This window comes from Miscanthus floridulus, chromosome 15, assembly GCF_019320115.1.
Source record: "Miscanthus floridulus cultivar M001 chromosome 15, ASM1932011v1, whole genome shotgun sequence".
Lineage (NCBI taxonomy): Eukaryota > Viridiplantae > Streptophyta > Magnoliopsida > Poales > Poaceae > Miscanthus > Miscanthus floridulus.
In genome coordinates, this window is record NC_089594.1 from 34,606,901 (window position 1) to 34,678,460 (window position 71,560).

General features: G+C 44.7%; 3 protein-coding genes and 3 pseudogenes across 8 annotated transcripts; 3 read left to right on the top strand and 3 right to left on the bottom strand.

Annotated features, from left to right (window-relative positions):
* The first annotated feature begins 5,750 nt into the window (after positions 1-5,750).
* On the top strand, positions 5,751-15,657 carry LOC136508994 (uncharacterized). 5 transcript variants are annotated; one of them, XM_066503780.1, is made up of 18 exons: positions 5,751-6,095; positions 6,844-6,897; positions 7,234-7,396; positions 7,524-7,608; positions 8,542-8,644; positions 8,760-8,844; positions 9,306-9,389; positions 9,467-9,570; positions 9,843-9,951; positions 10,363-10,799; positions 11,322-11,403; positions 11,577-11,753; positions 11,829-11,882; positions 13,906-13,998; positions 14,082-14,147; positions 14,251-14,297; positions 14,401-15,087; positions 15,198-15,657. In XM_066503780.1, the coding sequence occupies exons 3-18, from the start codon at positions 7,280-7,282 to the stop codon at positions 15,535-15,537; spliced, it is 2,670 nt and encodes an 889-aa protein (XP_066359877.1). In that variant the 5' UTR covers positions 5,751-6,095; positions 6,844-6,897; positions 7,234-7,279; the 3' UTR covers positions 15,538-15,657. The 5 variants fall into 5 exon arrangements, with proteins under 5 accessions (XP_066359877.1, XP_066359878.1, XP_066359881.1 ...); XM_066503781.1 differs by having other exon boundaries at positions 9,470-9,570; XM_066503784.1 differs by lacking the exon at positions 13,906-13,998.
* Positions 15,658-15,796: 139 nt separating this feature from the next.
* Positions 15,797-20,026, top strand: LOC136508996 (FBD-associated F-box protein At2g26860-like). The gene is made up of 4 exons (XM_066503785.1): positions 15,797-17,848; positions 18,018-18,215; positions 18,311-18,502; positions 19,748-20,026. The coding sequence occupies exon 1, from the start codon at positions 16,733-16,735 to the stop codon at positions 17,597-17,599; it is 867 nt and encodes a 288-aa protein (XP_066359882.1). The 5' UTR covers positions 15,797-16,732; the 3' UTR covers positions 17,600-17,848; positions 18,018-18,215; positions 18,311-18,502; positions 19,748-20,026.
* A 5,246-nt stretch (positions 20,027-25,272) lies between these two features.
* On the top strand, positions 25,273-30,835 carry LOC136509291 (uncharacterized). 2 transcript variants are annotated; one of them, XM_066504104.1, is made up of 6 exons: positions 25,273-25,372; positions 28,179-28,379; positions 30,093-30,161; positions 30,307-30,382; positions 30,474-30,538; positions 30,623-30,835. In XM_066504104.1, the coding sequence occupies exons 2-6, from the start codon at positions 28,197-28,199 to the stop codon at positions 30,713-30,715; spliced, it is 486 nt and encodes a 161-aa protein (XP_066360201.1). In that variant the 5' UTR covers positions 25,273-25,372; positions 28,179-28,196; the 3' UTR covers positions 30,716-30,835. The 2 variants fall into 2 exon arrangements, with proteins under 2 accessions (XP_066360201.1, XP_066360202.1); XM_066504105.1 differs by lacking the exon at positions 25,273-25,372 and adding an exon at positions 27,751-27,882 and having other exon boundaries at positions 28,181-28,379.
* A 17,014-nt stretch (positions 30,836-47,849) lies between these two features.
* Positions 47,850-52,274, bottom strand: LOC136507343 (uncharacterized; annotated as a pseudogene).
* Positions 52,275-66,735: 14,461 nt separating this feature from the next.
* Positions 66,736-70,699, bottom strand: LOC136508749 (uroporphyrinogen-III synthase, chloroplastic-like; annotated as a pseudogene).
* A 635-nt stretch (positions 70,700-71,334) lies between these two features.
* Positions 71,335-71,560, bottom strand: part of LOC136507344 (tyrosine decarboxylase-like) — a 2,311-nt pseudogene continuing 2,085 nt past the window's right edge.

The following is a 71,560-nucleotide window of genomic DNA, read 5'->3' on the forward strand; positions in this document are numbered from 1 at the left end:
CAACCAACACAAGATGAGGATCACACAAGCCACGAGCAATCCACTAGAGTACCTTTTGGCTCTCCGCCGGGGAAAGGTCAAGAACCCCTCACAATCACCATGATCGGAGCCGGAGACAATCACCACCCTCCGCTCAACGATCCTCGCTGCTCCAAGCCGTCTAGGTGGCGGCAACCACCAAGAGTAACAAGCGAAATCCACAGCGAAACACGAACACTAAGCGCCTCTAGATGCAAACACTCAAGCAATGCACTTGGATTCTCTCCCAATCTTGCAAAGATGATGAATCAATGATGGAGATGAGTGAGAGGGCTTTGGCTAAGCTCATAAGGTTGCTATGTCAATGAAAATGGCCAAAGGTTGTGAGCTACAGCCAGCCATGGGCTTAAATAGAAGCCCCCATGAAATAGAGCCGTTATACCCCTTCACTGGGCATAATGCGGGCTGACCGGACGCATCACCGGACGCTGCACTAGACGCACCGGACGCGAATACCGGACGTGAATACCGGACGCGTCCGGTCGCTATACCGGACGTGTCCGATAGCTGCTAGACCGCCACGTGTCCCACTGTTGCCTCCAATGGCTCTCTGACACGACGACCGGATGCTCAGCACGAAACGACCAGACGCACAGCCGCTGAGTCCAGCCGAGTCCAGTGAGCCTCTAGGCCTGACCAGACGTGTCTATTAGAAACTGACCGGACACTGAGCCTCAGCGTCCGGTCGAGTACAGTAAGTACCCTTGCCCGACCGAACGCATCCAGTGATACCGGACCGGACGCTGCCAGCGTCTGATCGGCTGCTCTGCCGTATACTGCCTTTTCTGATTCACATCGGATGCGTCCGGTGTGGCGATCGGACGCGTCCTATCGCGGAGTTTATCGCCAACTACTGGACATGTCCGGTCACCATACCGGACGCATCCGGTTACTCTGTAACCAGCGTGACTAACTCCTCTTCGACTCTATCTTCTTCACCCTTGCTCAAATGTGCCAACCACCAAGTGTATCACCTTGTGCACATGTGTTAGCATATTTTCACAAATATTTTCAAGGGTGTTAGCACTCCACTAGATCCTAAATGCATATGCAATGAGTTAGAGCATCTAGTGGCACTTTGATAACCGCATTCCGATACGAGTTTCACCCCTCTTAATAGTACGGCTATCAAACCTAAATATGATCACACTCTCTAAGTGTCTTGATCACCAAAACAAAATAGCTCCTATAGTTTATACCTTTGCCTTGAGCTTTTTGTTTTTTTCTTTCTTTTTTCCAAGTCCAAGCACTTGATCATCATCATGGTATCATCATCATGTTATGATCTTCATTTGCTTCACCACTTGGAATGTGCTACCTATCTTATGATCACTTGATAAACTAGGTTAGCACTTAGGGTTTCATCAATTCACCAAAACCAAACTAGAGCTTTCAAATGTGCAGTTAGTTTTTATCAGGGTGAGATGAATATTTAGCTCATCAAATACAACTGAAATTTCATTAAATATGGGGCGCAAAACCTTGAAGCCACTAAAACAAGGACAATCGCATAACATAGCCACTAGAACAAAACGAGTAATCTGATATCACAGTTTTTACATTCTACAATTACAAGGCCATGACCATTGGCAGAATTAAAGAATAGTACTTGTTGTGTCTGTTAAGGTGTGTTTTTAATGAAATTGTTGTTTTTATATTCTCTTAACTCAACTTATTGTTTGATACTTTGATGTCTCTAATGCCATGTTCTGGCTCTTATTGTTGTTTCATGTTTTATCACAACAATTATTTTTCTACAACAACAACAAAGTCTTTAAGTCCTAGGTAAGTTGGGGTAGGCTAGAGTTGAAACCCAGCAGAAGCAATCAATGTTCAGGCACATGAATAGTGTTTTCCAAGCACTCCTATCTAAGGCTAAGTCTTTGGGTATATTCCCTCCTTTCAAGTCTCCTTTTATTGCCTCTATCCAAGTTAACTTCGGTCTTCCTCTGCCTCTCTTCACGTTACTATCCTGACTTAGGATTCCACTATGCACCGGTGCCTCTAGAGATCTCCGTTGGACATGTCCAAACCATCTCATCCAGTGTTGGACAAGCTTTTCTTTAATTGGTGCTATCCCTAATCTATCACGTATATCATCATCTCGAACTCGATCCCTTCTTGTATGACCGCAAATCCAATACAACATATGCATTCTGCGACACTTATCTATTGAATATGTCGTCTTTTCGTAGGCCAATATTCTGCACCATACAACATAGCAGGTCTAATCGTCGTCCTATAAAATTTGCCTTTTAGCTTCTGTGGTATCCTTTTGTCACATAGGACACAAAATGCTTGGCGTCACTTCATCCAACCTGCTTTGATTCTATGGCTAACATCTTCATCAATATCCCCGTCTCTCTGTAGCATTGATCATAAATATCGAAAGGTTTACTTCCAGGCACTACTTGACCTTTCAAACTAATATCTTCCTCCTCCCGAGTAGTAGTGCCGAAGTCACATCTTATATACTTAATTTTAATTCTACTGAGTCTAAAACCTTTGGACTCCAAAGTCTCTCATCATAACTCCTGTTTCTGATTCACTCCTATCCGGCTTTCATCAACTAACACTACATCGTCCGCGAAAAGCATACACCAAGGGATGTCCCCTTGTATGTCCCTTGTGACCTCATTTATCACTAAGGCAAACAGATAAGGGCTCAAAGCCAACCCTTGATGTAGTCCTATCCTAATCGGGGAGTCATCCGTGTCTCCATCACTTGTTCGAACACTAGTCACAACATTGTTGTACATGTCCTTAATGAGCCCGACGTACTTCGTTGGGACTTTATGTTTGTCCAAAGCCCACCATATAACATTCCTTGGTATTTTATCATAAGCCTTCTCCAAGTCAATAAAAACCATGTGTATGTCCTTCTTCTTCTTCCTATACCGCTCCATAACTTGTCTTATTAAGAAAATGGCTTTCATGGTTGACCTTTCGGGCATGAAACCAAATTGGTTCATAGAGACCCACGTTATTGTTCACAAGCGATGCTCGATAACTCTCTCCCATAGCTTCATAGTATGGCTCATCAACTTAATTCCCTGGTAATTAGTACAACTTTGAATATCCCCTTTTGTTCTTGTAGATCGGTACCAATATACTTCTCCACTCGTCAGGCATCTTGTTCGATCGAAAAATATGGTTGAATAGCTTGGTTAGCCATACTATAGCTATGTCCACGAGGCATCTCCACACCTCGATTGGGATACCATCCAGTCCCATGCCTTACCTACTTTCATCCTTTTCAATGCCTCTCTGATCTTAGATTCTTGGATTCTCCATAGAAAGCGCCTATTGGTGTCATTAAAAGAGTCATCCAACTGAAAGGTTGTGTCCGTATTCTCACCATTGAATAATTTATCAAAATACTCTTGCCATCGATGTCAGATCTAATCCTCCTTCACAATGAGATGCTCCCTTTCATCCTTAATGCACTTAACTTGGTTGAAGTCCATTGTCTTTCTCTCATGAACCCTAGGCATCCTATAAATATCCTTCTCTTCTTCCTTTATACTCAAATGTTGGTAAAGATCCTCGTACGCTCTACCCTTTACCACACTTACAGCTCGCTTTGCAGTCTTCTTTGTCACCTTGTACTTCTCTATGTTGTCCACACTCCTGTCATGGTACAAGCGTATATATCATTATTTCTTTGCCTTAATAGCCCTTTGGACTTCCTCATTCCACCACCAAGTATCATTAGCCTCACCTCCACTTCCTTTGGTTACTTCACACACCTCTGAGGCCACCTTCCGAATGTTGGTTGTCATCTTCTCCCACATGTTATTTATGTCCTCTTCTTCCTTTCAATAGCCCTCTTTGATACCTCTTTCCCTAAATACCTCTGACGTCTCCCTTTTCAGTTTCCACCACTTTGTTCTTTCAATCTTAGCTTATTTATCCCTACGGGTATGCACCTGAAAACGAAAGTCTCACACCAAAAGCTTATGTTGAGAAATAACACACTCCCCTGGTATCACCTTGTAACCCAAACATACTCATTTGTTCTTTCTTCTTGCGAGGACAAAGTCAATATGGCTAGAGTGTTGTCCGTTACTGAAGGTCACTAGATGAGATTCTCTCTTTGTAAAGAAAATGTTGGCTATCATCAGGTCAAAAGCTACCGCGAAGTCCAGAACTTCCTTCCCCTCTTGATTCCTACTACCATATCCAAAACGTCCATGAACTGCCTCAAAACATGCGCTTGTAGTACCTACATGCCCATTAAGATCTCCTCCTATAAAAAGCTTCTCACTACTAGGTACAGCTCTAATCAGGTCATCTAAGTCTTCCCAGAACTATCTCTTAACACTCTCGTCGAGGCCTACTTGGGGGGCACACGCACTAATTACGTTCAAGACCATATCACCAACGATAAGTTTGACTAAGACAATCCTATCTCCTTACCTTCTCACTCCCACCACACCATTCTTGAGACTCTTATCAATCAAAACTCCTACTCCATTTCTATTCACGACTGTCCCTGTGTACCAAAGCTTAAAACCTGTATTGTTCACCTCCCTCGCATTCTGACCATTCCATTTAGTCTCTTGAACGCATAATATATTTACACGCCTCCTAGTCACGATATCAACTAATTCTCTTAACTTACCTATAAGCGACCCTACATTCTAACTAACTAAACGGATCTTAGTTGGTTCGACTAGCTTTCTTACCCTTCGCACCCGTCGACTCAGATGTGAAGACCCTTGTTCATTTTTCACTACACCCGGGCGCCGATGTAGCGCGCCACTAAGGAAGCGACGACCCGATCCTTACTCACTTGACACAATACCCAGATCGTGACACAACGCGTCACCAAGGGGGTGCCGACCCGGCCCTTGCCCATTTAACACCATACCCGGGTTCCGATATGACGCGTCGCTAAGAGGGTTATGCCCCAACGATTTTTTTTTCGGGTTTCATCTCCATTAGAATGGCTAGATTTAACGTTGGCTCGCCACGCCTCTCACAACCCAAATACGAATTTTGTTTAACATGTCGACTTGCCTAGTACATAAGGATAATCAATAACCCTGTGGGGTTTCACGCGAAAAATTTGGCTAAAAAGGATAATTAAACTAATATTCATGTGTGCTTTATATTTTTCTGTCAGATTTGGCAAACAGGGTAATCTATACTATAGTATAAAGAGCGTGCAGCCTCAGATCTCAAATCTCTCTCACAAACCACTGTTACCGGCTGCACAGCACGGGTTTTCATAAACAGTGCAGGATCCGCAGATAAACAATAACGGGTTTTTAATAAACACTAACGGGTTTGGTTTTCATAAACAGTGCAGGATCCGCAAATAAACAGTAACGGGTTTTTAATAAACACTAACAGGTTTGCGAACACTGCTTTACCGGATTTTATGAACAGTGACGGGTTACTATGAACAGTGTTTAACCCATCAACGAACAACAACTTATTTTCTTTTTTTTTTACGCCTCAATACAAGTCTTTTTTCTCCACTATTGCCCGCGCATAGCGCGGGGTTCGCTGCTAGTTACTTTATTCTTTGGCGCTAAAACATTAGCAGCCAGCACATATTGGCGCACAAAAATTTCATTGCCAGCCTTTTTTTTGCGCCTCTCGATGACGGAAAATTGTAAAAGGAAAAAGAACACAGTAACCAACTCGGCTCGGCCACTCCCACCAGGCCACGACGGCCCATCATGGCCTGCGCCTCATCTCCCCAACCCCATCCCGCACTCGGCAGTCGGCAGTACCAACTCCGTAACTCTAAGGCGCGACGGCGGCGCGAGCAAGCAGAGCGCGGCGGCGGCCCTGCGCGGAGAGAGCGGCCCTGCACTGCGGAGCGAGCGAGCAGAGCGCGGCAGCGGGCGGCCGCGAGCAGCCGAGCAGGGAGGCCAGAGGCGCTCGCAGGGAGGCTACGGCGGACAGCACCTCGTCCACGCTGTGCGGCGGCAGGCGCACTGGGATCCATCACTGAGCTCCAAGAAACAGTCGTCTGCGCAGAGGGAGCCTCCACGTTCTACTCCTCCGACCCCAACCTCAGATCTACCCGCTTCGTCTTCCAGGTCACCCCCATCTCCTCTATTTTTCCTTGCTATTCCAATTACGTCTGCAAGATGGATTTGCCCAACCAAGATGTCTGTAGTTCTGTTACTACTTGCCATCTTCAGAAAAAAAAAACAGTTTGCCACACATCATCTGAATATATTTTTCAGCAATATGACATAGGCAGTAGCATTCAGTGATTTGTGTACACACGTAGATGGATGACAGTAGCATCCGTTGATTGTATAAATTCAGTGACAGTATTATAAATACATGGAATGCCATTGCTTGGGCTTTTAGTGGCTGCAATTAATTGGGTCGTGTAATCACTGGAAGGTTATAAACAATTGAACTGTACTTGAGTTTTTTCTGTATATGCGCCAAGTTCGGTTAGCATTTCTAAATGATGGGGAACCATGATAATAGTTTAAGTTCAGCATCAGGAAACATTGTGTGTTCTTACTAGTAGTTTACATGTTGCTCTTCTAACCAGATACACATACAGTAGACCAACTGCACATACTTTTTGTGTGCTGTTAAAAAAACTACAGGCAATCAGCACAAGGCAGCAGGATATATCAATGGTTCAGGAAGTTGAAGGCGCTTATTCTATATATTCTGTATATGACAAATTTGTAGAAATTTGAAAATGTAGCTTGTTATGATCTTAAAAATGCAGAATTACAATTATGCAAGTCAACTGTTTAATTGCAATTTATGCAACTTCTGGGCTCTTGATACAAGCTGTGTGTTTGCTCTTTTATGCAGGCTTCTGGTTGTGTGCTCTACTCTGCTATGCCTGCTATAGCCCCTCCAAAACAGGTATGCTTCTCTGTGCCCTCATGCATTAGTTTGGAGGCAAAATTTGGAGGCTTGCATGTAAGATTTCTAATGTTTTATTTCATAAAGGTTGCAGAAACATCCTGAGCTATGTTTGCTGTTCTCATTTGTAATTGCTTTGAGTTCAGATTTAGTTTAAATGGCAGCTTATTATGATGTATTTGGCTCAAGTAATTGAAGCACAATGATCTAAGCTGTTGTTCTGATCGAACCTGATGCTTCCTCCACACTAATAATTGCAACTTCAACATTTCATGGTTGTGATCCTATTTACATTTGAAGCACTAAACAAGTCCACTGCTGCCCTTGCTTTTGCAGAGTTCTATATTAATTATACTGCTAGATATGCTTGGGCGTTAGTGCCATGGCTCCTCATTACCAAGCTGCGACCTTGATCGCCTCTCCGTCTTACCCAAACGCCATTGCTTGGTCAAGTGACAATCTTGTGGCTGTCGCATCTGGTCACATTGTAACTATTCTGGTAAGTGCAATCCAATCACTCTAAGATGATCACATATATGTAATATTCTCAGGGTCATGATAGTTTATGTATGGAATATGGATAAGCCTAACCTTGCACTAACCATGCCCATTTTTTCATATTCAAGAACCCAGCTGCGCTTGATGGACCCCGTGGATTGGTTGGACTTCGTCGCAGTGACCCTCTTCCTATAGGAGTGGTTAAGAGAGAAGGTAAAACCGGTCTTTGCATTAGTCATCTCCCAGAGGACTTGCTTAACTTGGACATTTGTGTTAATTATTTTGTACAATGAATGAAGACTTAATTCATATATACTGTATCCAGAAATTTGTTGGCTTGACATCAGTTTTGTAATGTGAATGTGTGGTGCTTTAAAAAATGACATGGAACTTTGGGAACTATAGTGAATAAACTGTCTTGCTATTTGGTTTTTCAGTTTTAGCAATGTTTGAAGAAAATGTCATTAAACGCTTGCCTAGACGCTCTTAAGCACGAGGTGGAGCCCTGGCAACGAGGTCAGGATTGCAAAATTGTTTGTTGTGGTGTGATTCCATCCGTGCTTACGTCATGGCATCCTGTTGCTTGATTGCACCCACCCTCTGCTTGATTTCACCATGGGTTCTTTCACACAGCTAGAGCAGAGTTACATCTCCTTATATGCAGCTAGTGGGTTACTGCAACATAAACACCTCCCTTTGGAATCTTAGGTTTTACTAGTCATATTATCCTTATAATTCATTCAAATCAAACTACTATGACGAGTGCATGTTCAACCTTCTGAACAAATGTGATGGCATTTTTCCATCTGTTCCAAAGTACAAGGCAAGATGCACTTTAAGATTCAAACTTTGACCAACAACAAAAGTGGTTACATTGGATTTGTATTTAGAAATACTTTCTAATGATCAATTTTTTATTTTTTTTGTTGCCACATACGGTATATTATGAGAGAAATTAGCTGTCAAAGTACGATCTTGATGACTGTGCCATGTTAAACCACACCTTATATTGTGATGCAGGGAGTATAAAGTTTTCCATTACTGCCATTTCACCAAAGAGTGGAAAAAAAACAGGAAGCCCAGTGAGACCATGTAGGTGTATTAATTCTGTTTGATCTAAAATTTTCAATTTATCAATATTTGCAGATCTCTTGGAGCCATGTTTGTTGCCCACTTCCTTAGCACGTGAAACTGAACCATGTGCCCGATTGATTTCATGGTCTCAACAAGGATTTGCACCTAACTCTGGGTATACATACTTTTGACATTCTAAATGATCTTCTCTAGGTGTAAGTTTTATGTACAAGCTCATCTGTTCATCCTACTGTACTTACATATGTTTATAATATGGATGGCTAATGTAGGTGCTTGCTGGCTGTTTGCACTGTGGATGGTCATGTGAAGCTTTACCGGTCACCAATTTGGGAGTTATGTGATGAATGGGTTGAAGTGAGCATTTTCTGTGCTATTTAAGCAACATTTAATTTATGATGAAATGGTTGACTAAGAAGTTAGTCTGGATACCAACAAAATGTCTGCTACAGTGATTCTTTTTGGTTAGGGCCATGGTTCCCATGATCCACGCATAATGCATATAAGTAATATAATTTTTTTTTATTATTAGGAGAATCAGATGAACATTAACTGCATAACCTAGTTTTCAGCCAAAATTTCGTTCTGTACCACTTTCTTATTCCTGTTCCAACTTCTAATCAGAATAGAACTTGCAATTTAAGTTCGTTCTTGACTCTTTGGTTCTAGGATTAGCGTTTGTTTGCTCTTAGTTGTCTGTTATTAATTTCTAGATTATGCTGTTGTCTTTCATTGCATTTGTTTGTTAGGAATGATCAGTGATCACCTGTTCTAGGTCACTGATATTTTGGTGCTTATTAACATTTCACCTGGCCTAGGCCGCAGATATATCACAGTTGCTGTTTAACTACTATAAAACTATAAATTTCGGAGAGGATAATGGTTCTCATTTGACTTCTCCGGTATGATAACTTCTACTCTAGCATGTCATCATACGTTTTTCTGAATATGTGGCTAAAAGTATGATTTTTATAATCAGAAGAATACAAATACTGGGGAGACAGAGGTTTTAGGATCTACTTGTGAATTGCAAGAATCTCTTTCTTTCAGGGGTCCTGGACAGAGAAAAAGAAAGCCACCAAGGTGAATGATATTTTCTGTTTCTACATCATAACTTTGTCATTGAGAAAAGTTTCCACATTTGAAATAATAAGATGATCAAAGGAAGCACCATTTAGCCATCGTGTAGGATGTCAAGTGCTTATATGCAAGCACTTTGTACGAATTCATCTGTGGATGTCACAAATCTTTCCTTTTAATTTATTTTGTTGCAAGAAGACAACATTCTTAGCAATCTTTCTAACATCCATATACTGTACCTGAATCTGGTTTCACTGAATTTTTATTGAATATAGAGTTGATGGTTTTATTTATGACGGCAATGAAGTTGATTTAGACGCTTCAAAGGCTGCAGACTTCTCGATGGAACCATGCTCTAAATCAAAGAAGAAATCGTTGAAAAAGGTAGAGATTTTACACATTTATGCTGAAGTTTCGGTTTATTCTTTTACTTTGTAATAAAAGAGAAACCTAGTTGTTTCTTAACAAAAGGAAGAACCAATTATTCCCTCCGTTTTTAAATGGCACCGTTGACTTTTTACATCCGTTTTACTTTTGGTGTATTCGTCTTTCCTTTAAATATTTGTGCAAATAGACAAACATACATGGCATGCTTAAAGTGATTTGGATGACAGATCTAGTGACACTTTTTTTCACTTTCCTTAGCTACTAATTGAATAAATATTTCTGGTCAAAGTCTGAGAAAAAAATTTAAATGGTATCATGTGTTTAAAAATGGAGTGTCATGCTAAAGGTGTTTCGTAGCATAGTACATGACTATTTTGTGTTTTAACATTACTGTGTTTGTGATTCCAGACTGTAAAACCCAGGCATGAAGTAGTTGCTGTTAATGAACGAAACAGCACAGGAAATATTAAAGCATCATTGTCCTCCAATGGAGAAAACAAATCTCTTCCTCTCATCACGGCAAAACAGTATGCTTGTCATGCTGCACATTTGTCTTCCCTTGTAGTTTCATGGTCTCCAGTTGTGTCATCAAGTGATAAAACTTCTTGTTTATTGAGGCAATGGTGCATTCTTGCTGTTGGCTCTAAATCCGGAAATCTTTCTTTTTGGAAACTATGTAAGCCAGAATATTACACAATAGATGCTGGTGTGGTTATCAGTGATCCAATGCTCATCGGCGTTTTGCAAGCTCACAAATCATGGGTCAGTGTCATAACTTGGCAAGTTCTTTCTGCGGGCTCTTCAAAATCTTCGTTGCTTTTAGCTACTGGATGCTCAGATGGAAGGTAATTGTGATTTATCCGCATTGTCTGTAAACGGGGATGTGCTTTCTTCAGCGCACTATGTACTGTTTCTTGTTTGCTTACATGGATTTTGTGAGCTCTTCTTTACTCATGACATGGCAAAAGTGATATATGGGGATAATCATAAGCATAGTTTTGCTTCTATGTTTTCTGGAACAAGGTCAAAATTTGTCCATAAGAAGCAGAATGACCTGTATAGGCATGCAATGAGCTTGTCCTACCTCTGCCTTAATAAATAAAAATAAGAAAGCACTCCCATCCGCCATTTATTTTTCTAATTGCTGTGCTTGATGTTAAACAATCATGCAACTCATTCTCTGATGAGATATCTGGGCGGTGGTGAAAATACTTTAACCATATGTCTTAAAGATATTCATTCATCTTTGCCTCATAATTTACAAACTTTGGTTATTCCTATGGTTATTTATTACCTTTTGTATAGTTATTATTAGTTTTCTGTAAACGTTACATATCTCATGTTGAAGATTTGATATGTTTTTTCAGTGTTAAGATATGGTTAGGGAATATTGAAGGGTTAAATCAATGTGCAAGTGGAGAAGAAGTGCCATTTGTGTTAGTTGCTGAGGTATGTAATATATACCTGGTAGAGTTCACACTTGACATGTACAATTTATGTGTTTTTTTTAGATTGCACAACATCAAATCAATGTAGCATGCTTCTGTCCCTTCAAGTTTCATCCTTCTGAACCCTGATGTTCTTCTAACTAAAATTTTCATTCCAAATGTTTATTTGGTCAGGTCGCCACTGATTTATCAGCTCCAGTGTCGTCAATCTCATTAGCCGTACCTGCCCGGTCTCAACATGAGGTTAGTTTGGCAATTGGAAGAGTATCCGGGTCACTAGAAATATGGATATGGAATGCATCTAGCAACAAAATTGAGATTTCCAGTGCATGGCATGCACATGATCAAGTGGTAATGCTTCACATTAGTTGAGGATATTTTATCTTCAGAAAAATTAAAAAAGAAAAATGTCTAACATTACCATAGGTGACAGGTTTACAATGGGCTATGGATGGCTATTGTTTATTCACTTGCAGTCAGGTTTGTTGACTTTTTTTTTCATGTCACCTATTTGATTGCTGCGCCTTGATTGTATATTGCGTTTTAGCATGAGAACTTGTTCCCGAATATTGGGTTGATTGAAGCCATTGGATTGTTGAAAGTTTGACAGTCTAAGTAAAACATCGAATAGAGATGTGGGATGTGTGGTGAAAACCACTTTGAGTGAAGTATGAGTTGACCGCTTTAGCAAGCTATGCTCAACCACGGATCACTACCTTTTTTTTTCTTTCATATTCTTTCCATTCTCTTTTTCTTGTTAGACAATCATTCTTTTTTTTTTCTCGAACACGGAAGGGAATTGCGCATCATTTCTTTAATAGAGAAAAAGAAGAACAGTAAAAAGGAGGGAGAAGAACCCCCCTCCCTAAGGGAAACACTAGACCAGAGCAAATAGCCTTCCACAGCTAACATGACCTGTGATTGTGAGACATAAGGCCAAAGAAACTAGTCTAGTACAGGCCAAGCGATAAAGAGCACCAACAGAAACTTAGGAAAAATCAACCCACAACAAGCGATCCAGCCAGTAGCTCCTCGAGTCCTTTTGCACCAGCAGAGCACCATAGGATGCATTCATTTGTGATTGTCTGCAGTAATATTGTGATGCTTGGACTTGCACCATTAAAGACACTCATTCCTGTGCTTCCAAATTTCCCAGGCCACCAGGGTAATGAGTGTATTAAGTTCTTTTTTAGACAATTGTTCTTGACATTAACGTTGTTTCCAGTACACCTTTCAGTGCCCTGTATATTGTGTGAGTAAAGAAGATTAATAGCGTAGTGCTGAAAATTAACTAGTACCATTTTGGTATGATGCTATGTGGGGCAAGCAGTACTCTAGGTGCACCAAGAGGGCAAACGCGCCAATGGCAGCATGAGGCAGCAGGAACGTGTGGTGAGCGTGCCTTGAGTATATCTATCAGGTTGTTAGGCTTCGCTTCAGACTTTCAGTTTCTTAGGAAGTTTGTTTGGATAAGTTATATTTCTTAGTCTCGAGTGCACAAGATTAGGAGAGCTGGCATACAGTATGCTTATAAGATGTACCTGTGTAAGGTTAAGCAATACATGAACCTTCCTTCTATCTCCATTTTCTACCTCTACCCTTCCCATTTTCCCAACATAGGGCGTTGAGGTGAACAACCTCCTCCCACTCCCATCCAGGATCGCGATTACCTCCACCGCCTACCCACACTTACGAAAAAGCTAAGTACTTCTCGTGCTTATTTGTTTTAAGAAGAGTAAAATGCACCGTGGGTCCTCAAACTTGGCTTGGGGTCATCCAGGTCCTTAACTTACTAATCGTGTCACATTAGGTCCAAATCACCATAACTTGAAGTAATCTGCATGCATAGCACATTGACTTCACAATGACATAGCACCATTGTGTGGGGCTCACATGCTTGGGAGGGAAGGGATGTGACTCACATGTGGGCCCACATGCGTTTCATGTCATCGTGCAGTCAGTGTGTCACGTAGGCAGATTAAATACTCAAGATATGGTGACTTGGACCTCACATGACATGCTTAGTAAGTTTAGAGATTTTGGTGTGCATTTTCAAAGTTTAGGGGCCTATATGGCACACTCAGCCAAGTTCGGGGACTGATGGTGCCCTTTTTTTTTTGCGAAAATGAGCCCTCTTTTACTATTGCACTATCCGATGGTCTGGTTTCATTTTGATAAATATAACCTGTAACAACTTGAGTACCAAGGTGCAGCATGGTTGGTAGAACATCCAGTTGAGAGGCTGCCCATGTGATCTTTAACCCAGGTGCTCGCGAGTCCTGGTTTCTTGATGTATTCTCCGTGGCAGTTTATTTTTTCTTTTATTTTTCATTACCTTTGATAAATTTAAAAGCTGAAATCTTTCTTGATTGTTGATTAATTTACTAGTTCAACTTATTGTACTATACAATTCACTCTGTTCTTCCTCCTGAGAAGTTGTATCACTCAGATTTTGAAAGTTGCACCTTTCAACCTTGATGCTTTTCATTTTTTCTTCCTTTAGGACAATTCTGCACGTTGTTGGATCTCTCATGAAAACCACCTTGAAGAAATTTTTGTGCATTCAAATTTTCCAGAGCTAAGGGAGTCAGCAGATGTAAAACTAGTAGATACTTAAATGTTTGTTATCCTTGATGTCCAATTTTTTTCCATATAATTGGGTTCTCAATATGCATGCAGCTGTCCGAAGTCTCTGATCGATGCTATGGTCTTACAGTAGCACCCGGAGAACAGATGATTGCTGTGGTATGCCTTAGGCTTTTGTATCCAACATCTTTTTGTTCAACTGAACTGTTACTGTCGGTGAAGAGATATGCATAAGCTGCAATTGATGGCTCTCTTTTTTCAGGTCCGCAGTTTGGATCTGAACCTTTTGAACCAGATGTATCAAGTCAGGTAATTTTACTTATGCGTTGTGAAAAGTACTGGGTTCTTGTGCTACAAATCTTCCATGCTTTAATATAACATTTAGAATTAATTTTGGTAATCAAAACAACAGGACACAAAAGGCGGTGGTTGAGTTCATCTGGATCGGTGGCCAATTTGTTGGTATTCCACTCGACAGGAGCATTGATATTTGCAGTCCACGGTCTGCAGACTTATCGTCAAGTAACCTTACATGGTGGGGATCCAACATTTTGTGGTCGCTGAAGAAATACGAAAATGTTGAAAAGAGGCTTGTGTTATGGGATGTTGTAACTGCGCTGCAAGAGTTGAAGAAATCTGCACCTGCCTTTCTGGAGACTTTAGTGCATAGTTGGGTCTCAGCTTTATTTTCGGGCGACCCACTGTGTGTTTCTATCAGTGCCCCGTCATGTTCAATGCATGGCATGATGCCCTATGTCAGCTCACGAAAGCTACACTTACTGAACATAATTTGCAGAAAAGTAATGCTCAGCAATCATGCACAGCATGGTCCTGGTGCTCAAAACAGTAATGAGGAAACAACTGATTTCTGGTACGCTCTTTTGGTAAGGAGTGAAACAGAACTGCGAGAGAGGCTGGTGGGTTTCACCTTTGCTGCAGTCCTGAAGCGGACCGCATGTTTGTTTAGTGGTACCTCTACTGAAAATTGCTGGTTTCCTGTCGGGGTTGCCCAGATGGATTCTTGGGTATCCATGAATTACGAAAAAGTGCATAGCCAGCTGCAGTCTATCAGATCGAAGATCAAAGATCTAGGAAGCAGGTGCATTTTCTCATCTCAATTGATCAATCATCTGTCATCCAGTTTCATCTGTGAAAAGAGAAACCAGTTCACTAACATTGGGCACGGAACCTAACTGTTTCCTCCTGCAGGATCGACAGATACTCTGATGTAGAAAGCTGCCGCTACTGCTCTTCGCCAGTCCATTTCGAGTCGCCTGATGTAGCCATCTGCGGAGAAAGGCACATGCTGTCGCGGTGCAGGGCATCCATGATCCTGTGCTCCGTCGTGCAGCCAGTGTGGCACTGCGTGTGCTGTGGTGGCACGGTCGACAAGCTGTTGCCGGAGTCGTTCTTCACCATGCAGGCGTCCACCATCCATGATGAAGGATTGCTCGATTTGTCAGCAGCCTCCGTAGCACTCTGCCCCTTCTGCGGCATCCTGCTGCAGAGGTCGATGCCGGCGTTCCTGCTCTCCACCTCGCCGGTTTAGAGTCTTTGGATGCTAGTAGTAAGCCTCCAGGAGTAGTAATATCGTGATTCATTAGAGATTAGTACCAACTACTAAGTTTGTTCTAGTTGATGCTGCTTGCTCTTATCAAGTATTTTTTTTTGAACGCAATGGCAGGAGCTCTGCCTTTCAATTAAGTAAGAGAGAAAGAGAGTTTATGTACAAGCAACAGAGATAGGCTGTCTAAAACAACAGGGAGGGGGAACAGAGCCACTCAAAAACAGCCAACAATCAAGGGGGAGGCAGCGGCTAAACCTAAGTGAAAGCTCTCTTTCTTTGCTCTCTGTCTTCTTTGATTCTTGCAGCCACCTGTTGCGCTGTTTCTGCTTCATTGCTGAAAATTCTCAAATTTCTCTCTTTCAGAGTGGCACTGTGGCAGTGCGGTGCCCGTAGTGGGGCTCGAAATGTTTGTGAGCTCGCCGCCGTTTTCTGGTCAGTGTTTGTGGCTTTATTCTTAGGGCCATTTTGAATATGAAACTGATGGGCCTTTTGGTTTGAAATTGGACGCTTACGGTGCCTGATTACCTGGCCCAAATCAGCTATCTCTTACCGGACTCTGTCTCATTCGATTAATGTTGCGGACATGCACTTCCGCGAAAACCAAGCTCCACCATGTTGAGATCAACGACTGCAAAAATCTCGAATCACTGAGTTTAGGCCAGGGTTTAGGCTGCCCAAAAATCGCACTCTACCGGCGTCGTCGCGGACAAACGTAGCTTTGCGGCTTTGCCTCTGGTTTGGTACAGCTTCAGCCCAATAACGAAAGCCAGCCCAGCCCAATTTCCATGTAACCCTAGCCCAGTAACCCACCGCACGTCCGCACCAGACTCCCTTGAGCTTCAGCTTCAGCCGCCGCTCTGCTTGTCGTTCGTTTACCTCGATCCTCTGTCCAAATCGAGCCACCCTCAACTCAACCCCCGGCCCCCGGCCGCCGACCGTCACCGCTACTCCGATATCGGTCTCCGCGCGGGCGCGTGGATCTGCTCCAGACCTCCACGCTGGCTCCGCTCTCTCTATAGTGGAGTATATACGGTAGTCAAGAACCACGCCACCTGAACTATCACACGCAGCATCGACCCCTCCATTCTCCACCCATCGTCGTTCCACCGCTGCAGCCCGCAAGAGAGCCACCGGCCTGATTCCATTGATTCCCTGCCTGCTTCTCCATCCGGCGACCATGGAGTCCATGAAGAAGAAGGCGAAGCAAACACCGCCGCCGCCGAGCCCAACCGCTGACCAAGACGACGGCAGCGCCGGCGGCGGCGACGATCGGATCAGCGCCCTGGACGACGACTTGTGCGAGCTCAGCCTCAGGTTGGCGCACCTCAACGTGAGGGAGCTCGTGCGCACGAGCGTGCTGTCCAAGCGGTGGCGCAGCCTCTGGAAACGCTTACCCGTACTGGACTTCTTCGGGTGGCCGGTGCTCTTGTCGGCCGGCGACCTCAGACAGTACATCGCCATCGTCAACGACGTACTGGAGCAGCGTGCGGGTGCGATATCGGAAGCCCGCATCGACGAAGTGAAGATCCCGCTGTTATTGGACGCGCACTCTTTTCTCCTTCTCGGCCAAAGACAGCAACGCCTGTGGCCGGCCATGGAAGCAGCGAAGGCGTGGATTCGTTACGCCATGCGCCACCAAGTGAAGGGTTTCCAGTTCAACCTTTGCCTGCCACCACTAGCCAACAACAAGGCACTTGTAATAGATCTCGATGAGCTTCCTAGCTCCCCAAAGCTGGAGTGTATGCGTTTGGGGTTAAGGCACGCAGTAGTCCAACTCCCACGCACCGCGGTGTTCACATCACTCAGGGACCTCACGCTCGAATTCGTGCAGCTCGCAGTGGGCAGTGGCCACCTTCTTGCTCGGCTCTTGTCATCGGCGTGCTGCCCAATCTTGCAGAAGCTGCGCATGATGCACGTCTTCACCAGTGAGCTGGTGCTCGACGCCGGCGAGCTCTTGGAGCTGTCCATGGAATGTGTCTGTGTCGATAAGATGGGGTTTCTGGAACTGAGGACCCCGAAGCTCCTGTATCTTGAAATGAACTAGTGCTATTATCTCGGGGCCGTCAGGGTCTCAGCCCCGGGGCTCAAGGAGGTCACTTACTTGGAGAACACAGCCTCTATCCACGGCCCGTTGCCGTGCCTGTGGCACATAAAGATTGACTTGATCACCCATAAGGAGGAGGAGGAGGAGGACGACGACAATGACGAAGACCCAAATAGTAGTAGTATCTGTCTCCTCAAGCATTATATCTCTTCAGTCAGGTGCCTGGTAGTGGATCTTTACGTTCCATCGGTATGTATATATCTTGTGAGACTGCGGCTTTACTTTCACTGTTTGTTTCACACTCTTTCTACTTGTTAGCTTAGCTCGATGCAAGGTTCAAATCTAATCTATTGCTGACAATATTCCTTTTCCAGTTGCTTAATTACATCTGTTTTTTTCTGACCCTTGATTTAATCAGGAAGAAGAGCGGCGCGTTGACTTGATCAAAGATAAGATACCACGGCTTCCTAATGTCGCATCTTTGTTGGTTAGCATTGATGTTAAGTGTGAGTGCCATTCCTTTGGAGATGGTGTCGCAGGTCTCCTCACAAGATTCAAAAATCTCAAGCATCTCAGTCTGCAGCTAGACGATTCGCCACATATCTGGTATAAGAGGGTGAGCAGCACATTATCGTAACTAAGCCTGCAGAGTTTTATATACAGTGTTTCCCTTGCACTAAACCATGCATATCGATCTCCATGCTGCAACAGGATGAATATTACTACCATGATGTATGTGGAGACTTCGATTTCACCTGCAATCATCCAGACCTATGGGGATCAAGCGATATCTCTTTAGCTAACCTCAGCGAAGCAGATTTTAGGGGAATGACTGGAACTGGCTGCGAACTCCGGTTCTTGCAGTTCGTGCTCGCAAGCGCCACGGATCTTCAAAGTGTGACCGTAAGCTTCAACTTGTACTTCATTAAAGAAGATGGGTATCAGAGCAGAGGCTGGCTTACACATATGGGTATCAGAGCGGAGGCTGGCTTACACATATGATCCTATTATATCAAGCTTTGCATAACTCAATTGTTACGCCCCTAAAATTTTCTAACATGGAACTTCTATGCTTTAGGATCAACACTATGAGCTAAGTTAACTCTTATCCCTTTAAGCTTAGTCTAGCCTCTTGTCTCTTCACTGATATTTTAAGAAAAAGAATTTTATAATAGTGACTACAAATTTATTTTCTAAACTAGCAATTTAACAACTAGATGATAAATAATCATGGGAATCGGGCGGGATGAATACTGGGTCACCTAAGTGAGGAATTATAAATTTTAGTAAGACGCCCTATGTACTAAGCATGATATGCTGTAAACGTCAAGAGAGTGTTTCTAAATCCCTTATCTAAATTCTCAAGCATGGTATATAGAGATAGAGATAGAGATAGTGAAAAAGAACATGAGAATTCGATGCGTCTGCTATTTGAGCTTGCTGGGCCGTGTGACCTTTCGATGCTTAGGCAGCGATTGGTTCCTAGTATCGAACCATACACGCACTAGTGCATCATGCCATCATGGATAGCCAGCTGAGGCCCACATGTCCCACCATTTGGTTGCCCGAATTTTTTACTATTTGGCCCTTTTTTCGAAAGTTTCTCTCAAATAGACCCCTGGCGGAAAGAATTCCGGAAATGGATCCTTGGCTCAGCGCCAGAGACTGGCGCCGAGCTCGGCGCCACGGTAGGGTGAAGTGGCGAGAAAAAAACCCGAGACGGAGGAGAAATAAGAGGAAGAACGCTCGGAGAAGAAGTGTAGGCTGGGTTAAATGTAGGTGTCTCGGCGCCATTCACTATGGCGCCGAGCTCGGCGCCAAGATCTACGGCGCCGAGCTCGGCGCCACAGTGAATGGCGCCGAGACCCTGGCAGGCTATTTCCCCGTGTCCAGGAGCTCGGCGCCAGTGACCGTGGCGCCGAGCTCGGCGTCAGTCACTCTGGCGTCGAGCCAAGGGTCCATTTCCGGAATTCTTTCCGTCAGGGGTCTATTTGAGAGAAACTTTCGAAAAAAGGGACTAAATAGTAAAAAATTCGGTTTGGTTGCCGGATCGAACTAGTCCCTACCGAACTATCCAGAGCAATCGAATATTCTCTTGTGATGTTGGATCATCTAGTTCGGCAAAAAATACTGAACTACACCATGCAGGACACCAGACTGACACCGGGCTGAGCGTCTGCATCCTGCTCGCTGCTCACATCTCCGCTCGCCGTCTCACCCCTTCGCCCCTCCTACTCCGGCCGGAGCCGCATGGATTACTGCTGTTGGTGTGTATTAGCAAAAGATCGATTTGACTATGCATGTGTGGATTACAGCTTTCTGTCCCTGATTTTTTTGATCTGTTGCATTAGTACAGATGCAATTACCTCCTTGTAAATAACGTGAGTGCAAACCAATTATATTCTCATGTGTGGATTACAGCTTTCTGTCCCTGATTTTTTTGATCTGTTGCATTAGTACAGATGCAATTACCTCCTTGTAAATAACGTGAGTGCAAACCAATTATATTCTCTTTTTTATAATGCTCTCCTCAGGGCGTCCATCGGTCCGGATGCCGCTCTTCCTCATCACGCGCCCCGATCGGGCCCGCGACGCTCGCTCCCGACGCCCAATCCCATTCCTCTGCGGCCTTTCTCCAACGCAGGGGCGCAGCCCTGCGGGCACCGCACCCGCCCGTCCAGCGGCGGACCCAGAAAATATTTCAGGGGGGCTGAACAACACTGTTGTTCGATCTTAAGTCTCAACCCCCCTTACACTATAGAATTTTGCCTAAAAATTTATGAGGGCTCCACAGGGGTTCCACTGCTGCGAAATGGGTAGGGGGGCTTGAGCCCCCCGCCCCACCGCTATGTCCGCCCCTGCGCCTGCCGACGCCTTCTCGGCGTGGTGGTCGCTCGTCGCGGGCACTACACCCGCCCACCTGCTGCACCCTCCCAACTCCGCGCCGGCGTCGATCTCCGCACTAGCATCGAGCTCCGCGAGACGACAAGCAGCCTCAATTCGTCCAAATAGCAAGGTGATATTTGTGCTGAAAGTGCACGTTGCAAGCATATCCTTCAAGTATTTCAGATGTTTCACAGGTACGTTGCAAGTGTTTTATATCGATGTTGCAAAAGTATATCGTGATGTTGCACATGTTGCAATGGCTATACACGTATGTTTCAATTGCAATGTTTTTTTAAGCGCTAGGCAGTTTCTAGGCGGTAACCCATCTCCTAGCGCCTAGGCATGCATAGGCGCGCCTAGGCGTTTTACACATTTTTTTAATTACCTTAAAAAAGAGAAGAAATTAGAGATATATGGACCTTATTTAACATAAAGGCCCATTAAAAATAGAAAGGCCCATCAAAGCAGAGCCCACTTATCCACTAGGACCTTATCCACCAGGCATCTACCCTCCTCCTAGACGCACGCAACCGTCTCCACCACTGCGCGCCTCGCCGACTCCTCCCCATCTCCGTGGCTGCGTGACTCCTCCTCATCTCCGAGGCCGCACGTCTCCTCCCTTGCTTCTCTGTCGCGGCCAGCCTCCTCCCTTCCTTCTCCGCCGCGGCCAGCCTCCTCCCTTCCTCTCCGTCGCGGCCAACCTCCTTCCTTCCTTCCTTCCCCGGCGCCGCCAGCCTCTTCTCATCCAAGCATGTTGTCTCCTCCACCGCGCAACCGTGTTTGCCATCTTCGACGCCACCCACAGTCCCATTCATCAAGGATCTACACAGAGGGACAAGGGGGACGACAAGTCTGGGCACCGCGGTACCCCGTCGCCCAGCACATAAGCGCGCCAAGGCGAGCGCAGAATAGTGCCTTGTCGGACATTGTTCAATTGTATGTTTCAAATGTTTCATCTATTTTAGACATATGTTGTATGTGTTTTATTTGGATGTTTCAAAAGTAGATCTAGATGTTGCATATATATGCAAGTGTTTCATGTGTTTTCATATGTATGTTGCAACTGTTTTCATCTGGATGTTTGCAATGGCTACACATGTGTTTTTAAGTTTTTTTCTAGTGTTTTTTAAGTGTTTCAAACGTATATTGCAAGTGTTTCAGCTGTTTTGGACATATGTTTCAAGTGTTTCATCTGGATGTTGCAAAAGTAGATCGAGGGTTGCACATGTTGCAATGGGACCCACCTGCCACAGCTGCTGAGGCGCCACCATGGGTCGCCGTGCGGGCACCTGAGGCCGGTAGACGCATCCGCGGCGCGGCATCCACAGGCGGGGCCTGTGACTAGGATCCATGTGGGTTACTGCATGCAGATGTGGTGGTCCGACGAAATTGCAGTGTGGGGTCCACACGGTGGGGTGTTAAAAATAGACAGTGTGGGCTTTTTTCGCATGCGGCGCGGCCTCCGGTGCGAAGGATTAGGGCGTTCGATATTTTTGGGGGCTCCGGGCGGTCGAGCGCTACTAACGCCCTTCTCTTTTCCAAGTCTAAACTTATATAATGCTTTGTATTGCACATTGTAGATGGAGCACATGCAGCTTGTACAGAAAAAGATTATATTCATTAGAGCTGCATATGTACTCATGCTTGCATAGTTCCATAGTGGTTTTATTTATTCGGCCTCATCAGTCCTGGCACTATGGAAAGTCATTGTAGTAGAGATTTTTTAATATAATATAACAAATCAGTGACGACTTATCTTGCTTAATTGTATTCTCTTACTAGGTAGCGTGCCGTACGTTGCTACGGGATAACTAACAATTTATACTAAAAACACATGGATCGCACGATAAGATAACAATACTGTTAAATTAAATACCAACGTTAAAGTGACATTTAATCCAAAAAGCAAAGTTTATGAATTTAACACAGTCATGGAGTGCGCGGCGTTGCAGGTTCACAAACTCTAGAGCTTCCAGAGATTGGGTCGAATCCAACCTAAAGCCTCAGAACCCTACATCTTTTTCTGGACGGGCTTCACTTCGGATGCACCGGTAGCAATATCAACGATCTCCAGTCGATGGACCAAGTCATATGGATCCCCATACAATGGCTCAGACATATAGATTTTATTCTCCTTGTACTTGGATACACTTGTTCCACTGAAGCTTTCATTGGAATGTTTATACACAAACAGTGTCTGATCACCGATGTCCCTCACTCTGGACCACTCCGGCGTATGGTCCTGGAGGTTGCACTTGTAGATCGCGCTGCTATAGGTGAAGCTCTGTGTCTCGTGGAACGTGCTCACCATGGCACCCACAATGTGCATCTCACCATTTGATTCCAGGTAGCCGCGGTGGCAGAGCCTCGCAAATGGCGACAGCGATGGCAGTAGCGTCGCGGTTGGAGTAGTGTCGGCGGCGTTGCTGTTGCAGACGGAGATTTCTCCTAAGAACTTGTCTTGGCAGTGGACGATGGACCCCACAGAGAACTCTAGTTTGGTGTCGAGCAGCGTCCATGTGCTGTCGACTCCAACCCGGTAGAACGCGACCTCCGTAGAGCACCCAAGCATGGCCATGGCCACGCACTCATGGCCGACGGCGTCAGGCGGCGCCGAGAGCACGATCTCACGGAAGAACACGTCCCTCATGTCTTCTAGCTTGATGGCTCTGCCTGTGGCATCCACGTCCCCGTAGCCGTTGGTGGGATGGAGGACCCACCGACCGTGGACCCTAGACACGCGTTCCAATGAGGACGCCACCATGACGTGTTCGCCTGCTGGCGAGAGCTCAACGCGGGGGCACGGGCACCGACGAATGGATTCAGCAGCGTCACAGACACCGCCTCGTCCATGAGCGCCAGCCACCCACACGAGGAGCCGCACGCCACCTTGCCGCACACGTCGGGCAGCGTCTTAGACAAGACCTTCTTCCCCGAGACGCAGTAGAAGCCGACGCGGTCCAAGTCAGGGTCGAACGGGAGCAGCAAGAGCGGCCCGAAGGTCGCGAACGGGACGGCGGCGCGCCATGGGGAGCAAGCGGATCGAAAGGACGTCGCATCGTGGCCTGACGCGAGACGCTGCCCGATGGACTCGAGAAGATCCTATGGCAGGCCAGATCTCCAGTCAGGGAGAGGTAGGGACCTTCTCTTGGGATTGGGAGGCTAGGCCATGGAAGACAGATGACATCAACTATGGTTCACGCAAGAAATAGCAAGCGAGGGCGATGGAACACGTGAGCGTGAAACCAAATGAAATGAGGAAAAAGTTGTTCCTTTTGCAAATACAAAGAGGGGAAGTAATTAAATGTAGGCAGATTTGGTAAGGTTCTCAGAAATACAAAAAGATTCCTTATGTCTTCATTCTCTTTCCTTCTGTGTTAATTCTCTTTCCTTTTGCTCGTTGCCATGTATGCTGGTGCATGCAAACATGCAATGTGTATATGGATAGCTCAATAATTTTCTACTTCCTATTTTGCTGTGATTCCTTTATCACATGACAGGCAATATTCAATCAAGGAGAATGACACGATCAATCAGTAATTAAGATGTCGTGGGATTGCAGGCGTGGGCAGACGGACGAATCAAAACAAATATCACACCAAAAAATATACACACTTTGTTCTTTTTAGTTGTAGGAGATTATGAAATATTGCTACATTCTTAATAACAAATTTGTGCAATATACATAATCTCGGTGAATTCTTGGATATGCCCATTCAACTAACAAAACATTATCTTGTATGGAACCATACTATTCCATACAACCATTCAAACAAAAATCATGTATCATATGTGCAGGTAACCAAACAATTAACACGTACCATCCTATATGAACCTATCTCATCCATAATCCATCCATACAGGATGATCCATCCCAATCATTTATATACACCCAACCAAACATGAGGGGGTTCCAATGTTGTACCATGTAATTAAAAAAAAGGGTCTGTGTAGTAATCTGGTGATAGATTTCTTTTGCTAAAATCTGTCAGATTTTTAGCCAATCAAAAAAGAAGACAGCTCACCAAAATAAAATCTGACAGATAATACACATATAAATCTGTCGACAATTTTATTGGCTTTATATCTGTTGAATTTTGCATTTGAGTTGTGGACCTTGCAGTACAAAGTTTATAATGTTATAGTTCAAAGTTTTGAACCTAGCAGCACAAAGTTTATAATGTCATAGATGAAAAGTTTATGAATCCTAAGTGTAAAGTTTTAAACTAGCAGCACAAAAATTTATAATGTCATAGTTCAAAGTTCTGTACCTAAAAGTATAAAGCTTGTAATGTCATAATTGAAAGTTTATAAATCCTAGGTGTAAAGTTCTGAATCTAGCAGTATAAAGTTTATAATGTGATAGTTGAAAGTTTTGAATCTAGCAGTACAAAATTTATAATGTTATAGTTGAAAGTTTATAAATCCTGAGTGTAAAGTTTTAAACCTGGCAATACAAAGTTTATAACGTGATAGTTCAAAGTTTTGAACCTAGCAGTACAAAGTTAGTTTTTTTTGCTGAGTTATCATCTTTTTATTGGTCAAAATGGTTTTGATAGAACAAATCTGTCAGTTGATAGCTAGAGAGTCCATCCAGAGGACAGCACCAATCTTTAAACAAAATGAATGGTCCAGAATCTTATAGATTAAAAACAAGAAAATCTGTTGACATATATATATATAGCCTTTCTCTTAAAAAGAAAGGGGTAGGAGGTTCCAATGTTCCATTCCATCCCATCCCCGCTCGCATCGCGTGAGTAGACAACCGATAAAATTCTGCCGTACTAGCTCACGTCACGTTTCCTTGCCGGCGGCAACAGCACTGGGTGACCGACGACGACTTGGCTAAGGTCTTCACTTGCCTTTCACCAGCGACGATAATCGACTCGTCTCTTTCCGGGCCCACCCACACCGCTGACCACGCACCCCCAATCCCAACCCAACCCAACCCCCAATGCATCATTAGGATCTGACCCAGCTTAGATTTGTGGTAAAAGAAATCATCATGTATGCTGGATCCGCCCCTGCTTGCTGGGACTCGCGATTTTAGCCTGTGGCAACGTGGTGTGTGCTCTGGTGCATGCTCCGTGTTGCCCATGTTGCTTGGCTATTGCGGACATTTCAGCTTTGCTGTGGCCTGTAGCATCTGTCACCCACGAGATTACCACGCTCTAAAATCTCGCCCTACTCGGTAAATAACAGATTTACCCCCAATTAGATGGTTCAATCAGTTTTGCAACAAGTGAGTTATCAAAAGTTATGAAAGTAGTCATCACATATTTAGTTTAAAAATACTTCATAGTTATTTCGAAGTTTATAAGTGTGCATGTTAAAAGTTTGTTTATAATGAGTTAGACATGATTATAAATAAAATAAAACGGAAAAATGTTTTGCATACCCAATATTATAATACTGCGTCTGCCATTGCAAAACTTTCAATAAATGGGAGTATGCATAAGACATAGTTATCATACCTTTGACAATATAATACTGGAGGTTGCATAAGACATAATTATCATACCTTTCGATAAATGGGAGTATGCATAAGACACAATATGGAATGAACACAAGTCTATGTATGTATTTATAGCTTTATGGTGGCAACCTTCTACACTTTTCTATATTTTAGAATATCTCTCATGTTTATCTATTCCTCATATATTTCTCATTACACAAAATATCTAGATCTAGAGTATTCCATGTAGCATATTGTTTGCATTTATCTATTGCCTGGATATTTCTCATGCAAAATATCTAGATATCGGGGTGTTTGGGATTGCTCCACGAACTCTGTTCCACAAACTCCACTATGAAAGCAGCTCCCCAAAAAACTAGAGGCTGTGGAGCACCTCTTTAGGTGCTCTCACAACTTCACCCTTTTACCTCGAATAGAGTGCGTGAAGCTTAAACTGTTTGGCTAAAAACGTAGAGCGGACCAGTCCCAAACACCTCCAGTATTATATTGTCAAAGGTATGATAATTATGTCTTATGCATACTCCCATTTACCGAAAGTTTCTCACGTAAAAGTTTCCTATTCCATAAGATACTAGGAAGGCAAATGTGTCACATCCCCTAACTTTTTTTATACTATAATAATATTTCTTTCCTCTTAATAAAATATTGCTTTTTTCTACTCTAGAAGTTGCTTATAACCCGAAAATATATTTTACTACAAAGGGGTAAGTAAAAAAATGTTCTACCTGTAGGAAAAAAAAACCATTTGTTCCATAAAGGACATCTAGTGTTATGTAAGAGTGGCAACATTCCTAATTTATTAATTATGCAGTATTGCTATTTGTACAATACTTTTTTCAAATGCATAATTGTTTTTATAGTCAAACTATTTCTATTCTATCATGTCATGTCAAGCCTTCTTTTGCTCTTTCCTTATAACGATGTCTATCTTTTCAACTTGTATACCTTTGTTTTTGGTTGGAGCTTTTCTATGGACTTAACGCCACTATGCGCCTCTACCGTCTTTATGCCTTGCGGATAATAAACACTCGCTTAGCCAGATTTGTTTAAGGTTGATAAAGTGTGACAATGCTAACCACAAAAGTATTTTAAAATTTGCAACCTAATCTTTAACCCTGTTACAGCATAAAAATCTTCAGTAAATTATAGAATGAAAAGAGAGTGCTAAGAAGACTCAAAATTTTCATGAGATATTGAAGTGTCAGTACTCTTTATTAGTTCTTGTTGGAGCATGATTTTTTTAATGAGTTCATACCATTTTTTATTGATGATAGCAATGTTCTTAGTTCATGGGAACTATTGTTTCATGTTTAGCACAAAAATATTTAGTATTCACTTGGGAAATTGTCACAAAGAGAAAATTGTTTTTATTTTAGAAAAAATGTTGCTATCACTTCTTGGTTTGTGAAATTGGTATATGTTCTTATGAAAATGGCTTCTAGCTTCAATAGAAAAATATTCAACCATAATAAAATATATAAAGTTCTGTTTACTTATTCACAATGTACTGTATATTTACTAGCCACTGAGAGTGTACAACGAAGAGAATAGATATGAAATTTCTGTTATGTTATTTAAAACAAATTTTTACTAGCCATTGATAGTGTCCAATAAAGAGAATAGATATGAAATCAACAAGAATAAAAAATTAAAAGGGAGCGAAAGAAAAATAAAAAAAAACATAAATTTTCAAAGAAACTGGAAAAACGGCCCACAAGAAGCCCGTGCGTTTTTTTTTTCCGCCGTCGATGCATAACCTGCATTCCCCCCTCCCTTCCGTCCGCTGCATCCCCTCTTCGCTCCTCGTTCGTCTCTCCCTCTCGCTACCCTCTCGCTCTCAGACGACTGTTGGGCCGCCGCCGCCCTAGGCCAGGTGCTGAGGCTTTCGTTGGTCTCTTCGCCGGCGACGAGCACCCACCAGGTACTCCCACACCTTCTCTTCCCTTCCCTTATGCTGTGCGAAGCTGAGCACCGAAACCCTAACCTAAAGCTATTTAGCTATTTGACAAGCCTCCTAACTTCGAAGTTTTTGCAAAAATTATTGGGTGTACATGTGTACACCCATGTCCCTTTACTGGATCCGCCCCTGCAGTTTTGGCCCTCCTATATTGTAATCGGCATAATAATGGACGGCAGAAGAATGCCCCCTTGCTTGGTCGGAGACTACGAGGTGACCTTCTTACACACCTGTCTGAAGAAGCAATTTGAACTCATTTCAGGGTTTAGAGGTGCATCATGTCTTCACGGGAGCTGAGAACTAGCTTTCCAGATTTGGTGGTGGGTTTGCCCACCTTGACAGAGGGCCAAACTAATTCTTCAGGTGACTTATCATCCGAGGGGGAGCTGCAAGTAACTTGTTTCACAGAGGACATTCATGATGTCATACTTCATTTTCAGATAGTGAGGTTCCCTAAACAGGTAAATAAGGTTTCTTGGCTGCAATTAAAGTACTCAAACTGGAAGTTGTTCAAATTCATGATGTGTCATGAATTCGTTGTAATATAAGTAATTGCTTATGCCACTTCTAGTGATAGACTTCAATTTTGTTCAATGTTGTGATCAAGTTTGCTTATGGCTGTGTCCTTTCATTCAGTAAAATAAAGTTACTAGGATGTGAACTTGTGACCTGATAGCATTTAGTTTTAACATTTTGCCAGTCCATCTTGTCCTCAGACCTATGATAGATCACATATTGTTCCATAGTCCGATTAGCCCTGACCAGGTAGGCTGACAAATCAGAAAACTATGTAATAAATCGAGACCCTACTGGCTTAAAATTTGGAACAGAGTTTACTTACTCTGCTCACCCCCACAACTCTATTGGGCCAAGCTATACAGCCAAGCGCAACATGAAAAAGAAAAAAATATAGGTAAGCCAGAGAAACCCTTCTCCTGGAAGGAATAGTGCTTATGGTATTACTTATAGTTGCTGTATTGCTCATTTGCTCTATGTGTTAGCCATCTGGATAAAAAGAAGGTGCTCTACTCTACCTGATATCTACAGAGTTTCCTTTAGTAACGAAACTAAATTTTAACCCTGAAGTTATAGTCGTATCCTGTTTGTCTCTTCAAATTACATGAAAGCAATACCACTTTTAAGTATTTGGCTGTTCCACAGTCTCACTGTCAGCAAAGCTTGAACTCCTTGAAGTGTTTATTTGTCTGTCATGGTTATCGCTACTAGTGATAGACTTCAATTTTGTTCACTTTTATGATAAAGTTGGCTTATGGCTGTGCGCTTCAGTAAGACAAGGTTAATAGAATGTCATGGCACGTCTATCTTGTACTCATGATCTATGGTTGTTCAAATACTGTTGCCACACAATTAGGGCTGAATAGGCTGAGAAATCAGAAAACTATGTAGTAAATCAAGATCCTTCTGGTTTAGTATGGAACAACGTTTTCGTAGTCTGTTCACCACCACAACTCTATTGGACCAATCCATACAGCCAAGCGTAACACGAAAAGGAAAATAAAGATTTATAGGTAAGACAGAAAAAACCTTACAACCCGACTCGTTGACGGCACCTCGTGGTATGAAATGACATGCAGCTCTCATGCGTAGTTCGAGAAAAAAAATGACAGAAAAACCCTTCACCTGGAAGCCATCTGGTAAAAGAAAGGTGTACCTTATGTCTATCAAGTTTCTTTTAGAAAAGCAATTAAATTTGAACCCTGATGTTACAATCATTTCCTGTATGTGTATGTCTCTTCAATGACATGAAAGTATGCCAGTTTTTAAGTGTTTCGCTTTCCACATTGTCACTGTGAGCAAAGCTTGAACTGTTTATTTACCAATCATGGTTATGACTTGAAAATGTTTTGTATCACTTGTAATACCAGGACTAAAATCTGTCAGGAAAAAACTTGATTTGCTGCTGTACTCTCTACATTCACCATACTTTAAATGTGATTTTGTTGAATCTTATTGACCTGTTTGCAATGATATTTTTAGATGTATGTTTGTTTCAGTGCTCTCAGCATGTTTTCAATGATATTTTGGATGTATATTTGTTTCAATGCTCTCAGCATGTCTGCAATGTGGTATCTCTCATTCTTTAATTGATGTACATAGAATCTGTATGTGAGTGATCCCATTTGAGTTTTTCCTTTTTATACTTATTGATGTAGATCTATGTGTGGGTTGGATGCAACACAACAAAGTTTGGCCATTTGTATGCTGCTGCAACCACTAGGCTGGTAAGCAGTAATTGCTTTACTCTTAGAAAGGTGATGTTTAATTATTTCATTTTGTGTCATTTTTGCAGTATTGCCTCATGAGAACTGATATTTTTGTTATTTCTGTTGTTATTTTCACTATGCGGCCTTCTCATGGCGCTTGCAGGATAACAGAGTGAGCGTCACCTCTGTACTAGGTGGAACATCTGATAACACTGGATCAAGCATGGCCCGCCGTCTAGGTACTGTTTCTGTTGGCAGATGCAGTAATGAATTGCCCTGCACTCATGGTAGCTTTTAGTAACAGAAAGATTGCTCTCCCACATGTTTTAGTGCTGAAGACTGGTCTGAACATAGTCCTGGCATGCAACATCCCAAAAGACAGCCCGATGCTCGAGGTACCCACAGCCACAGGCGGGCTCAGCTCTGCACGATAATCTTCTGATGGTGTGTATCTGACGCTCACTGGTTCATGCATTCAGGCTGCTGCGGAGAGGAAGCTGGTGGAGAAGCTGAAAGGTTTGGGTTATGTCAGAACCGCAGCTGATAAGGCTAGCACTTCCACTGCACATTGATGCGCTGTGTGATGTACTCTCTCCGTCCCTAAATGTCTGTTGTTTTCGCTTCCCGAGAAACAACTTTGACTAAATATATATTAAAAAATATTAATATTTATTATACATAATTAGTATCATTGGATATATATTTGAATATAGTTTTTTAATAAATTTATTTAGAGATAGAAATGTTGCATGTATTTTCTATAAATCGAGTCAAAGTTATCGGTACGCAAATCGTGGCGACAAACATTTAGGGACGGAGGGAGTAGTAGTGACTAGTGAGTGAGCATTTGGTCAAAGTGTAGTTTCATCATTAGATGCAGGAGGAACGCTTTGTGATTTTTGCTGGGCTCAATTGATCGGGAATTATTCTGTAAGGATCGTGCGCAACGCTGGCCTGCGATTTACGTGGATACTGAGACTGGAATGGATGGAACGTGTACAGTGTAACACCTTAGAAATGCAGACTGTGCGGTGATTTGCTACTTTGAGATCCTGAGATGAACATGAGTATTGTTTTCATATAATTCAATAGCTAGTACCAAAACTGAAGCATAGCCGACCAGGTCCACTGTGCAGGCCCTGAGATTCGCCAAACAGACGATCCGGGGAGTAACCTTAGGAAGATTGCCTGGCTCACCGTGTGTTGCCTTCAATTTCGTACTCCCTGAGATGCTGCCCTAATATTAATGTATATTTATAAATGCTGGGCTGTGGGCATCCGTTCTGTCCGGATGTGGCTGGTTCATCCTCATCCACTCATACGCTCTTAAGAAAATAAATATATTCGCTTGATGCATCCTTCATCCTCATCCACTCGTACGCTCTTAAGAAAATAAATATATTCGCTTGATGCATCCACTCGTCCGCTCGCGCCCACTCCGCACTGCCATGACACCCCCTTCCCTCACCGCGTGCTCGTCGGCTGCCGTGCCATACCCATGCCCATTGCTGGCTGCGCACGCCCGTCCCAATCACCTGCGCCACTCGCCGTCCGTCCCCAATCACAGTCATGTGCGCCGCTGATGTCGTCATGGCCGCTGGGGCGCACGTGCCGTGTCGCCTTAGGTCTTCCCCGGCCGAGGCAAGGGTACCCACGAGCACGCCGTGGTGCTCGCACATCGTGGCTCGCCGCCGTCTCCCACCTCAACGGTCGGAATCGACCGGCCCCAGCCTTCCCCTCCCCTATGTTACATATGTATGTTTCAAGTGTTTCAGACGTTTCAAATGTATGTTGCAATTGTTTCATCTTGATGTTACAAAAGTAGATCGGGGATGTTGCACATGTTGCTTATGTTGCAAGTGTTTCAGAGGCGTATTGCAAGCGTTTGTTCAAAATATTTCATCATATGTTGCAATCATTTTTATCTGGATATTGCATATGTTTCACACATATGTTGCAATAGAATGTTCCAAATATTTCAGTTGTTTTTTGTCTTATGTTGCAACAAGTGGTTTCATGTTGCAAGTTGTAATTTGAATGTTTCATGTGTTTCACAAACATGTTGCAAGGGCATGTTCCAAATGTTTCATCTATTTTTCACACGTATGTTGCATTCAAATGTTTTTCATATTGCAAGTGTTCTATGTTGTTCGGCCAGGGCATGGGGATGAGCGAGCAGGGCGCGCGGCGCGCCGGGGGCCGGTGGACGGGGCACTAGGGTGCCGACGGATGGTGGTGCTACGGTCAGGGGCGCACTGGAGGCATGCTCGTCCTCAGCTACTCATTCTGGCTCCTAAGTGCTACCTGCGCAGAGAGATAGGATGGGGTCAGGGGCGACCGGCGGGCGCAGAGACGGGAGCGAAGTGCGCGCGTGGAGCGAGGCGAAGCGGACGGGGTCGGGCTGCGCGGGCGTCTAGACGCACCCGTCCGTCTGGATGTCCAGGCGCTAGCCATGCCCTAATTTATATGGTTTTTTAATATTATAAAAGCTATTGCCATGTCCTTTGTGCACGAGATCAGATTATTTTGAACTAGGTGTCGAGGTTTTCATGACACCTGAAAACCAGGTGCCGAGATTTTCGCGACACCTGAAAAAGTTACCAGTGAAAAGGGCACCTAGATTATATTGAACCACGTGCCGAGGTTTTCATAACACATGAAAAGAGCACCTTCCATATGACCTTTGAATACAATAAGCGAAGAATAACATTATTTATTTGGCATGTTTAGATAAGGCTCAATAATTCAGCAACACAACTGCTTTTGAAGATTGGAGAAAATTGCCATAATCTTGTTGCAAATGGTGACATTAGTATTGTGAGGTCATTGGTTATGATAAATTTATTTGATGTCTTGCATAAGTCCAATAGTTTGTCTACTGCGGTCATACGGAATGATACATCTTTAAACATATATCTAAATCCTTTGACTGTTGCAACATTGTCATACTAAGAGAGTTACTAGCATCTTTGGAAAAAAATTACTCCCGATTATTAAGAACCTTCCTAGTGGAAACAAGATTATTAAGAACCTTCCTAGTGGAAACATCATGACAGTGCACGACCTAAGAAGAATTATCAAAGTTCCCTTGAAAACTGCTTATAACTTTGAAAAATTCATGCATGACAAACCCAAGGAGGAACTTGAAAACTGCTTATAACTTTGAAAAATTCACGTATGACAAGCCCAAGGAGGAATTAGAGGGAGAAGAGAAATAGGAAGAGAAAGAAGGCAGATAATAAATATTGGGTTTGTGAGGAGGAAGAGTAGGGCAGAAGAGGAGGATGTTAGGGACAGCAACAACGATATTTCCAGTGGCGAAGATAGGAAGTAGCTTATCTCGCTTTGCCGAAGCTGTAACCACAGGTGGGATATACTGCATAGGCGAATATGGCTTTTTTGCAACTGCTTCCACATGCCAGATACAGAGAGACACAATTGGTCACAGACTATAGCCTTTGCTAGCCGTTCAGTTATGATGAAGGCTGCAGCTGCAAAAAAAGGATTGAGGACAACAAAGTTTCCGCATTGTTTCGTGTAAGGGCATGTATAACGGGTCTCTTGAGCCCGTCTCCACGACGTAAATTTCGCAGAAAACACCCCGCCGATGCTAGGAGACGGGGTCTGCGTCGTCTCGCGAGACGACGGGGAAGTCACGTGGCCCGAGGTTGAGACGCTGCCTCCAGCAGCGTTGTACGGGTCGCCAGCGTCCCCAAGCCGAGAGCGCGGATCCAGTGCACGCGCACGCGGTTCCGTGTGGCAGAACCACCCGGAATAGCGTACTTACGGAGGCGCTCGTCTTCCGCCAGACACTAAGCACCCCGAAAGCCACTACCACGAGCGGTATCCGTCGGGCACACCCCGAGGGAGAACCCGAAAGATCCACATTTATCCCAAGGATCCAATAATGAAAACGAGTTACAACACAAGTCCATCTCATACATTAGAGTTTCTTAAAAGTGCATTATTACAATACCAAATACAGAGTGCGGAATGATAAACAGCGGAATATTAAAAGATAACATCTAGCGATAAGATAACGAGGATTCCGTCTGAGCCCACCAGATGGATCCTCCACACAAGGAACTCCTCAAGCATCACCTGCAACAGGGGTAAATAAACCCTGAGTACACAATGTACTCGCAAGACTTATCCGATCAGTGGGAATACTTTCCCGACTCCAAGGAATATGCTAGGCTTTATGGTTGCTGGTTCTCTTTTAGCAAAAAGCAATACTAATAGTGAATCCTTATTGATACATTATTATCATCAGCCGGATTAAGTTTTCATCTAGTCAATCTATATAAGCATCTGTTCTACTTTCAAGCAAGGATTGAGCAATCGATATTGTTCCTTCTCCTTTTTCACTTCCAGTTCTTACTACGGTGCTAAACCGCAGACAAGCCGTACCGGATAACCCGGCGATTCGCGAATCAATGTACCCAGCTGGGTGCCCCGAAGACACACGCCCCGCTTGTACCCCAGGCACAAGCAGGACTAACCCACCACTCTCCTGTCCCGGGTGTCCAGGTCCCCGTCCAAACTTGGACTCCAAGCCCCCACATCCTGAGTCCCGGACTCAGTGCGGTGCAAGGACCTCCACCACCTCCTCTTCCCATTAGTCGGTCCGGAAAGAGCCGGATCCGCGACAAGAGAGCAGCAAGTCTTCCCTGCGCCCATACCCAAGTATGTGCTCGGGACAATAGTCTGTGACTTGCCTAGAGTCATATGCAACGACCAGTCCTTAATCGACACAGACAGGGAAAAAGTGTAACCGAGCTATGCCCTGTTGGCCGCAGGACACAACCCCTCACACCCACCAGTACCAACATCCACATCCCTGTCCGGTCACCATTTTTCCTTTCCATTATTTCATCATGATATCATAGTGTAATCACCTATTTGCGAGTAACGGCAGGTTACTCACGCTACCGACATCCTGAGCATAGCAGCTACTCGACCTGCACTAGTAGGACTCATGGTGGATATATCTATGCATGTAGTTTCCATAAAATGCCTGTAACGTAAATGCATATCATATAAATATATTCAGTGATCATTTAAAAATAGGGGTTATGCACCGGGGCTTGCCTTGGGCAGGCGCTGGGTCAGCAAAGTCAGCACCAACAGGCTCCTGGGCTCCCTCCTGTACGGGGATCTCCTCCTCGTACTCCTCGATCACCTCGTCGTACTCCGGCTCGTTAGCGGGCACGAAGTCTATCAGTTCGTGATCTACATGAAACAATGATGCAATGTTTAACAATATGACAACATCAACTCTTAAACTAAAAGTGCATCAATTTAATTACTAAGCTAATGCTACTGACCACGGTGCTAAGTTGTCTATTGTTATCGTCAACAAGTATGAAGTATGTCATTCATCATTATAGCAACTACCGGTATTTTTACTCCTAACGCTAATTTACGCTATATACAATAAAACAAGGGCAATAGCTATTTTATTTCGCAATACCTCCTAATGCTACAAAATTTACAGCAAGCACCTAATACCCTGGTGAGCCTACTGTAAAATTTTCAAAGCTAAAACTATTACCGATTTGCCACAATAATTCCTACCAATATTAATCTATATAAAGCTAAGCTTTCTAATTAAAATTTATGAGCCTATCATCATAACTGCTAACTGCAATCTAACTGTACTAATAAGTAGATGGTATTTTTGTGAACCTAATAAACTTGGTTTCACTATTTTTGGACATCTACACCATTTACTATCATTTATCAAAGTTGGATTCATAACTAAAATAACTAAGCATTTCTATTCTCAGGAAATAAAGAAACCGAAACATGCTTCGCAGCCCAAGGCTCGGCTCGGCAGCGGCGGCGCAGCGCAGGCCCAGCGCGGCGCAGCAGTGGCGCGGCCCAGCGGCGCGGCGCAGGCCCAGCAGCGCAGACGCCAGCGCGGCCCAGCAGCGAGTGGCAGCGGGCGCGTGCGCGCGCAGGCGCGGCAGCGGCAGCGGCTCAGCAGCGTGGCAGCGGGCCAAGCGCGGCGCAAGCGCAGCAAGCGCAGGCAGGCCGGCAGCAGGCGCGGCCCAGCAGCGCGCGGCGCAGGCGCCAGCAGCGGCTGGCAGGCCGGCAGCAGGTGGCCAGCGCGGGCAGCAGGCCAAGCGCGAGCAGCAGGTGGCCAGCGCGGCCCAGCGCGAGCAGCAGGTGGCCAGCGCGGCCCAGCGCGAGCAGCAGCCCACAGTGGCGTATTTCAACGTATTACGACTTTATTTTCCTACATGAAAGCGGCCACAAAACACGTGTGACATGGGGGTGACGTCATGGTGACGTCAACAAGCTAATAACAGCAGCGCACCATGCTTGCTCTGCTCTGCTCTGCTCGGCGATGTTCCGCCAGCCACGGAGAGGATACTACTGGGCGGTGGAGCTTCGAATGAGTGGGCAGAGCGATGCACAGCTGAAGAAGAAGCTAGCAGTGCGGTGGATTGAAATGGCAAGCTATGGATCAGTGGCTGGACGACGGCACAGACCACTATGGTCTTATGGAGCCGGCGGAGCTGCGCTTCCAAAATTGAAGCACAGTGAGGCGCTACAATCGGCGAGGTGTTGTCAATCGAGCTGCGGGCTGTCTCACGGAGCCAAGGATGCGACGAATTTCATTAACGCGCTACGGTCACGTCGAATTGAAAGCGAGAGGTTCCGTCGGCCATGGCTTCAATTAAGACATGGACTCTGTGCGGCATGGTTAGGCACCGCCATGGTCGTCAACGTACGCACCCGTGCACAAAACGACGGACACAACGAGGCGATCGTTCCGCGTGCGTGCAGCCAGAGCGAGTAAATGACAGCAGTACCAGCGCGGTGACGGCGGCGTATAGCGCGACCAAGGCACCGCGCGACATGACGGCGAGGCAGAGCTGACATGACTCGTGCGCAGAGCTTGCGTGCGGTGGCAGGCAACCGAGGCACAGAGGTGACCGTGGTCAGTGATGGCTTGTCCGAAGCAGGTGACGTGCACGGGTTTTTCTACAAATTACCAAAAGTGGCTTCGTCGACCCATTTATAGCTTACGCAAAATGACTTAAACTTCGAACGGTTTCGCGTCGAATTCCAATTCCGAGCTACCTGTTTCATTGTCGACTACTGAGTTCGTACTACAAATTTTATTAAAGTTCACATACACGATCTACATCATTTTTATTTAATAAAAATCCATTTAAAATACTGAACAATATAAAGCGACATGAAACTTAACATTTATTTCCCGTTTCAGATAACGTTTCAAATGTCATATATTGATTTATACTTCAATTTACACACATATGCACAAATACATGATGCTCCTGCGATGTTTTAGCAAAACATTACAATATAACACCGGGGTGTTACAAACCTACCCCCCTAAAAGAAAATCTCGACCCGAGATTTATGTGCCTAGTGCGAGAAAGGGACAGGGAAATATATTTGGCGCAACACTAACTATCCGACCCAGAGAGGAGATGGGGGTAATGCTTTGTTAAGTAGCTCTCTTGCTCCCAGGTGGCTTCGTCCTCTGAATGGTTTTGCCATTGCACCTTGTAAAACTTTATCACCCTGTTCCTGGTCACTCTCTCCTTCTCATCCAAGATTTTTATAGGATGCTCCACATAAGACAGATCAGGTTGGAGCGGAAGTCCTTCTATTTCCACAGATTCTTCAGGAACTCGTAGGCATTTCTTCAGTTGCGAGACTGTGAAATACATTGTGAACTGCCGAGAGAATTTCCGGGAGTTGGAGACGATAAGCAACGGGACCACACTGCTGCAACACCTTGTATGGACCCACATACCGAGGAGCTAACTTGCCATGGACACCAAACCGATGTACCCCTCTCATAGGAGATACCTTGAGATACACAAAATCTCCAGCTGCAAATTCCAAAGGTCTTCTCCGCTTGTCTGCGTAAGCCTTCTGTCGACTCTGAGCTGCCTTCAAGTGTTCACGAATTATATTTACTTTCTCTCGGGCCTCCTTTATGAAATCAGGCCTGAAGTACCCACGGTCTCCTACTTCGACCCAGTTTAGTGGCGTCCTACACTTTTGTCCATATAAAGCTTCAAATGGCGCCATGCGAATACTCTCCTGATAACTGTTATTATAAGAAAATTCTGCCAGCTTTAAACAATGATCCCACTTCTCAGGAAAAGAGATGGTACAAGCCCGCAGCATATCCTCGAGCACCTGGTTCACCCTTTCAGTTTGACCATCAGTCTGTGGGTGGTATGCCGAGCTTCTGAGAAGACGAGTACCCAAACACTCCTGGAGTTTCTCCCAGAAACGAGAGACAAAAACTGACCCTCTATCAGAGATGATGGTGAGAGGAACTCCATGTAGGGTCACAATCCGATCAAAGTATAACTCCGCATACTTCTTTGCATTGTATCTAGTGTCCACCGGAAGGAAGTGGGCAGACTTGGTGAGACGGTCCACAATGACCCAAATAGAATCAAAGCCAGAGGAGGTGCGGGGTAAACCCACAATGAAATCCAGGGAAATATCCTCCCATTTCCAAACAGGAATGGGCAAGGGCTGCAGATATCCAGGAGTACGCATATGATCTGCCTTGATTCTACCACAAGTGTCACACTCTGCAACAAACTGGGTGATATCTTGCTTCATATAAGACCACCAGTACAGTTGACGTAGATCATGGTACATCTTGTTGCTACCAGGGTGGATAGATAGCTTGGAATGATGGGCTTCTTTTAGAATCTTCCTTTTCAGCTCCTCATTAGACGGAACCACCAATCTATTCTTGTATCTCACGACTCCCATCTCATCAATGCTAAAATGAGGTCCTCGTCCTTCAGCTAGCAACTTCTTGATGTGAGGAATCTCTTCGGGGTCTTCCTTCTGCTCCCGAATAATTTGCTCCAGCAATTCTGATGTCAATGCAATATGAGCTAGTACCTCTGTGTGGTGAAGTGACAAGGGTATTTCCTCCACCTGATGCGACTTACGACTTAAGGCATCAGCTACCACATTGGCTTTTCCTGGATGGTAGTGGACTTCCAAATTATAGTCCTTGATCAACTCTAACCATCTCCTTTGTCTCATGTTCAACTCAGACTGAGTGAAAATATACTTAAGGCTCTTGTGGTCAGTGAAGATGTGCACTTTGTTGCCCAACAAATAATGCCTCCAAATCTTCAGAGAGTGAACTACAACAGCAAGCTCTAAATCATGGGTAGGGTAGTTCACCTCGTGCTTCTTCAGTTGGCGCGAAGCATAAGCTATCACACGCCCCTCTTGCATAAGCACACATCCCCAAACCTGTCTTCGAGGCATCACAGTAAACATCAAAGGGCCTCTCAATATCAGGTTGAGCCAATATAGGAGCAGTGGTCAGAAAAGTCTTCAGGGACTGAAAAGCTTCTTCACAAGCTGGACTCCAAACAAACTTAGCTTCTTTCTGGAGCAGCTTAGTCATGGGCTGGGCTATCTTGGAGAAATCAGGGATGAAACGTCGATAGTATCCAGCTAGCCCAAGGAACTGACGGATCTGGTGTACAGACCTAGGAGACTTCCAATCCAATACATCTTGCACCTTGCTGGGATCCACAGAAACGCCCTCAGGTGTCAACACATGTCCCAAAAATTGCACTCGATCAAGCCAAAACTCGCACTTGCTGAATTTAGCATACAGCTGGTGCTCTCTGAGTCGAGTCAGTATTATCCAGAGGTGACGGGCATGCTCTTCCTCATTCTTGGAATAGATTAAGATGTCATCAATGAAAACTACCACAAACTTATCCAGCTCCGGCATGAAAACTGAGTTCATTAGGTACATGAAGAAAGCCGGGGCATTGGTGAGACCGAAAGACATCACTAGGTACTCATACAACCCATACCTAGTAGAGAAAGCTGTCCTTGGTATATCCTGTGGCCTGATCTTGATCTGATGGTAGCCCGATCGGAGATCTATCTTCGAGAACACCATGGCACCAGCTAACTGATCAAACAAAGTATCTATGCGGGGCAAGGGATACTTGTTCTTAACTGTTACCGCATTGAGAGGGCGGTAATCCACACACATCCGTAGAGTACCATCCTTCTTCTTCACGAAAATTGCAGGGCAACCCCATGGTGAAGAACTTGGGCGGATGAAACCCTTGTCCATCAACTCCTCCAGTTGTTTCTTCATTTCTGCCAGTTCTCTCGGAGCCATGCGGTACGGACGCCTAGAGATAGGAGCAGTACCAGGCTCAAGCTCAATGGAGAATTCTACCTCACGGTCCGGTGGCAATCCAGGAAGATCTTCAGGGAAAACATCTGGGAACTCACATACTACTGGAATGGAGGTAAGATCAGGAACGGCTTCAGCATGGGCAGCAATAGGTAAGACTGGTTCTGAGGGTATGATGAGAGACATCCTATCCTCAGAAGATGGAAGCCATAACTCTACACTTCTTCTCTTCATATCCAATACTACCCCATACGCCCGCAACCAGTTCATTCCAAGAATAACATCAATGCCTTGCCCAGGCATTATCATGAACTGTAGACGGTAAGTGTGGGTGGCTAATATCAAACTTACTGTATCCGTGCGGGTGTTGATGAACATCTGAGAACCCGCAGTACGGATCTTATAGGCATATGGTATAGCCAATAGTGATAAGTTGTGCCGCTCTACAAACCCCATGCTCATAAAGGAATGTGATGCACCAGAATCAAACAACACCAAAGCTGGATGGGATTCGATGGTGAACATACCAGCCATGACTGTCTCCTGCTGCACAACCTGCTGAGCATCCGTGAAGTGCACCTGACCCGATCTGCTAGGCACCTTCCTCTTGATGAAAGTCCTCTTAATCAGCCTAGAATTTGCAGATGGCTGAGACGGCTGAGCTGTCTGCTGAGGACACTCCCTGGCATAGTGGCCCTCCTTGCCACACTTGAAACAAGCACCAGGCTTGTTCCCGAATCCCTGACGAGGTGGGACCTGCTGTCCCTGAGTCTGCTGGGGCTGCACCTGCTGCTGAGGTGCCTTGTACTGAGTAGCAGAAGTATGTGATGCCTGCTGGGGTGACCGGAACGGAGGCCCGCCGGATGGTTGATAGGGCCCCCGCCTAACAATTTGCACCTTCTGAGTATGAGGGTGGCTGGAGGATCCAGCTGCCACCCTCCTCCGCTTCCAATCCGCCTGAGATGCCCGCTGAAAACCCTCAAGAGCAATGGCGGCGTTCATCAGAGCCCCAAAGGTCTGATAGTTCCCCAGGTACAGTTTCTCCTGAAGAGCAGGAGTGAGACCGCGAAAGAAGCGATCCTTCTTCTTGTCATCCGTATCCACCTGACTACCAGCATACTGAGCCAAGTGGTTAAACTAGGTCACATACTCCATTACCGTTCTGCTCCCCTGACGCAGCTCCATGAACTCGGTCACCTTCTGGTGGATAACACCAGCAGGTATGAAGAACTCGCGGAAGGCGGTGGAGAACTCCTGCCACGTTGCCGGGTGATCCGGCAGCTCCGCGGCCTGAAAAGTCTCCCACCAGGCACCTGCAGACCCCAAAAGCTGCTGGGACGCAAAGTGCACCTTCTGCTCATTGGCCACTCCGAGCAGCCAAAACTTCTGCTCCAGTGTGCGAAGCCAGTGCTCCGCCTCCAACGGATCATCCGATGGCGTGAACGTGGGTGGGTGGGTCTTGAGGAAGTCCTGGTAAGAGGACTGTCCCTCAGGACGGCGAGCACCACCCCCATTCCCACCGTTGCCCCCGGGGCCTCCACGGGCGAGACCCGCGACGGCCTGTGCCATAATCTCCATGGCACGAGCTGTCTCCTGACGAGCAGCCAACAACTCCACCATGACCTCCGCGGCGGACAACGGCGGAGGCGGTGGCGGCGGCGGGAAAGGATGAGGAACCAAAGGTGGAACCTCCTGAGCTCCCTCGTCGTCACGCTCAAAGGCCCGACCACTGTCACCATGGCCCTCGTTGGCCGCTCCCGAACTAGTGCTCCCATGTCCGGACCTCAGATTCATCTGTAAGAGAGACGAACCAACCATTAGGACACCTTCCTGATCAGGATCCAGGGATTTAAGAAATGGCAGCACATTTATTAAAGCATTCATTAAGTTAGTTCTACCAATTTACTACTTTCATTATACGTGAAGGGGGATTTCTAAATCAAGTAAGATGCTACTATATGATGCATGCTTCGACCTATACGTTCACTCAAGCCGGAATATAGCGGCATTCGTAACATTTTTGGCACATCGCACACTCACTTTCCGTATACTAAGCGATTTCTTACGCCACGTAAGTCAGTGTACCTGCAGAAAACTGATTAGATAAAACCAGTGCCGCTATCCTAGATACACCATATAGCTAGGGCTTATACTTAAATTACTTAACTTAATCGCATCCTACTTTTCGCAAAACTTTTGTTGGTCAAACTTTTAGTTTTGTAAAAGAGTGAGGAACTCATGACCATTATTGGCTCTGGTACCAACTGTGGCAGAACCACCCGGAATAGCGTACTTACGGAGGCGCTCGTCTTCCGCCAGACACTAAGCACCCCGAAAGCCACTACCACGAGCGGTATCCGTCGGGCACACCCCGAGGGAGAACCCGAAAGATCCACATTTATCCCAAGGATCCAATAATGAAAACGAGTTACAACACAAGTCCATCTCATACATTAGAGTTTCTTAAAAGTGCATTATTACAATACCAAATACAGAGTGCGGAATGATAAACAGCGGAATATTAAAAGATAACATCTAGCGATAAGATAACGAGGATTCCGTCTAAGCCCACCAGATGGATCCTCCACACAAGGAACTCCTCAAGCATCACCTGCAACAGGGGTAAATAAACCCTGAGTACACAATGTACTCGCAAGACTTATCCGATCAGTGGGAATACTTTCCCGACTCCAAGGAATATGCTAGGCTTTATGGTTGCTGGTTCTCTTTTAGCAAAAAGCAATACTAATAGTGAATCCTTATTGATACATTATTATCATCAGCCGGATTAAGTTTTCATCTAGTCAATCTATATAAGCATCTGTTCTACTTTCAAGCAAGGATTGAGCAATCGATATTGTTCCTTCTCCTTTTTCACTTCCAGTTCTTACTACGGTGCTAAACCGCAGACAAGCCGTACCGGATAACCCGGCGATTCGCGAATCAATGTACCCAGCTGGGTGCCCCGAAGACACACGCCCCGCTTGTACCCCAGGCACAAGCAGGACTAACCCACCACTCTCCTGTCCCGGGTGTCCAGGTCCCCGTCCAAACTTGGACTCCAAGCCCCCACATCCTGAGTCCCGGACTCAGTGCGGTGCAAGGACCTCCACCACCTCCTCTTCCCATCAGTCGGTCCGGAAAGAGCCGGATCCGCGACAAGAGAGCAGCAAGTCTTCCCTGCGCCCATACCCAAGTATGTGCTCGGGACAATAGTCTGTGACTTGCCTAGAGTCATATGCAACGACCGGTCCTTAATCGACACAGACAGGGAAAAAGTGTAACCGAGCTATGCCCTGTTGGCCGCAGGACACAACCCCTCACACCCACCAGTACCAACATCCACATCCCTGTCCGGTCACCATTTTTCCTTTCCATTATTTCATCATGATATCATAGTGTAATCACCTATTTGCGAGTAACGGCAGGTTACTCACGCTACCGACATCCTGAGCATAGCAGCTACTCGACCTGCACTAGTAGGACTCATGGTGGATATATCTATGCATGTAGTTTCCATAAAATGCCTGTAACGTAAATGCATATCATATAAATATATTCAGTGATCATTTAAAAATAGGGGTTATGCACCGGGGCTTGCCTTGGGCAGGCGCTGGGTCAGCAAAGTCAGCACCAACAGGCTCCTGGGCTCCCTCCTGTACGGGGATCTCCTCCTCGTACTCCTCGATCACCTCGTCGTACTCCGGCTCGTTAGCGGGCACGAAGTCTATCAGTTCGTGATCTACATGAAACAATGATGCAATGTTTAACAATATGACAACATCAACTCTTAAACTAAAAGTGCATCAATTTAATTACTAAGCTAATGCTACTGACCACGGTGCTAAGTTGTCTATTGTTATCGTCAACAAGTATGAAGTATGTCATTCATCATTATAGCAACTACCGGTATTTTTACTCCTAACGCTAATTTACGCTATATACAATAAAACAAGGGCAATAGCTATTTTATTTCGCAATACCTCCTAATGCTACAAAATTTACAGCAAGCACCTAATACCCTGGTGAGCCTACTGTAAAATTTTCAAAGCTAAAACTATTACCGATTTGCCACAATAATTCCTACCAATATTAATCTATATAAAGCTAAGCTTTCTAATTAAAATTTATGAGCCTATCATCATAACTGCTAACTGCAATCTAACTGTACTAATAAGTAGATGGTATTTTTGTGAACCTAATAAACTTGGTTTCACTATTTTTGGACATCTACACCATTTACTATCATTTATCAAAGTTGGATTCATAACTAAAATAACTAAGCATTTCTATTCTCAGGAAATAAAGAAACCGAAACATGCTTCGCAGCCCAAGGCTCGGCTCGGCAGCGGCGGCGCAGCGCAGGCCCAGCGCGGCGCAGCAGTGGCGCGGCCCAGCGGCGCGGCGCAGGCCCAGCAGCGCAGACGCCAGCGCGGCCCAGCAGCGAGTGGCAGCGGGCGCGTGCGCGCGCAGGCGCGGCAGCGGCAGCGGCTCAGCAGCGTGGCAGCGGGCCAAGCGCGGCGCAAGCGCAGCAAGCGCAGGCAGGCCGGCAGCAGGCGCGGCCCAGCAGCGCGCGGCGCAGGCGCCAGCAGCGGCTGGCAGGCCGGCAGCAGGTGGCCAGCGCGGGCAGCAGGCCAAGCGCGAGCAGCAGGTGGCCAGCGCGGCCCAGCGCGAGCAGCAGGTGGCCAGCGCGGCCCAGCGCGAGCAGCAGCCCACAGTGGCGTATTTCAACGTATTACGACTTTATTTTCCTACATGAAAGCGGCCACAAAACACGTGTGACATGGGGGTGACGTCATGGTGACGTCAACAAGCTAATAACAGCAGCGCACCATGCTTGCTCTGCTCTGCTCTGCTCGGCGATGTTCCGCCAGCCACGGAGAGGATACTACTGGGCGGTGGAGCTTCGAATGAGTGGGCAGAGCGATGCACAGCTGAAGAAGAAGCTAGCAGTGCGGTGGATTGAAATGGCAAGCTATGGATCAGTGGCTGGACGACGGCACAGACCACTATGGTCTTATGGAGCCGGCGGAGCTGCGCTTCCAAAATTGAAGCACAGTGAGGCGCTACAATCGGCGAGGTGTTGTCAATCGAGCTGCGGGCTGTCTCACGGAGCCAAGGATGCGACGAATTTCATTAACGCGCTACGGTCACGTCGAATTGAAAGCGAGAGGTTCCGTCGGCCATGGCTTCAATTAAGACATGGACTCTGTGCGGCATGGTTAGGCACCGCCATGGTCGTCAACGTACGCACCCGTGCACAAAACGACGGACACAACGAGGCGATCGTTCCGCGTGCGTGCAGCCAGAGCGAGTAAATGACAGCAGTACCAGCGCGGTGACGGCGGCGTATAGCGCGACCAAGGCACCGCGCGACATGACGGCGAGGCAGAGCTGACATGACTCGTGCGCAGAGCTTGCGTGCGGTGGCAGGCAACCGAGGCACAGAGGTGACCGTGGTCAGTGATGGCTTGTCCGAAGCAGGTGACGTGCACGGGTTTTTCTACAAATTACCAAAAGTGGCTTCGTCGACCCATTTATAGCTTACGCAAAATGACTTAAACTTCGAACGGTTTCGCGTCGAATTCCAATTCCGAGCTACCTGTTTCATTGTCGACTACTGAGTTCGTACTACAAATTTTATTAAAGTTCACATACACGATCTACATCATTTTTATTTAATAAAAATCCATTTAAAATACTGAACAATATAAAGCGACATGAAACTTAACATTTATTTCCCGTTTCAGATAACGTTTCAAATGTCATATATTGATTTATACTTCAATTTACACACATATGCACAAATACATGATGCTCCTGTGATGTTTTAGCAAAACATTACAATATAACACCGGGGTGTTACATTCCGGTACGCTGCTGAGGGAAATCTCGCGCCAAATCTTTCCCCACCTCCCTATGTCGCCGGTGTCGTCGCATTCCATCCCTCAGCGCCGGCGCTGGTGTCCGCTCCCGTCGTAGGCCGCAGAGCCCTGCGCCGCACGGCCGGCTCTGGGGAGGTGCCCTGCCTCGCTAGGTCAAGGCGGCCGAGGAGGAGCAGGGCTGCGCCGCCGCGGTCCTCGTCAGGCCCCAGCGCATCCATGTATTGCTCGTCGTCTACAGGTCGCCTGCCTAGCTTGTCTGCGTCCACATCGGGCAGCGCGCCGCAGATGAGGCCCGTCTCCGCTCCCAGGGAAGGCCCCCGGCTGCATGATGGCACCACTGTCATCCGTCGTGCCTTGCGTCGTGGAGAAGAGGAACTGCTGCTTCATAAGCAAACCCACTAGCCACTGCTTGCAACCTTTTGGGTCTGATGATTGTCTGGTGAAAAGGTTCACTCCAATATCTCAATTGTTCTCAGGGCAAATTATTGAGTCTAACAATTTTGGAAACGGCAAATTCAGGTTGTAAGATTCGATGGATATGAGGCTGAGAAAGTTAAATCTGCTATCTGCATTCTGCAATTTTTAGGAACAGGTTTTACACAAAGGTTACGTATGAGGCTATGATGTAGTAGTGGCTACCTTGACAGAACAGGTTTTACAGAAAGGTTACAGATAGTGAATAACAATTGTCTGCTATCTGCAATTTTTAGGAACTGAAGTCTTAGAAAAGCTTGGAGACTAACTGAAGTCATTGCAGTATGTCCTGAAATGTTTCCTGAAACTATGTATGTGTGAACTTGGAGAGGAACTGAAGTCATTGCAGTATGTGTGAGCTTGCAGAGGACATACCCATGTAATGCTTCCTGAAACTATCTAAATAGTGTGAACTTACCGTATGTCCTTGAACTTTCAGTTAAGTTTCTGTGTTGTTAAGTTTCTGCATGTACTGATTTCTGAAACTACAGATGGCATGCAGTTTCTGTACTGCAGAAAACTGAATGTGCCGTTTTTTTTTCTAGAAAATTGGATGGCATGCAGTTTCTGAATGTGATGATTTTTCCTGAAAACTATATGGCACTTAGAAAATGAATAGCCTATTTATGCATGTTTGTTTATTCGAGCACATATGGTAGCAAGTTGATATTCATGCTTGAATCATTTTTTATCAAACGGCAACACAATGGTATACAAATTGATATTCACCATTTATCTTGGCAACATGCGAAGCATTAAAATGCTTGCAGACGACCCCTCGTCTCTGAGTTATATGCTCTATCTTTTTACTTATCTATACGTTAGATACCAGTCTCTTAGAGACGACCTTCCGTCTGTGGGTTGTACATGCCCTAATAGCAGTATAACACTATCGCATGTTAACCTGAATGTGTAAATAAAAAGTACAAAGACTTGTCACAATAGTTTCTACAAATTTGCCACACCTAAGTTTTGCCATGTTCGCTTGGCTGATAAACCATGGCTGAAAGTACTGTTGGCTGATTTGTTGTGAGAGAAAAATATTGTTCGTTGGCTAAAAAAGTACGGCTTATAAGCCAAGCGAATAGGACGATAAATTCATAAAAATACTGTTTGCATTAATCTCAGTAAAGGTGACTTGGTCACATGACTTGGCTACGGCACCATCAAAGAACTGGATAACAGTGAGCCTAATTTGAACTTCAAATCTATCGATGAATCATTCACTACAGCAACCACAGACCTCCTTAAGCCACATGACTTGGCTACGGCACCATCAAAGAGCTGGATTTCCTTATTCAACCCACTGGTTAAATAACCAAAAAACAAACTGAAACTGTTTTGCACTTCCGATATGAGGACCTCTATAGTCGCCTCAACTGCATCATCAAGACGTGCTAAAGTTAGGTTAACTGCACCACAATCACCAGGGATGCGCATTGTAAATGGATAATACCATAAGCCTGCAAGGCCTATCATTGATGCACCATCAATCAGATTTAGGTCATCCTTTTCTTGTTCACTTGTGTTGATCCTCATGTCATATTCGATTAGAGCAAGGTCCATCATATGGACCCCTCGCTTAGGGCCAGCCATGTTGACGAGAGAACCCTACAAATTATTATATTCAGTACTTCTTCATATTAAAGTAGGAAATATCTAAAGCTAAATGCTTCCCTTATGATGTTTCACTTGTAACAACATTTGTTTAAAGGAATATTTTACAACTGATAACCAAGATCTTTGTCACGTATGAAACAAAATGGTTACAAAGTGCATAATGTGGTTAGAGAGCCAGGAAATCAGCCTTCATTATTCATATGATTTCGTTCAAATCCCAAATATTTACAAGAGCCTGTGTGAAATGAGAAGAGAAAAAAGATGACTTTAATTTATTGGTGATGGGATCATTAATGCTATGAATTTTCATATGCCTATAAACAAAAGAAAAATAATTTTTGTAGTGTACTGAGCAGCAACCAAGAGTCCAAAACTACTCGGTATGATTTTGTTTGGAATACATGATACTCCCTTAGGGCAGCTCCAGTGTATGCAGAAGCGAACGGAGGGGAGAGAGAAACACGGTGAAAAATCGATTTCACATTGGAACAGTCGAACCGTGGCAAAAAGATTGGGTTAGGAATCAGTATTGGTCACTGTATCACTTTCGTTTGTATTTGATAATTATTGTCTAATTATAATCTAACTAGGCTTAAAAAATTCGTCTCGTAATTTACCATCAAATTGTGCAATTAGTTATTTTTTTATTTACATTTAATACTTTATATATGTGTCCAAAGATTTAATGTGATGAAGAAAAAGTGAAAAAACTTGCAATCTAAACACGGCCTCGGTTCGACGGTTACAGACGGTTCGACGCAAGAGCAATTAAATACTATAGTTTTCACGCATGCTGCCATGCAGGAGGAGGAGCACCGCTTTGATCTGTATTTTGTTTATTGTTTCGTACGAGTTTGGCAGACAAAAAGCGAACTCCACACTGGAGCAGTCTTTGGTTCGCTTGCATGCCAATTAAATGGTGCCTTCGTGGCCTGACGCATGCGGCTCGGTTCGATGCTGACACTGGCGATGCTCTTAGTTTCAAAAATTAAAATCTTTTTCTCATAGTAAACCATCATTTCATAATTTAGTACTCCCTCCGTCCATCAATGTAAGGCATGTTTTGAAAGGAGAAAGTGTCTTCAGAAGTAGATTTTGACCTTCAACTTCTCTTACATTATATTGTGAATTGCTATGAAATCAACATCGTCTTAAAAGTATTTCTTGAATCAATCTATTGATGCAGCTTTGGTACATTAAACATGCATATAATTGGACTACTGTTGGCCAAACCTTATAAAGTCCAGCATTTCAAAATAAAAATACGCCTTACATTGATGGGCAGAGGGAGTGGAGGCTTATACGATCCAAAGTATTATATACTACTATTCCAATGTTTGGGCAGATAATCACATGGAAGCAATTTTTCGGATATATATCTACGGAGCAACACAATAAACTAACCCTATATATAGTTATTGATCAAGGAATTTTTTTTCAACGACAAAGGAGAGTTGTATGTGATTTCATTAAGAAGAGAATAAAAACAATGGAGGAGAGGCAGAGCGGCAGAGCCTCCTCCCCCAAGAACTTGCAAACTGAGCTTTGTGTTCCACTAAACAATTCAAAAGCACAGTTAGTAGTTTAGTACAACAATCATAATCTGTCCCAACTTTAATGATGTAAAAGAGATTAGTAGTTATAGTGTACTATCGAGTGTATGTAATGTTCCAATCTCATATGTTCTATCTATGCATGTGAATAAGTTAAGCCTTACATTATGAAATGAACAATGTAACTTAATTAAGGAATAAGCCTACTTAACCCCATAAGTATCAAGGTTCATCTGCCTATAATACACTTATGTACAAAATCAGGCATTTGGCTCCTGAAGTATTCCATACCATATAAATCTATCGTCTAAATGATTCTTAAGGGACGGGTTTTGGTGGGCCCATGTTGCAGTGTCCACCTAACAAGCCATGTGGGTTAAACCGCCTCCAAAGCAGCTCCAACGTGGTTTATGCTTGAGGAGATTAAATAGATAAACTGATATTAGGGGAAGTTAGGTAGACTTATCCCTTGAAATAATGAAAGGTAAGTATGGATATGATCATGTGCACCTGCTTCGCAATGATGGGTTCATCCCTGCTAAAATTGACAACATAATTAAGCAATGGATCCACATTATCCCTCACTGCTATGTACCATATAACTCTACTAAACCACCATCCACAGAAATTTCAGCCAAGTCTAATGACAAAATTTGCAGCATGCCACTAGGCTGATGTCGAATGCAACTTCCATCGTGAATGATACACTCTGTGGGATCTGATAATGCCATTGCCTCCAACCGAGCTTCATAAAAAGTAAAGTCATATTGTAAGTTTGATGGAATTTAACACAGTAAAAAAGTGATTAATATTCGAAAAGTAAATATGCTATTTGAGGATTACATGGACCTATTGGAAAATTTTCCTTTCCATCTACTAAGCAGAAACAATCTATGTTCTTTTTACTAGGAATCGTGCTACCTCAAGAGTTCTTTAGAAACACCCAAGGAAACCATTGCCTCGAAAAGCTTGTCGGCTGCTTCCAGTGAAAGTATTGAGCATGGGGCTAATGAGAACTAAAGGGAGGGGATATCAACACGAACTGCATGGCCTCTTTTGTCCCAAAAAACATACGACGTGTGTCATGTATTTAGATGAGATTGGCGTGCTAGGAGTTGACTCGGATGATTTCCAGTTCATTGGTCCTACAAGTCAATAACTGTGTGTGCATTCATCACTCAACTAAGAAATTACTCAGAGCAGCAGCGAAACAAAGAACTGCATGGCCTCATTCCACTTTCATATCCAACATGAGGTCAGAAGCAATTGATGTTCCACACACAACAGTAAGCAGGAGGTTAGATGAGCATTGAAGAGGGTTAGGGTGGTGGGTTCAACAAAGAAGATGCAAACAAACATTGATATCAATCAGTGAGGCAATCTCTCTTTCTGTGCAGGAAGTACTTTTGTAAAGCATAAAAAAAACAGTTACAATATTTCTAGTTAAGTGGTGCACATTTTGGAAAGTGGGAATGTGATCCTCATACTAAACAGGGGCATTGGAAGGTTCAGTTGGCTCCTTTCAGACCTAATAGTCCTTTAGGTTATGTATAGTATGTGAACTGTCCGAGGACTTGTGCTATTGCTAGTGTCATGCTGGCAAACTTGAAAATCTTGTATTATTAGCAGATTGTGGCTGCATGCACGTATGTATACTTTAAAACCTAATGGTAACTACATCAGCGTGACTGCCCATTTTTTTATTGTTATTTGCACTTATATCTGTCATTTTCCTGTGTATTCTGTCGTTCAAATACACGCTCAGTGGCTTTGCACTTATATCTGTCATTTTCCTGTGAATTCTGTCATTTAAATACACGCTCAAAGGCTGTGTCATGGTCACAGTTTTACTGCAGGGTTTGATATGGAAGTAAATTTCTGGAAGAAAGCATTACTTTATTCAATTTCACATGGGAATTTAGGCATTTATGCAGCTACATAGCATGGAATAGGGTCCTAGTCCATGTCATCAAAGCTCTACATGCCACCACAGCCTCTCCCATCAGGTAACATGGCAAATTGCTGTGTGCAAAACGGTGCCAAATTGAAGGGCTTGCAAAAGTAAAGTGCAAGGTTTTTGTGGAAGCGCTAACTATCGTCCAAGTCTCATGACCTCCAGTGCAAGTAACTTAAAAGAGTGCAAGGAGAGAAAGGTTTGCACATGGCAGGCAGTGCTGCATGGCTCCTTATATCAATGATCTCCAGGATCACAAATTCACAATTAAACATATACAGCTTTAGGATATGGAAACAGAGATGCTATGTTTAAGGAAACAAATAAAAATAGGAAAAAAGTTTTTTTTCCACTTACTGTCATTACGGTCTGCAGTACAATACTGTTTTTTCCACCATGTATCGCCCATGCCCCTGTATATAGAACCGTCACGGTGTCTACTTCTTGCAAGTACATTATTCATCATCACTGACAACGATGCCCTTATGATCCTCAGTTGTGCTCCTTCCATCTTCCTCAGTGACAGTGTGCTTCACAATTTCCCCACTGTAACACCCCGGTGTTATATTGTAATGTTTTGCTAAAACATCGCAGGAGCATCATGTATTTGTGCATATGTGTGTAAATTGAAGTATAAATCAATATATGACATTTGAAACGTTATCTGAAACGGGAAATAAATGTTAAGTTTCATGTCGCTTTATATTGTTCAGTATTTTAAATGGATTTTTATTAAATAAAAATGATGTAGATCGTGTATGTGAACTTTAATAAAATTTGTAGTACGAACTCAGTAGTCGACAATGAAATAGGTAGCTCGGAATTGGAATTCGACGCGAAACCGTTCGAAGTTTAAGTCATTTTGCGTAAGCTATAAATGGGTCGACGAAGCCACTTTTGGTAATTTGTAGAAAAACCCGTGCACGTCACCTGCTTCGGACAAGCCATCACTGACCACGGTCACCTCTGTGCCTCGGTTGCCTGCCACCGCACGCAAGCTCTGCGCACGAGTCATGTCAGCTCTGCCTCGCCGTCACGTCGCGCGGTGCCTTGGTCGCGCTATACGCCGCCGTCACCGCGCTGGTACTGCTGTCATTTACTCGCTCTGGCTGCACGCACGCGGAACGATCGCCTCGTTGTGTCCGTCGTTTTGTGCACGGGTGCGTACGTTGACGACCATGGCGGTGCCTAACCATGCCGCACAGAGTCCATGTCTTAATTGAAGCCATGGCCGACGGAACCTCTCGCTTTCAATTCGACGTGACCGTAGCGCGTTAATGAAATTCGTCGCATCCTTGGCTCCGTGAGACAGCCCGCAGCTCGATTGACAACACCTCGCCGATTGTAGCGCCTCACTGTGCTTCAATTTTGGAAGCGCAGCTCCGCCGGCTCCATAAGACCATAGTGGTCTGTGCCGTCGTCCAGCCACTGATCCATAGCTTGCCATTTCAATCCACCGCACTGCTAGCTTCTTCTTCAGCTGTGCATCGCTCTGCCCACTCATTCGAAGCTCCACCGCCCAGTAGTATCCTCTCCGTGGCTGGCGGAACATCGCCGAGCAGAGCAGAGCAGAGCAAGCATGGTGCGCTGCTGTTATTAGCTTGTTGACGTCACCATGACGTCACCCCCATGTCACACGTGTTTGTGGCCGCTTTCATGTAGGAAAATAAAGTCGTAATACGTTGAAATACGCCACTGTGGGCTGCTGCTCGCGCTGGGCCGCGCTGGCCACCTGCTGCTCGCGCTGGGCCGCGCTGGCCACCTGCTGCTCGCGCTGGGCCGCGCTGGCCACCTGCTGCTCGCGCTTGGCCTGCTGCCCGCGCTGGCCACCTGCTGCCGGCCTGCCAGCCGCTGCTGGCGCCTGCGCCGCGCGCTGCTGGGCCGCGCCCGCTGCCGGCCTGCCTGCGCTTGCTGCGCTTGCGCCGCGCTTGGCCCGCTGCCACGCTGCTGAGCCGCTGCCGCTGCCGCGCCTGCGCGCGCACGCGCCCGCTGCCACTCGCTGCTGGGCCGCGCTGGCGTCTGCGCTGCTGGGCCTGCGCCGCGCCGCTGGGCCGCGCCACTGCTGCGCCGCGCTGGGCCTGCGCTGCGCCGCCGCTGCCGAGCCGAGCCTTGGGCTGCGAAGCATGTTTCGGTTTCTTTATTTCCTGAGAATAGAAATGCTTAGTTATTTTAGTTATGAATCCAACTTTGATAAATGATAGTAAATGGTGTAGATGTCCAAAAATAGTGAAACCAAGTTTATTAGGTTCACAAAAATACCATCTACTTATTAGTACAGTTAGATTACAGTTAGCAGTTATGATGATAGGCTCATAAATTTTAATTAGAAAGCTTAGCTTTATATAGATTAATATTGGTAGGAATTATTGTGGCAAATCGGTAATAGTTTTAGCTTTGAAAATTTTACAGTAGGCTCACCAGGGTATTAGGTGCTTGCTGTAAATTTTGTAGCATTAGGAGGTATTGCGAAATAAAATAGCCATTGCCCTTGTTTTATTGTATATAGCGTAAATTAGCGTTAGGAGTAAAAATACCGGTAGTTGCTATAATGATGAATGACATACTTCATACTTGTTGACGATAACAATAGACAACTTAGCACCGTGGTCAGTAGCATTAGCTTAGTAATTAAATTGATGCACTTTTAGTTTAAGAGTTGATGTTGTCATATTGTTAAACATTGCATCATTGTTTCATGTAGATCACGAACTGATAGACTTCGTGCCCGCTAACGAGCCGGAGTACGACGAGGTGATCGAGGAGTACGAGGAGGAGATCCCCGTACAGGAGGGAGCCCAGGAGCCTGTTGGTGCTGACTTTGCTGACCCAGCGCCTGCCCAAGGCAAGCCCCGGTGCATAACCCCTATTTTTAAATGATCACTGAATATATTTATATGATATGCATTTACGTTACAGGCATTTTATGGAAACTACATGCATAGATATATCCACCATGAGTCCTACTAGTGCAGGTCGAGTAGCTGCTATGCTCAGGATGTCGGTAGCGTGAGTAACCTGCCGTTACTCGCAAATAGGTGATTACACTATGATATCATGATGAAATAATGGAAAGGAAAAATGGTGACCGGACAGGGATGTGGATGTTGGTACTGGTGGGTGTGAGGGGTTGTGTCCTGCGGCCAACAGGGCATAGCTCGGTTACACTTTTTCCCTGTCTGTGTCGATTAAGGACCGGTCGTTGCATATGACTCTAGGCAAGTCACAGACTATTGTCCCGAGCACATACTTGGGTATGGGCGCAGGGAAGACTTGCTGCTCTCTTGTCGCGGATCCGGCTCTTTCCGGACCGACTGATGGGAAGAGGAGGTGGTGGAGGTCCTTGCACCGCACTGAGTCCGGGACTCAGGATGTGGGGGCTTGGAGTCCAAGTTTGGACGGGGACCTGGACACCCGGGACAGGAGAGTGGTGGGTTAGTCCTGCTTGTGCCTGGGGTACAAGCGGGGCGTGTGTCTTCGGGGCACCCAGCTGGGTACATTGATTCGCGAATCGCCGGGTTATCCGGTACGGCTTGTCTGCGGTTTAGCACCGTAGTAAGAACTGGAAGTGAAAAAGGAGAAGGAACAATATCGATTGCTCAATCCTTGCTTGAAAGTAGAACAGGTGCTTATATAGATTGACTAGATGAAAACTTAATCTGGCTGATGATAATAATGTATCAATAAGGATTTACTATTAGTATTGCTTTTTGCTAAAAGAGAACCAGCAACCATAAAGCCTAGCATATTCCTTGGAGTCGGGAAAGTATTCCCACTGATCGGATAAGTCTTGCGAGTACATTGTGTACTCAGGGTTTATTTACCCCTGTTGCAGGTGATGCTTGAGGAGTTCCTTGTGTGGAGGATCCATCTGGTGGGCTCAGACGGAATCCTCGTTATCTTATCGCTAGATGTTATCTTTTAATATTCCGCTGTTTATCATTCCGCACTCTGTATTTGGTATTGTAATAATGCACTTTTAAGAAACTCTAATGTATGAGATGGACTTGTGTTGTAACTCGTTTTCATTATTGGATCCTTGGGATAAATGTGGATCTTTCGGGTTCTCCCTCGGGGTGTGCCCGACGGATACCGCTCGTGGTAGTGGCTTTCGGGGTGCTTAGTGTCTGGCGGAAGACGAGCGCCTCCATAAGTACGCTATTCCGGGTGGTTCTGCCACAGCAGGGGCCCCACCTCGCCCTGTGGGTTTTAGAAGCAGCTGAGGGCGCGGCACCAGGAGCCTGAAGAAGCACGACTCCAGCTCGAGCTGGAACACGCGGAGCTCGAGCGAGAGATCGAGCGCCACGGATGTAACACCCTCGGTGTTACACCATAAATCATTTACTAAAACATGTCATGAGCATCATGTCTATGTGTTAATGCATGTGATTAAAGTGTGTAGATCAATTTCTATAACTCGAAACGATCAACTAAAATGCAAAACGAAAGTTGATTCAATAGTCATGTTGTATCACTTAGGGTTTAAAACATATTTTTATTAAGCAAAAATGATATAGAACATGTATGTGCTACTTAAATAAAGTTTGAAGTACAAACTTTGTAGATGACAATGAAATACTTGTGGTCGAAAAATGATATTACTAGCTAATATTTCCATTAGCTTAGAAATCGTAAATGGAAATCAAATTCAGCTAAAAAACTAGGAATTTTGAGTCTGTCAACAGTTAAACGAGAGATTGGGTTAAGGAGTGGTGTAGTGTTATAGCTCGAATTGGTAGTCTCATGTGCCATCTTGAGCATGGTGGAGATGGCTTAGGTCCTAAAGCAGCCGTTTGGTCATGTTGACGCTTTAAATTTGTGCGCGTTACCGGTTTCAGGTTGGTTGGTCGCGTGGCCACGATCACCGCGCTCGGGCTCTCAGCGTCGTTGCACTGGTCATGCGCTGCCACGCGTGGCCAGCCGTGGCTGCCTCTGGCTTGGCATGGCTCGGCTGCCGTCTGGCCCGTCGTGCGGAGCCGCTGCTGCTGCCACCTGCCCCGTCCCGCGCTGTGCTGCCGACGCTGTCCGCCACTGCTCCTAGCGTCGTGATGCTGCCGCTGCCGTCACATCGTCGTCGCGTCTGTGCTGGTCCACTGCACCTCTGCGCACTAGCGGCTAGTACCCGGGCGCACGAGCGCCGTGGTCATCACCAGCTCATGTTGAAGACTTGGTCGGTTCTCAGTCTTGGTCGGTTCTCAGTCCATGGTTTTTCCTTGAAGAAAGGTAACGAGCCCTTGGGACCGGTCGAACGGACCCGAGAACTATATGGATTGACCACTAAGAAGCTAGAATCGGTCACCAGCTGACCCATGTTGGACCCCCGCGAACGAGAAGCCAGGGCCCCACTCTGCGTGGGGCCTCAAGCAGTGGAGGTGGCAACGATAGGTTTTGGGGAAGGAGAGGAAGGAAACGCCATGGACAATGAGCATGGAAGGTCTCGTCTTCTCATTTCCTTATCCGGCCAGCGCAGTGGAAGGGATGGACGTGGGCACTGTAATAAAAAAAGGGACGCACTATTGGGCTGGTCCGTCGGACTAGGAAGGGGCGTTCGAACGAACGGACGCCCTGCACATAGTATTACCGTAGACGTGGTCAGGTGGGCGCAAACACCGCATGGGGTCGGGCGGAGTCACAGACGACGCGTGAGATCGGGTGGAGCACAGGCGATGCGTAGGGTCAGGGCCGTACGCAGAGTGCAGGCGCAGGCGTCCGTTCGAACGTCCGGATGCTAGCACTGCTGGTCCATCTATCCCCTGTTCTACACCTGTGTCTCCCCTAGTACACTTTAGACTCACAAAAACAAGTGTTGTTTGAACTGTTTTGGAAATTTTTGTCCTTGATTGATGGCTGCTCACAGTAGAAGAATGTGGTCACACAACTAGTTAGAGTTATGTCTCGACCACACTTGCTCTGGAATGACACATAAGTTAGGAAAAAAAATGTGTAAACCACTTATTACTAAAAATGACGTATAGGTACAAAAAAAAACGATGCTTTCCTCAGGCTTTAATCCCGAATATTTGGGCTCTATTTTGATCGACCCCTGTTTGGTACAGCTCCATAAAAAACACGGTTCTATGAGAAGTTGTACGGATAGGGGGAAAAAATACAACCATAACAAATCAGTCAAAGAAGCGTTTTAGTGTAAATGGGACTATGGAAAGGAGCGCGGTCATAAAAAACTGCAGAACAACGTTAAATTCAGTTTTTAGTTTCAATCTATTTTGGCTATAGCCTATAAGCAGTCAGGCCCAACACACACACACACACACACACACACACAAACCCGACGATGACAATGCGTTGTAGCCGTGGTGTGGCTTTGACGTGTCTATCCGTAGCTAAGCTGTAAGCGCTTTTTCTTCCATGCCAATTAAGGCGGTGGAAAAGAATGCCAAACAATTTGGAAACGAATGCTAAATATTTCACAGGCCACGATTTAGCAGGGTTCTTTGCGGCGTGATTCACACGAACAGCCAATTCACCTTTTTCCAAATTAAATCACATTATATTAGTGACCTAGACACAAAATTATCTTGTCTTTTTTTTTTCTACATTAGCACGTTATACACATTTTGGGTATAAGGTGGCGTTTGGTTCGGAAGATGGGATCGGATGATTTTTTAGTGTTTGGTTTGGAGACCCAGGAGCATCTATATGGGAATATTCTGTAAGATTCGGGACGTAGCGATCCCTTTCTTTTAGAACCGCGCCGTCACACTTCTCCTCTCGCGACACGCCGTTTCCTCCCTTCTCTATGCTCGGTGACGGCTCTTTGTCAGACGGCCGTGATCCAGCATCGTCAATGGAGAGTTGCACGTCGGAGAGGGGGCCTAAGAATAAGCATGGCCAGCCGGGGAGGGGACGACAGGTGACCTGTCGTAGCTAGGCGGCGCGAGCTAGGTGTCAAGGCAGAGGTGTGTCGTTAGGACTGTAGGCCCGCTTTGAAGAGCGGCTAGAGACAAACTTGGTTGGTGAATGTGACGACCTACAACTGCTTTTTGGTTGCTGGTATAATACGTGCCGTGTAGTATTGGATTGCTCCGTGAATAAGAGAAAGCCTAATAATACAGTTGGCTTGTTGGCTGTGAGGTTCCTTACAGCCTTTTCTTAGCCCATTTATATAATAGTTAGCTCTTTACAGTTAATATATGACTCACTTGTCTCTCTCACAGATTTTTTTGATTCTTGTGCTCAAGCCGGCTGTAAGCTTACAGCCTGCTTCTCCTCTCTCTCCTCCCCTCTCTCCTCCATATCAGCATTTAGTCGGCTTACAGCCTGCTATTATACTTGCTCTAAAAGATACACCAATAAATCTATATTTTATATGACTTATTATTATTGCAGTTGAAAGGTATATCACATATTGTGCGAGAGCATATTTGTATGGAAAGACTTTTTCAAATCGTATACGAGTGGCCCAGACACAATTCCAGGCTGCTGTTGACGTGGCAGTGTGTTCTTTATGTATGCTGCACATTGAAGCATTGTTGTTCATTTTGTCAATTCGGATCTACGAAGGAATCTACGGCAGTGTCGACTGTGTTGAGACGAAACAGAGGGAAAAAGAGAGAGGACTGAGAAGATAAATAAACTATGAGTTGCCATGTTAGCTAGGGCGATGTTCGGCAGAACTTATTGTTGCTGCGGCTGATTTGTAGGGTTGATTATTGTGAGAGAAAAATAATGTTCCATGACTAAAAAAGTAGGGCTGATACAGCCTTATAAGCTCAAACGAACGGAGCCTAGGTAAGAAGGAAGAGAGGGGAGAGAAGAGAGAAGATCAACTCCATCAAGAAACTTTATGAGAGAATAGTGTGGACCATGTATTAATGATGTAGGTATCAATATCTAACTATTATAGAGAGGGCAACTATACACTAATCATACTGTCTATATGCGATATGGCACTAGAATAAGATATCAACCCACTTACAGAAGCAGACACTCGTATACACGAGTGCTCTTGGACTATGAACACCTTTGAAGGACCGAGTTGGAGCGATAAATGTCAGCCTACTACTCAAAGAATAGCGTTGTCGATGAATTGAACTCAGGTGGACATGTTTCATCGTAAGAAACTCAACCAACTAAACGTCATCAACCGAGTAAATTATTAGTCATGCTCTAAAGATTTCTAGTTGCTGGTTAGGTGAAAATCCAAGGATCCCATGGTCTAAGAACTGTCTATATACGTTAAAAAAAAAGAACTATCTATATACGTCGAAATCAGTTTTCACCAGGCCTCCATTTCTTCGTCCTGGGGACCAGAACGCCTTTTTTCGGCAGGAGCTAGCTGATTGATCCTGGAAAAGGAAGCGAAGAAAAAGGCACAGCTGCTGGTCGTGGTTGGCCTGCATCGTGCCCGCCACTAATGTCAGCTTGCTTACTGACAGCGCCTCCTAAACACATTGGTTGAACTAGTCTTTTGTGTTAGAATAACCCCATTTGAAAAGGTTCCACTTTTTAAAAAAGGTTCCCAAATCTGCCATTATTGGTTGGGAGAAGGAATTGAGGCCTTGTTTAGTTGGGCAAAATTTGGGAATTTGGCTACTGTAGCACTTTCGTTTTTATTTAGCAATTAGTATTCAATCATTGACTAATTAGGCTTAAAACGTTTGTCTCGCGATTTCCAACCAAACTGTGCAATTAGTTTTTTTCGTCTATATTTAATGCTTCATACACGTATCGCAAGATTCGATGTGATGAATACTGTAGCACTTTTTGGAACTAAACAAGGCCTGAAAAAGCCTTAAATCTGTGTTGGCTGTTTTGTTAATCTCTCACGTCAACTTCCTGGGGAAGCCTGGGACCGAACTGCACTGGCAAAAGATGTCTGGATCATGCGTGTCTTGCGGGGCCAATATTTCACTAGAAGATTTCCATCTTTGAAAAATATAAGCGCATCGACCAGCCAAGCAACGTCATCATGTTTATCATAAACAAAAGTCAGCTCGTGCTCCGCGCACATCACAGGTGGCTCTCCTCCTGTGCAAGGATGCCGGTTGAAATCAAATTTTATCCCAGTTGAAACCGGTTAGCTCCATGTATAAGTCAGTGATTGTCAAAATGTGCAGTAGCTAGTGATCTCAGAATAAATTTCTAAGGTGGAGCGTTTTGGTCTATTGGCTTAAGGGCATTTTAGTCTTTTTCAATTGGCATACGAGGAGAGTTAACGGTGCTAGCTGATGGAGTTGACGAAACTTGGAAGTGTCAAATAGAAAAATAAAAATAAAAGGAGTGATGAATAGGAAGGATTTCAAGTTTAGGTGTCAAATGGAAAAGGAAAAGTGTTTCTAGTGTCAAATAGAAAAATTTCTCAAGAAAAAAGTGATCGGGAGTGAAAACTAGATAAGAGTTCCCTAGGCACATCATTTATAGGCCCATATGCGGCCTGTTCGTTTGGTCGTAAACGATCGTGGATTATTTACTGCTGGCTGGTTTGATGTGAGAGAAAAATACTATTCCAGCTTATAATTCACGATCGTATACGAGCAAACGAATATGCTGATGAATGACACATACTCTCTCTGTCACAGAATAAATAGATTCTTAGAAAAACAAATCATCGATTTCTAGTAGCCTGTTCATTTGACTGTGGCTTGTCGTAAATGATCGTAAATTTTCAACCAGAAACAGTATTTTTCTCTCACATAAACTAGCCAGCAGTACTTTTTCACGAACCAACAAGGATATGAACCAGCCTAACCGAATAGGCTGGGAGTCTAATCTGTCCGTCGGTCCATTTATTTTCCTTAGAGTTTCTTTGTATTTATGACACCGCTTCTGTCTCCCTCTTTTTCACCAACGCGGCCTCCCCCGGATTCAAGAGCCTCTGAGATTGAGGGCGTGTTTAGATGCAAAAAATTTTGAATTTTGACTACTGTAGCATTTTCGTTTGTATTTGGTAATTAGTGTCTAATTATGGATTACTTAGGTTCGAAAGTTTCGTCTCGCGATTTCTCACCCAACTGTGTAATTAGTTTTTTTTTCGTCTACATTTAGTACTTCATGCATGTACCGCAAGATTCGATGTGATGGATACTGCGTAAAAATTTTTGGAAACTAAACAAGCCCTGAGTTTGTGTAGTTCGATCGAATGTTGCTCATGATTACCTACCTAGCTTTGGAGGGAGAGAATGGAATTCCAGTCTCCCATAATTTGCATGATGCTAGCTCAAGTCCCAAGCTGCAATCGTGCCGATTCAGGCGCCCAAAACAGGAACTCCGGAATGGAAAAAAAAAAATCCCAGGCGAAAGCGGTGGAGAAAGCAACTGCACTTGCACCACGTCTGTAGCGGCAGTCCCCTGAGGGCGAGGGGTCGACACGCGTCCACCTAACGGTCGATCTAACGGCAGGAATCTCCACGCCCGAGCGCGGCGGCGCTGTCGCCGTCCAGGCGGATTCCGCACCCGGTCCGTTCCTTACCCACCTCCGTGGCGCGCCGCGGGGTGGCTGTGTCCTGTGTGCGCCTCCCTCCGTGCGCCCTCGGGCGAGCAGGTGGGAGAAAGATTCCGGTGAGGATAGTGCCTGTGGGCCCATGAGGTCGGGCCCGCGGAATCTGACGGCGGGCCGCACGGGCGTCTCCTCCTTCGGCGGTGCCGTGTCGTTTTCGGTCTGGGTCCGAGGGGTATCCTGTAAACAGGGCTTATAGACGGAGCATAATCACCGGTTTGCCATTGTTTGAACTCCCTCCTCGTCCATCAGATATTCAGATCACTCAGGCTGCAGTCATGCTCTCAGGGACTCGGAGTGCATGCAGGAGCCCGTGCGAGTGCCAACTGAAGAGTTGAATATTGGATTACTGAAATTATTACACTTAGAATGACGACATCTGACAAGAAAGTTTGAGCGGTAGTAGTAACGTGTGTTAGACTTTAGAGCTGCATCAACCGGCTCCTACTAACTCTGTGAGAGACAAATATGGCTCCAATAAACAGTGTTGTGCAGGAAAATGGCAGGCAGGAGCCAGAGCCGGATGAATCCGTGCCGAAGGGGCCCTTGCTGTCGTCACCAAAGAAGCAAAGGCTTTGTTTAGTTCGCGTGTTTAGTTGGGTGAATTTAGGAATTTAGGTACTATAGCACTTTCGTTTTTATTTGGCAATTAGTGTTCAATCATGGACCAATTAGGCTCAAAACGTTCGTCTCGTAATTTTCAACCAAACTGTGCAATTAGTTTTTTTTTTTCATCTACATTTAATGCTCCATGCACGTATCGCAAGATTCGATGTGATGGGTACGGTAGCACTTTTTGGGAATTTGGGGTAGGAACTAAACACGCGCTCAAAAAGTTTTCCTAAAAAGTGCTACAGTAGCCATCACATCGAATCTTACGATACGTGCATGGAGCATTAAATGTAGACTAAAAAAACTAATTGCACAGTTTGGTTGGAAATCGCGATACGAACGTTTTGAGCCTAATTAGTCTATGATTGAACACTAATTACTTAATAAAAACGAAAGTACTACAGTAGCCAAATTCCTAAATTTTACCCAACTAAACACAGCCAAAGCATCACACAGACGGGGATCATGTGTTTCTTCGGTCGAACGACCTTTTTGACTACCGAGGATCAGGCGTGACCAGTCACCAACCAGCAGCATGGACCAGGAGGGGCCGGCGCCGCTGCCACGCTGCTCCAAACTCTACATCTGCGTTTACCGCCTGAGTCTTATATATCGACTGATGCTGTTTTGTTATGAGAAAAAAATATTATATTATAATTGATAAATATGGTTGATACGATCATACAGTTGAAGAGCGCCCGCGCTTATCACTGATACACAGGCACACACCATAGTAGCATGCAAGAGAGTACTTGTTGGCTCGTTGCCAGCGCAAGAGCAGAACAAACATACTCCTACTACTAGAGCTACCGATCCAATGGGGAGGCTTTGCGATATTTGTACGCAATCCCAGTGACCACAACAGCTAAATGCACAGGATTAATTAATAGATTAATAGATAGAACCAACCAACAGGCGACAAGCAAGTCGTCGCGGCCTAGACAGATTGTTTGCAAGGCAAAGGCTACTGCTAACGCTAGCAGTCGGCAGTAAGAGCCAAGGTAGCTCTCTGTTACATCAACTACTGTAATAATCTATCTTTTCCTCTTCGGATCATCAGCTCGGGTGACATGCTGCTCTTAATAAGATTGAAAAGATGGAGTGGTTATATACCACTAAATCGTAGCACGCACTAGCTAGTATTAGAGTACTGCTTGTAGTAGTCATTAGTCAATGCATTATGCAACAAGTGTCAACCTAGCTAGTAGCTACGCGCACTTCCTCATACGCACGTACACAAACACAAGTTGTGTTACTTGTGTATAGCACGAGAGTGTAGCGATAGGATAAACCGGGAGCTAGCACGCATGGCATCCGATCCCAAGCCAAATCAGGGAACAATTTCGTGAACTTTTTTGGGCTTTTTTTTCCCCGAAAATCCTTTTAGCAAACAGCTTTATGGGCGAAGCTCCTCCTAGAAACATGCTGAAGTAAGGTAAAGCTGAAAATAGTACTAGCTTTTTATAATTTTATCTTTCCACATATGGACCCAGTATGGACGAAGACTGATTTGCCCCTGCTCGGGGAGGGCGCGTGCACGGTCGCCGGGGGCACGGCTACAAGGGACACGGTCGCCGGGGGCACGGCTACAAGCTGCTCGTGAAGTTTTTTTAAAAAATTACTTCACTATGAAGCTGTGATGTGCCAAATGAAGCCTTAATTTCCTCGTCGTGCTGCTTGCGCCCGGTGGTCCCTCTCCCTGGAGATGGGATGGATAGGTTTCAGCTCAGCCTCCATATGCATACGACGAACGGATACTGTACCCGTACATTGGACGTGCAGCTGCTGGCGGCTCTCCGGGACCCTCAGTTTCTCACCGTGCACGTTGCATTGGAAGATGACGGTACAACACGTATACATATACGTACATACAGCTAGAAAGATAGATATCTACTACTACGAAAGCCATGCAATCATTAAAGTTGGTCATCTTACTCTTTAGGATGGGCTGTCCGTCCATCTCCAGCGTTTTGGCATGGCGACACGGCACCTCTGCAAGTACTAGGAGTACTCAGCTCGGTAGTGTAGTAGCCTGCTGTGCTGTACGTACTGGACAGTGCACACAACACAACTCCTGCTTGGGCCAGCTTTTCCGGACTCGATCGGCTTCAATTCCATCGCTGCCTGCTTGTTCCGCCAACAGCTCATGTTCTGAGCTAGCTACTGCTCTCACACTCCGAGGGTCCTCGTTGCCAAGTGCACAGAAACTGCCAACAACAACAACAATCAAACAACCGCGGGTAGGTCGTCGGGCAAGAAAGACACTCCTATGTATCTTCGGGCTACGCGAAGAAACGGCAGGCAGGCAGGCATGAAGCAGGCAGCTCATCGATGTCCCCAACTCCAACTCCAACTCCTTGAGATCTGGCCAATTTCCAACCAGCGTCAGGTAGCAGCGGCTGGCCTGGCAGTCTCCACCATACGCGCGACGTGTGAACCACCAACAACAGGAAGAGTGATCATCACTAGTCTAGAGAATCTCGTCGCCTCACTCTTCTCGATCCAGCTTGATTAGCTCTTGTAAAAAAAAACACTACTAGTATTTCTTTCATTCATTTATTTATTTTTTGCATTGGTCAGGCCGTGCTAATCTATGTAGCAGGCTAGCATCCCAGTACAAAGTACTCGTACTACTTTTTCCACCACTAGTAATTTAGTAGAATCTACCACCATTCTTAATTAACTAATTATTAAGCATTCCACGTGGTACCAGTAGCTTAATACTCCGTATACGCAGTTTTAACAACAACAACAAGTTGCAAAAGCCTTTGTTAATCCTCTCTCCCGCTTTTTTCCCGATGGAGGTAACAACACCAACAAGCATTCCACGGCGAACGCTTTTTTCCCGATGGAGCAAAGGACGAGATGGCAAAATTCGCCATAGATTTCGAGGCGCGCATATTCGCAGTCCTGGGGTTTTTCTAGAGTGGGTGTGGGTGGGTAGGGGCCCTGCCGCCCTGGGCCCAGGGGGGTGCTCTCGGCTCGGCCTCGGCGCCGGCCGCTCGTTCGCGTCGGCGACGGTGACCTTGCCCGCCCGCCCGCCCGTGCATTACACAAAGCGTTCGCCGTCGTCAGGCAGCTTTTGACCAGCCGTGATTATACTGATTACTTGATTAGTATGCTAGTTAATTAGTAATTAATTAGCCACGCATAGCAGAGGGTAAGTTTGCTTGGACCTGCAACCTGCAACAGGGACGTTGATGGCGATTGGCCCCGTTGTTGGACTTGGAACTTTCTCCAACCAATGGGACTGCTAACTACTACCGGCTGCAGTAAAAATATGCACTACCGTAGACTTTTTTTTTATATATTATTAGCAAAAAAAAAAAGAGTACTGTAGAGCGATGACTCGTGACGCTGACACCCATATGTGCCGGATCCGCAAGGGTAAATAAAAGAAAAGAAAAATAATAATCTAACATGATAAGTACGGGTAAATATCGCTATTCTTATCGTCGCCAACTGCCACTAACGTGTGGGCTAACAATTTCATGCCGGAGAGTTTTCTTGCGAACTGTGATTGGTCACCATGTGTTTAAAATTCAAAGACGACAGGGAATCTTTGGTGGAGGGCGCAGGCCGGAGATTCCATAGCCAGATAGCCTCGCCGATATTCTGAATCTCCTAGCGTTACTCAATCAAACCGCAAAAAGAATCCGATCGTCTGCGTCAACACCCACAAGTACAACGAACGACGGAACGAGGCCGCCCTTAGCGTGACGACAAGACGCAATTAGCGAAACAGAGACGGCACTGCTGCTTCTTTTTTTTAGGAAACGGAGACGGCACTGCTAACCTACATGAAATGGAGTCATGCAATTAGGATGGTGCAACCTCAGGAAGTGAGTTACAAGTGCAGACTACAGAGATGGGCCTTTCGGCCCGGGAAACAATTACAACTTGGGCCAACGGAAAAGCCATGCGTTGACAACACCGCCTCCCTACGGAGTACGGACTGATTTTGCTCCGCATGCACAAGCTTATCTGATTTTCTTCTGACAAAAGAAATTACTGTACTATACATGTACAGGTCAACAAAACTTGTGTCTCGCCACATCATGGAGCCGCGATTCAGCACTTGTTGAATGCTACACTGAACACCTCACATTACAAGTAGTTTCATCTACATCAGCTGACGACACGGTTTCACTGACAATACAACAACAGGGGTGATTGTAGTCAAAGAAGCGACGAATTCTTCGACATACAGCCGGCTATACCAACGTCAAGAAGCAGCTCCGACGTCCGGTACAAGGGGCTGCCCGTTTTCAACATTTTGGGGCCTACAGCAGAAAGAGGGAATGCCATGACGATAGAAACCAAGGAAAAAACACGAAAGTGTACTCACTGACCGCAAGGGAAAGAGCAGAACCTCTTTTGATGTCCTGTGGACTCTGAGCGCCTCAAGAATGCTGTCAACCCACCTGTGAAGTGCAATGACAAGATGCATGCAGATTAGGTAGTAGTCAAGGGATGTACAATATGGTGTGTACACCAGTTCTCAATGTTCAATATCCGTGACGTGGACATGGCAATTGGATAATGTTACTCAAAGGGCATCGTGATGTATGCATACCCCTCAAGTCCAGGGGTTGTTGGATAATATATGCTCTTCAGGCCCAATTTCTTCGCTGCTGATGCAGTGGTCTCACCAATGCAAGCGATGGAGTTGTTCCAGTTATCAACTTTTGAAATAAGATTTAACCATGCCCTGTGATAACCAAAAAAAAAAACTGAACAATGGAACCATTGGAACCACACATAAAAACTAACAGTGGCAAAATGGAAAGCGATCCAAGGAATATTTAATTAAGGAATGTCGGTTGCATCTATTTTATAGTGTGAAACTATGCTCCACCAAAAGTATTTGATGCTTACATACTAATACCTCCAGATCTATTGCACAACAGCTTTACCTTGCAGTATTCATGAACACAATTTGTAAAAAAGAATATCCAAATATCAGTGTATAATTACCTCAGTGCAGAAGGAGAAGCTACCGCGACAACTGGAGCTGATATAGCAAGATTTAATGTTAGTGGTTCCACATCTTCTACAGGAATCTGCATACACACATAATACCTTCATATGTTACTATGTTAGCAGAAGACTAATATTCCTGTACAGAAACTGTCAAAAATAATATGAAACCGATGGTCAATATTTTCTGATTCTCAATGCAAAATCTCTACTCTGGTCAAGTATGTCACAATCAACTTACAAAACTAAATGCCACTACCAAAGGAAAAAAAAGGCAAGCTGTGAATATATCAATATCATGTGTCAGGCTCGAAGTACATGATTCATGAGGTTAAGCATCGAGAAAATGAATAGATGATCAAGAGTGGCATTGTGTTCAAGAGCTCACTAAAATTTTAACCTACAGGAATAATTAAACTGTTGAAAACTACTGAGTTCTAGAGCTCACTACAGGAATTTTAACCTACACTGTTGAAAAACTTTTCATATGAAGATCAATGTCTAACATAGAATTGAAATAAATATTGCAAAAGCTAGTAATATAAATACTCGTACTCAAAACAGGCACTACAGACTACCGGAAGCAGCACAACAAGATGCAGATGACGAGTTTGTCTGTGTATGTGGTGATAAAGTAAAAAAAAAAAACCTGCACAAGTGAAACAAAACCTACAGTTGTATATGTATTCAGTCGTGTCACGTCAAATCCCCGTTCTGATAGCCCATCCTCTGCATTGCAAATAATTTAGTATCATGAAGCCTAGAGCCATTAAATAAAAAAGAAAGAAAACAAGTTAAGAGTTCAAAACCATAATAGTTCAACTAGAAACCTAAAATTGACCGTGGTTCAGAAATCAGAATTAATTCAAAACATCCTCAAGAAAACATACCATTAGGGATAAACTGAATACGAGAAACATGTGGTCTTAGTGAAAGCAGAAAAACAACAGTAAAGAGACAAATGCTCATTGTAACACCAAAATGACTCACGAATTTCATGGCCAGCCTTTGCAGATGCAGGATACAATACTTTACATGATTCTCATTGCTCCTTGGAAGCTCTGAAGCCAAGACTTTACCTAAAGCTGATGAACAAAGAAATGGAACAGATTGATTAACACTGATAAATAATTGAAGATGAATGGAAGAGCATAAAGTCTTGAAAATACACATGCACCAAGTCTTGAAACTACAAGGTAAGATACCTTTGGAAGGTGAAAATGCAACCTCAAGAGATTGATCACCAGATTCTGATACTTCATGGAAAAACCCTTGCAGTTCCTGCTCCAACAACAGCTACTCGCACCTTAGGACTTCCAGCAGCCCTGGCATTGAATCATTGTGTAACTTGAGTGGTAAAATGGCACCCTTAGATTATGTTTCAGCTGGTGATGCTATGCACCAATAATATAAAATCAAGGATTATATGCCTGTAAAAAAACTCTAGAACCAACATACACCATGCATTTTGTTAGCCAATAAAACAAAAATCTATGTCATGAAAAGTTATAAGGAATGAAGTGGTAAGTTGAGGCATAATTACTACTTGTATAACAAGATTGTGCACATAACTGCAATATATGCTTGATGCTTACTTCCATCCCTTAAGGAACACTGCAGCTGCCTCAGGAGAGGTTTATAGTAATCCAGTCGAACTTGTCATCTGTAAGTGCAGAATAGCATTGACTACATCATGAATTTTCCTTGCAGTTATATGCAGCAAGTGTGAAGAGGAGTATATATGAAATGGACAACTATAATATCCGCAGGAGAAAATGAAACAAGAAACAAATGTGAAAAAACAAAATGTTGAACGCTGCATATCCAAAGAATGTAACTCTGTAATGAAGTTCAGCAGATGAGCGGTGTTCAGATCACAAAAAGGAAAAACTGTAACACTTACTACGTAGGACATCTGAAAGCCTATCTGTATCAGGGCCCTCAACATGCTTAATAAGAGGAAGTTCCAGAGAGTGTATATTATGCTTTTCCTACAGAATCCAATTAGAAAATCGATGTAAATGCAAGGCATCAATCAGCCAAAGTATTTTGAAAAATATTAGATTATTATCTACTTGGCTAGCCCACAAACTTAACTGTTTGTCAGAAAAACCCAGTAGATTCATGCTCAAGTTACTCTGAGAATTTTTTATTAAACTACAAGATTTGTTATCATCAATTAATAAAGAGTAAATACCATGATTGAAGTCATCTCGAGAAAATTTCGAAACCAAATTAATCAGAATCAGCAATGTAGTATGGCCATCAGGCTTCGCACAAAACCGATGAAAGGGGAAGGAATCACATGGAACCGAAGGAAAAAAAAAACTTTCCAAGAAAGAGCGCCACCTTTCAATCACAGGAATTCGGAAATGCTAACTTAATATAAACTCCTGATTCGTGCAGGAAATCAGTATTGTCCCCCAATCTAGCGCCAATGGTATGGTATATGGAAAATAGTATAACTAACCACCGATTTGGTCCTTGTGCACACATTCACCGAAGGTCATCCACCAAACTGATCAAAATTGGTCAGTAGTAACGACACCACAGCACAACAGCGACCAAGCCGTTCGTCCTGCCACCCCTCCGGACCTCTAACAGCTGATTTCCACAAGAAAGCACAATGGACGAATTTCCCATTGGGAGACTCACCAGTGCGGCGATGAGCCTGGCGTTCTTTCCCTGCTCCCGCGTCACCACGACGTCAGGAGGGGGCGAGGAGGACGCCACGAACCTCCCGGGTGCATCGGCCCGGAGCCTCTTGGCGGGATGGGGCTCCGAAGGTTCCAGAAGGTGCGAAGAAGGGCGCCAGTGACGAAGAGAAGGCCATGGCGCACTGGGGCAAAGCCGCTGGGCGTCGGGTCCCGTGGGCCCGTGGAGGTCGGAGCTAAGGAGTGGAAGTGTGGAACAACACGCACGATTGGGATCTGGGGGAGGGGTGCCCATATGGGCCGGGCAGGCTGTCCTAAAGGCCTAAGTTACAGCCCAGCGTTTGGACCCAACAGTTACGGCCTTCTTGTATCAACATAACAGGAGAAAGGGAAAACATAAAATGCCACCATAAAAATGCAATTCTAATTCTGTCCTTAAATAAATTATCTAAATTTTGATTATATTTATAAAAATATTAATAATTATTTAATATCATAAATATTGATAAATGTACTTGGTCAAAGTTAAAATGAATTGACATGGTATTATTGTAGAATTGTTCTTTTTTTAGATGGAGAGAGTAGTAGATATTTCTTTGACTTATGCTCACCACTCTTGCTTCTCCATGTTGTCCATGAGCCGTCACTACCCTGTGTGCTCGATATGGGGGAGTCAATCAAGTATTTCACCATGCCCAAGCCACCTTTTGTTCCTCGCTTGAATCATGTCAAAATGTAGAGATAAGCCCTTATTGGTCTACCCATGATCCTTGGGCTTAAGGGGTTGTTGTTGACCCTCCATTTGTGCTCCAAATCATCTATATTCTTTGCACAAAACATGTCGGGATATAAAACATGGTGACTCGAATCCTACTTGAAACACGAGTGCGAACTGCCTCGTTGCCATCACTTCCAAGCGTGGGTCGGCCTTCACCATCTCCTCGAACGACACAGCCATGTCGACATGGGCGCGGATGTGGTCCGCCACTAGGTGAAATATGCTTTGTAGGGGCGGCTCGTACCCTTTGTAGGGGTGGTCC

What these genes read in the sequence shown, in the direction of transcription:
- LOC136508996 (XM_066503785.1), top strand. Translation starts at nt 16,733, where the DNA reads ATGGAGTCCATGAAGAAGAAGGCGAAGCAAACACCGCCGCCGCCGAGC.
- LOC136509291 (XM_066504104.1), top strand. Translation starts at nt 28,197, where the DNA reads ATGTCTTCACGGGAGCTGAGAACTAGCTTTCCAGATTTGGTGGTGGGT. An exon ending in CTGCTGCAACCACTAGGCTG is followed by an intron (nt 30,162 to 30,306) that starts GTAAGCAGTAAT and finishes TGGCGCTTGCAG; the next exon opens with GATAACAGAGTGAGCGTCAC. An exon ending in AAGCATGGCCCGCCGTCTAG is followed by an intron (nt 30,383 to 30,473) that starts GTACTGTTTCTG and finishes CACATGTTTTAG; the next exon opens with TGCTGAAGACTGGTCTGAAC.
- LOC136508994 (XM_066503780.1), top strand. Translation starts at nt 7,280, where the DNA reads ATGGCTCCTCATTACCAAGCTGCGACCTTGATCGCCTCTCCGTCTTAC. An exon ending in GTTCTCATTTGACTTCTCCG is followed by an intron (nt 9,390 to 9,466) that starts GTATGATAACTT and finishes TTTTATAATCAG; the next exon opens with AAGAATACAAATACTGGGGA. An exon ending in ACTGGATGCTCAGATGGAAG is followed by an intron (nt 10,800 to 11,321) that starts GTAATTGTGATT and finishes ATGTTTTTTCAG; the next exon opens with TGTTAAGATATGGTTAGGGA.